Here is a 72,089-nt window from a genome sequence, read left to right as displayed (position 1 = left end):
AAGTAAGTGCTAGTATAGCATCGAGTGCAGCAGAATTACCATCTACCACTCCCATATTGAAGCTTGTTGGACAGTAGAGTGACCGCATACAGCAAGGATGGCCATCACGGTCAAAGACTCCCCATTTCTCTGGCACACATTTGGAGAACCAGTGGCTACAACAAAGCCAAGATCCTAGGATAGCATGCCGTCCTTTGTAGCATCATACATAAGCACCAAATGTACTTACCAAGGTGGGCTCACGCCAGACATGTTGTCTCAAGTAGTCAGCCCATTTCAGAAGACAAGGTAAGGAAACCTTGAGGGAACAGACAAACATGATCTCCCCTCATCCAGCCTTAGTCCTTGGGTTTGTTTGCACACGGGTCACCTGTGGAGATAACACCTTTAGATTTCTCATGTTTTGGCAATGTAATTATGAATAAACAGATACCATTATGGCTCAGTCAAACCAAAAGGTTCTCATAATCGAGACTTGATCTCTCAGTGAGGGCAAGTGTGTAATCATAGCCAGGTTATGTTTATGGCAAGTTCTAGTCAAACTTTACCTTTGATGAGTCCACTTTATCCCCCTGATGCCTTAAAGCGTACATAACCTGAAGAAAGGGATAAAGCCTTGATTAGAAGGGTTTCATAAGGCTAGGCAACTCAAAGCCATTCCAACATCACAATTATCACCTTTAGATCCTTCTCATGTTGGCGATGTTATAGTTCAGAATAAACAGATATGGCTCAGTCAAACCAAAAGGTTCTCATAATCGAGACTTGGTCTCTCAGTGAGGGCAAGTGTGTAATCATAGCCAGGTTTATGTTTATGGAAAGTTCTAGTCAATATAGTAAACTATACCTTTAATGGGTCCAGTCATTTACCCCCTGGTGTCATAAGCATACACAACCTGAAGAAGAGGGATAAAGCCTTGATTAGAAAAGGTTGCATAAGGCTAGGCAACTCAAAGCCATTTCAACATCACAATCACCACCTTTAGATAATTCTCATGTTGGTGAGGTTAGTTAATAAACAGATATGGCTCAGTCAAACCAAAAGGTTCTCATAATCGAGACTTGGTCTCTCAGTGAGGGCAAGTGTGTAATCATAGCCAGGTTTACGTTTATGGCAAGTTCTAGTCAATAGTCAACTATACCTTTGATGGCTCGGCTCCACTGTCATTATCCCCCTGGTGTCTTAAAGCGTACATAACCTGAAGAAAAGGATAAAGCCTTGATTAGAAGCTAGCCAACTCAAGGCAATTTCAACATCACAATTATTGCAGCTGTAGTCAGTGTAGTGTCCTTCCCCTTAATGTTGCTGAAACAGTTACTTTAGAACTGAAAAGCGACCGTCGGTGAAAGTAATGATTTCGGCATCCTGATGACCGCCCACTGCTACAAAAAAGCACGTGCGGCTTCGATAGGTGCCTATAAGGCTAACGTTTTGATATGCATTTAGGGATATTCATGAAATATTATGTCCGTCAGTCACATTACAGCATGACATAAGGAGTCAGTCCCTTGGAGCATAGTCTCATTCCAACCAGCTATACATACCCCTTGACCAGTCGAGCCTACTATTTAACATCTAGGAACATAGAATTAGACTTGCCCCATAGATTAATTCATTAATATATAATGTTTAATTAATATCTTACACAGAACCATGCAATATATTTGTCTTATTCTCCCCAATCAAAAAGATACACGTGGCTTCGATAGGTGCCTATAATAATAAGGCTATAGAGTTGTTTTTTAATGTTTGTGTATAGGTGACTTACCGTGATGCAGCAGCACTATATAGATATCCATGTTAGATGGATCTTTCGGCTCAGATTTCCAACTGAACCTGCAGGGAAAACATAGTCACGATCAGGCACATTTTCCACCTTAGTTTCTGCAATAATAACCACGTGGCTAGTGTCGGCGCAGGCCCGTCTCCGACACCAGTTAACGTTCTTATTTAAACCTAGCCCATTCCGTGACTGCGATGTGCAAGCCAGGGGCTGACTTTTGAATTCAAAAGCCAAAAGCCAGCCCCTGGCTTGCACATCGCAGACAGTCATGGAAGGGGCTAATTTAAACCCAGATTAACGCTACCATTTATACAAGATAAATCTAGGAAAACAAGCTACAACACAAGTTGAGAACGGTCAAAGGTAACGGTAATCATTATGGAAATCATTGTAAAGAAAGAGGCTAGGCGTGGCATGTGCCCATTACATTCCTGCCACGTGGTTCTCGTGTATAACAGCTAGTTAGCTAACGTTAAGTCAGTTTCTAGGGTGCCTGTCGGCATTTTAAAATATTATCTTAAGCGCATAAACATGTAACGTTATGGTTAGCTGGCACGAGCGCATGTGTTGCGTTTCGTTTGCCTTTAACATTAGTTCGACCAAGTTAGCCAACGTTAGCTTCTACCATTAAGTCAACAATATCCGGTTGGTTAGTGAAGCAAACTATTATTAGCAATAGTGTACTGTTTACCAAACTTCTGTATAACGTTACGTTAACCAACTTACACGCTACAGATGGATACAGTTTCTATATATTAAAGCTGATGGTATTCCTTACCTCGTTGGTTTCTTCTAAGTATCGTCCCTTCCTCCTGAAGTCGAGCGGAGAGACTGAGAGAGAGAGAGAGAGAAGAGGAGGAGAGAGGAGCTCCGCGCGTTTATATACAAGCCGCGTCCTCCTCGGATTGGTCCATATGTGTCACGTGGATGATTTGTATGACGGGACACGTAAAGATTTTGCCCAACCCACTGCAAGTGGGTTGGGCAAAATCTTTACGCTGACGGGACATGACGTCTCACGCTGATGAGCTTTAGTTTTATAGACCAGCATTATGGATTTGTAACTCAGATAGTAAATCGATTTTTTGAATATATATGTTTATAGTTTTTGACATTATGTCAAAGAGGGAGAACAATGTCTCTATCTCCTGAGAAGACCACGTTGTGTGTGTACACTCACTGAGTAACCTAACCTTTCAGCACCACGGAGAGCGACCACCAAAACGCCATTGATGCGTTGGTTTTGATGTTTATGTCAAAAATGTGATAATACACCTAAAATCACGATGACCGTGGCGATACAAAAAAATAGAACCCAAGAGATGCTAGACATTCATACTATCGATAACAGTAACTCCAATAGGGTCAGCCAGATGGGTTATCCATTTTAATACAGCATTTGGAATTGCAATGTCTAAAATACTTCATTGCCAGCTATAACATTTAGAATAGGCTATCATATGTTTATTTATTCTGGTTTCCAATGGAATCGTAAAAATACCAATAGGCTTAATTATCTCCCTCTTGTAACGAACAATCGCCTCATTCTCCAGTACACGTGTATTATAGTGTATTCAGATTCCCTGTAGATCATAGAGGTAAAGCCATCACATGATGATTGCAGCACCGATCGCTCCAGTAGCCGAAGCTAAGCGCGTCCTCGTCTCGACCAGAAGAAGGCAGCGGTAGCGGCAGTCGGTGGCTTGATGTAAACACGGTGCACGCAGGGGGCTTTGTTTCAGACCCACCATCACATCTCGCTATTAGTCATGCCATGGATATTTTGTGGCAATATCAGTTTAGAATAATTTTGCTCGGCGATTCAACAGTAGGAAAATCATCTTTGCTGAAGCGTTTCACAGATGGAATATACAGCGATGTAGCGGATCCGACAGTCGGTGTCGATTTTTATGCCCGAGCGCTTGATATCGAGCCAGGCGTTAAAATAAAGCTTCAGCTGTGGGATACGGCTGGCCAGGAACGCTTTAGGTAAGGAGGAGATATCTATTAAAAAAAATGTTTTGCTTATAGTCCTCCTGTCTATGAATCAAATTATCACCATTCATCAGTGCAATACTCGTTGAATAATTAAGGCTATCAGAGAGGCCTCCCTGGTAGGCTGTTACATTTGCAGACTGGTATATTAAAAATTATATTATATATATTAAAAAAAAGAAAACGCGAATTATTTTGTGTCAGCAGCAGTGGATAATGCAGTATGTGGATAGACTACGAAAAGAGGTCAGGACAAGATCGACAGGCCTATATGTCATGCTGGCCTATACCCCACGATGAAAACAGCAAATTGGGGCACATCATTGTTCATTCACGGTTGACTGTCCACCTCGTCTTGTTTTTTTTGTTTCATCACGGGATATCCTACAATCCCAAGGGAAGCATTTGATCACACTAAAGGGAGGGATGTCAGTCTAATCCGGTTACTTTTGCATTTAGAAGTCCCCTTTGTTTGTGTAGCTATTATACCCATCAGCCATCAGATTTATCTTCATGAGAAAATCCCAATTCATTCCTCACTGATGATGATTCTGTGTCATGCCCCTGCCACCAGACATGCATTCATTTGAAGCACTTCCCAGTCTTCAAATGTTGCTCTGCTTTCAGATCTGCTTTTCCCTTTGAAGCCCTGGCTTCTGAGAATGTTTTCATTCAGGCTGCACCACACTTGTTCTTTCAGTTCTGTCTCAACAGGTCTGACTGTAACTGTATGAGAGGTGGTTACTAAAATAACCATCTACTACACATAGTATTTTACGAGTTGAAGGATACGCTTTTATCAAAAATGTACACTCATGAGCAGGATGTGTATATCATACATGCATTTCAATGGCTATAGTCAAACAATTGTATCACACTCCACTTGTGAACGTTACCAGCTCAAATAAGATGTGAATTACTAACACATCAATGTCTGACCCCTCAGGTCCATCACTTCTTCCTACTATCGCAACTCCGTGGGAGGGCTGCTGGTGTTCGATCTGACCAACCACAAGACCTTTGACCACGTGAGGGAGTGGCGCAAGGAGGTGAGCGAGCACATCCTGCCCCACCACATGGTCTACATCCTGATTGGCCACAAGAGCGACCTGAGCAAGGACCGCAAGGTGACGCGCGACGAGGCCGAGCAGCTGGCGGCCGAGCTGGGCATCCGATACGTGGAGACCTCGGCCAAGTGCAACAGCAACGTGGACCGGGCCTTCGAGCTGCTGACCAGAGACATCTACGAGCTGATGAAGATGGGCGAGATCGTCACCCGCGACGGCTGGGACGGCGTGAAGAGCGGCCTCACCGCCAAGGTGCTCTACCCGGCCGACGAGGAGGGGATGCCCGCCGCGGCCGAGAGGGGCTGCCACTGTTGACTGACTGACCAGCCACGTCCTCATCCAATGTGTGTCTGACGCCGTCCCCCCCTTCCTTCCCCACAAAGAGCTCACATTTGTCCCTCAGCCTCCCATTGAAACTAAGTCACAGTCCAAACAAGGCTTTTGTGCTCTGCGGTATCGTCACTCCTCACCCGCGCTTTGTGTAGTCTGTCCTCTCTCCACGTCGGTTCTGTCGAGAACTGTGCATCTTCCCTGAAGGGGGACCCTGTGCACATCCATATGGGTGCCCTTTATAAGCTTCTCTACCTGTTTGTACTAAATCCATCTGGTGTGATATCAGACAGGTTGCTTTGGGCCAAGTTAGGTTTGGAAGACACAGAGACAATGTGTAAAAGTGGCAAGGTCTTGGGGCGTATGGCTGCTACTCCCTCTGACAACCCTGGAGTCATTGGACTAAGAACACATGGAAGGACTTGTGAACAATGCACTACTGTGGTCTGGCATCACTCCATGTCATAGGGTCATTTACGGGGTCAACCTGTCAAGCTCAATATGTGTGATGCATTTCCTGCAGTCTCTTGTTGACTGTACATGTATATAGAATATGTCAAATCTATTGAACATCAATATAAAAGGTCACTGAACTATATTTAATTGACAGGGTGTACAGATTCAACTGCACTCTACACGCTTACGTGTCACCATTATGCTAAGTCAATAATGCTCCTCTTGTAGATTAATAGTCTACTAATACTATATGTGCACTCGTGCCAAATTGATTTCAACTTTCCATTATTTTGTGAACAGAGTAATGTTTTTTGTAAAATAATTATATCAATAATTTCTAGAGTTAAGATAGGCCTACGAAGTTAAAGATAGTCCATTGTAATCAAGATATCTAGTTCCATCGTGGCATTTGTAGCGTAGGATGTTTCATTCTCATCCTGAACAAGAACAAGAGATATCACAGAGATATCAGACCTGTATAATACTAGCATGGTCTTCTACGCTGACTTCATTGTTCATGTTCATGTCGGAAAGAAAAGGACCTCTGGACCTTTGGATTTGTAAAGATTACAGCATCACCTGCTGCTCGTTATGGTTCAGCCTAGCGTCCGCTAAACAATGTTCTCTTTGAGATTTCAGCTACTAAGACCAAGGCCATCCCCCTAAGTCTGTCCACTTGGAAGTAAGTGTTGCTTTTGTGGGCACTGGGCAGTAATACCAACAATTAACGCCCCATTTGACTGCCATATTTCATTTTATCACTGTGGATCAGAGCTGTGGTACCCTTTAAATTAGCAAGCCTATTGTTTACCTATGCAGCGAATAGTGTTGGGGACCCTACTCTAAAACTGTGGTTTATCAAACTACTAGCTACTGCACAATGAAAATAAACTAAATCTAAACAAAAAATGTAGTTTGTCGAACTGACACTACGCCCCCAAACTACAATGCGGAAAATGATCACAATCTGAGTCTTTGATATCATGTAGTTATACGGAGTAACAACAGAACTGACACAGAGTAACGTGTGAGTGTGTTTGATTTGGAAAAGGAGAGGACAGGGAGCAAGTTGTTGGAAGTGGTATCAGGAAAATGTTATTTATTATGTAGTTTGTAATTTATCTAAACTACATGACCCAAAGTAGTAAACCGCTGAAAAGGCGACTGAGGTTTGAATGTAGATAAACTACCAACCCAACTACAACAAAACATAGTTGGGAGTAGTAATTAAACTACATGTAGATGACTACTCCTCAAACGCTGACGGAAAACACCAGGGCTTACAGTAGATAACAGCATGCTTTGCCTGTAGATCCCATCATCCACCACATCGTTCACCAGCACGTCACAGATACACAGACACCCGCTGTATACGTTTGGAGCGAGATCATGCGTTCTGCCTTTGTTGTTACTGTATCAGCTTGGCTGATGTACACTATGCCATTTTTGTTTGTTTATTTGTTTTAGTTTGAATTGAAATTCATGGCCCATAAAATAGTTCTGTTATGTTCAGACTTGAGAGAGTTCACACACTAAGCCTGTTCTGATGAGGACCGGTGCTACTCAGACTTGGACCATCAAAAAGGAAGGTACTGGAGCACACAGATCATCTTTAGAAATAATTGAATATAGGGTGCAAAGATCACTAATGTTTCAAAACAACACTGTCTTCTTCACAGTGATACATGGTATTGGAAACACAGACTATTTGAACCCTTCCCAGAATTGGAAGCCTGTTGCTTATAGGCTAGAGCAGGCAGGGGTTCTCAAACTTTTTTATACCACAACCCCATTTTATTTAGGATTTTTTTTGGCGACCCCACACTTAATGTATTGCGTAATTTCAACGTGGAATTAAGGAATATCAAAAGCACACGTTGTTGAACTTGATCATGCATATTTATTAGAACATTTTATTACAGCACTATGTTATCAATACACATTTATAAAATGAGGCATATTTAGCCAAAATATGTTGCCAGAACATAAAAAATAAAGAATGCACTGTCACCTACCCACGACCCCACTTTGGGTCGCAACCCATAGTTTGAGAACCGCTGGGAGTAAGAGTAAGGGAGATAGTTGGTGATTTTTACAGCCTATTAAAGTTTTTATAGAGTTATGTTCAGCTTGGTATGATGAGAAGAATGTATTTCAACACACGGTTTGGGAGCAAACCGAAGCTTTGACAGCATCTTTAAATAAGTATTTTCTTACTTGTGTTAACTGATTCCAAATGGCATATATTGTTCATACGGTATCAGACAACTTGCATTATCATTATTTCATAAATATGGGTCAGATTTAGGCCATCTTGAGTTTGCTTTTATAAGCCAGCACTGCTTAAGCCACTGCCTGTCATGACCATCTTTACGTACAAGTGTCTTCCATGTATTGAATTCTGTTGACTCACTATTACTTTGTGTGACAATCAGATGTCTACATTTAATGTTCTTAGTGAAGTTGAGATCTTGACTGAAGGGATACTATGGGATTGTGAATAATAATACAAATGACATGTTTTGGTTTTGAATTTGTCCCTGGAAAAAAAGAAAAGAAATATGAATAGTGTATTTTATTATTATTATTTATTTAAATTTGGCAGCCATCACTAATGTACACATTGTGGGAGTCTTACCTTGCTTCTAACCTACTGGGTTTGGGTGGCCTCTATACAGGGTTAATTTGTCTAAAATGTGTTTTAATGTGTAATGTAATGGGAGTGCTGTGACAGATCTTTGGTTCATGCGTCATATCCCTTATAGCACGGAACGTCTGAATAGGGAAGCTGCACTGTCAGATGAGAACCGCAGGCGGCCCCGGTGGTTTGGTGAACACAGGGCGGGGAGGCTGAATCGAAGACCTTCAAGCAAGCGAGTTCAAGAGCAGAGGAATTGCATTCACAGGAAGACATGCTTGTGCTCTTATCATCTGTCAGCAATAGTGAGTTATAGGTTGAGAAACACACACATATAGCAATATATGTAAACTTAGAAAATATATAGATGAATAAGCAATGAACATTCCCATTGTGATGATGATGTTCAGTTGCTATCGCTATCAGCTCTATCTTTAATCTTTCAAAATGTTCAGTTGCTATTGCATGCACTCATCTGTGTTTCACTACACACATGAGTGAATGCTTACCAACTGTTAGTCTGCAACACTACTATCACCGACATCTAAGAAGGGAGATCCCCCCTTGAATGGCCCTTCTAAGGTTTATCTCCTCCACACTGCCTGTGGAGCATTTTTCCCTATTGTTAGGTTTTAGTGAGTTTTCCCTTACCTTCGCGTGGGGTATGTCTGGGAGTGCTTGAATTCTTTCATTTATTTGCATTTATTTTAAATTTGTTGGACCTTATGGTGTTCTTGTTCTGTTCTTGACTTATTGTTATGTTTCTTCTTGACAAAGAAGACGTGTACGGCCCATGGGGACATTAACGTGTGTTGTCGGGCCTTACAAATAAATTTGATTTGATTTGATTTATGATGATGACGACGACGACGATGATGATGATGATGATCTTTTTTTTTTTTATCCACTTTTTCTCCCATTTTCTATATTTTCTCCCATCCCAATTTCGTATCATCCAATTCAACCCTCCCCTGTCACGAACGCTGTTTCTTGCCTCCCACAAGCCGGCTGCAATGTGGACTAAGTCATACATAGCAATGATAGCACAAGTCCCCTCCGGTACTTGAGGTAACAGCAGTCGCATCTTTTCACCTGCGCAGCTCGATCTCTCAGTGGCGAGGAGTAACGCGTGGGAGGCTCACGCTGCCCCCGACACTTCCTGATTCTACTGCGCAGGCGCACCAACCGACCTGTAGGAGGCGCTGTCCACAACGCCCGATCCCCACCCATCAGTTTCCCACCCCCTAATATGGCCAATGTGTATTAGTACGGACGACCAGCTAAACTGAAAGCAAATGTGGAGCGCTGGGCTCGAACAGGCAAGCCCAGCGTGTCCAGATTTCGTGGCGAGCGCCTTGCCCACGACGCCACGTAGCCACCCTATGATGATGATGATCTTAATCAGCTCAACTTCTATCCAGATCCTGTCTCTGTACAACTTGAATCCTATTGGTCTTTATACAATACTGTGGAAAGATTCACGCCACATATAGCTACAGACGTATATATCAAGGACAGGCTATATCAGTCAATAGCAGCTTTATGCCTACAGGGCAAAATATTATAATTTCTTTTGCCACAAAAATTTTTATTGTTCTGATACACTCAAGCAGGCCACATTTCACAGTTTGATTAAATACATTTTATTTATTTTCTATATTCTGTGAAACATATTCTGCTTTTTGGTGTGATTTTATTGATTTGTTAAAAATAAATAAATGTTTTTATTGATTCGTTAAAAAATAAATAAATGAAGTGCAATGCATACTTGTATTAGTAATTATTTGTAGGGTGTCTTTGGCGCCCTCTTCTGTTATCCTGTCAGAGAACAATTACAATCCATTTAATTAAAAATAAAAGTTCATAAAAAATAGATTACGATTTTAACTGGTTACAATATACAGTAGTGTGTGCTGCAGACCAAATGCTTCAATCTGACTAAACTAGGTGAGTGCAAGAAACCAATGACGACCAAAAATAGTTGGATGCCCCACCCTTTTTTACCCATGATGCTTTGCCTTTGTCAAAACTGCCGAAAGTATGTGTAATTATCTGTGATTAATCATTCAAATCAGTAGTACATCTATCAACATAGTATTTTTAGACGTATACACGTGTATGTCTAGATATAAATGTGTAAATAAAATACGTGTAAATAGTATAATGTCTCCGAGCTCTGAGTAAGGTGCGTGTTACAGGAGGTGGGGTTGTGGACCCGTCCAGCGTAGTGTTAAAAAGGGCTTCTGTCATGTTTGACACAGGGAGGGTGGGGGCATTCCACTCTTCTTGCGGAATCGACATCAAGAGATTTCGGAAGCACAATTTTTTCAAAACGGGGTTGCTAGTGATCGTTCATCCTGGCGCCCCAACAAACTCATGTTAAAAGAAAAATACTCATATCATGCTAAAAGTTAATAGCATAAAAATGACGACCAAGAATGGTTGGATGCCCCACTTTTTTTTTCTTTTTTACCCATGATGCTTTGCCTTTGTCAACACTGCCGAAAGTATAATGTAATTCTCTGTAATTAATCATTCAAATCAGTAGTACATCTATCAAAATAGTATTTGTAGACATATACACGTGTATGTCTAGATATAAATGTGTAAATAAAATACGTGTAAATAGCATAATGTCTCTGAGCTCTGAGTAAGGTGCCTGTTACCGGAGGTGGGGTTGTGGACCCGTCCAGCGTAGTGTTAAAAAGGGCTTCTGTCATGTTTGACACAGGGAGGGTGGAGGCATTCCACTCTTCTTGCGGAATCGATATCAAGAGATTTCGGAAGCACAATTTTTACAAACCGGGGTTGCCAGTGATCGTTTGTCCTGGCGCCCCAACAAACTCCTGTTAAAAGAAAAATACTCATGTCATGGTAATAGCTTAAAGGAAAACTCCAACATTTTGGGAAATTAGCTTATTTGCCATCTACCCTGGAGTTAGACAAGAAGATACATACCCTTTTTCTTCTCTGTGCATGCAGTAGGAGTAGGAAGATGTGCACCGTTAGCCTAGCTTAGCATCAGTCACTGGAAGTAGGTTCCTCCATTAGCCTAGTTCCCAACGTCTTCCTACTGCATGCACAGAGAAGAAAAATGTATGCATCTTCTTGTCTAACTCCAGGGTTCCCAAAATGTTGGAGTGTTAAGATACATACCTTTTTCTTCTTTGTGCATGCAGTAGGAGTAGGAAGACACACACTGTTAGCCTAGCTTAGCGTCAGTCACTGGAAGTAGGTTCCTCCATTAGCCTAGTTCCCAACGTCTTCCTAATCCTACTGCATGCACAGAGAAGAAAAAGGTATGTATCTTCTTGTCTAATTCCAGGGTAGATGGCAAATAAGCTAATTTCCCAAAATGTTGGAGTGTTCCGAAGACTCTGGCAGGAGCATTCATTCAAGGGTACTACGACTATGCTTGCCACCTCATGGTACCAAAGCACCTCAAAGGCGCTAAAAACAAAATTACAAACATCACAAAACAAACTGGTCAGACTACTTACTCCTAGAACCCACCTCACCCCTGCCCACTTTGACAACCTAGGATGGCTTAGAGTAGACGACAGAGTACAGCTACTTGCAATGGGTCTGGTCTACAAGATACACTACACCACACAGGTACCCATGTACATGTCAAAATACTTCCCAAAGGTCAGTGAATACCACGACCACAACACCAGAGGGAGCTCCACAAATCATGTTAAACCCAGATTCGGCTCAAACAAGAGACTAAACACGTTTCGCAATTATGCCACATCAATGTGGAACGCCCTACCCACAGCTGTAAAGGAATGTGAATCACTACCCACTTTCAAAACCACTCTCAAAGAGCACCTACGGGAGGCTGCAATTCGAAACTGGCCCCTGTAAATGTCCTAACCCAACCCCCTCCAATGTACAGTAAATGTCCTAACCCAATAATACACGAGACCCTCTTCTTGGGACCAAGTAAGGTTTTCGCCGATAATCCAATGTACAGTTACCCCCACCCGCCTACCCAACCTCCAATGTACAGTTTCTTCGTCAAATGTGTATACTCTATTTTTTTTTACTCTTTTTGTATCACAAACTACTGTATTTGTAAATCTGGTATGTCATAAATGTATAGATGTAGCAGTAGGCCTACTGTCTATCTGTATGTCATGTATGTCATATGTTATGATGAATTGAAAATGGGGGACCCTGATGTAAACAAGACGAAAGACATTCTCTGGTCTGCATCCCCTTAACAATTGTGTGTATTGAGCCGTACTGTATTGTACCCATTCTGCAATCTGTTAATAACATTTTCAATCAATGGCATAGGGTGCTTCACCTATTAACGTTTCTCGCTATGGTTTGGTAGTCTCTTCTCGTGTTAGAATGGTGAGAACTGGAAATTATAATGACGTAGGCAGTAGGCTACTATCCACTGGTAGTGGTGGAGTTCTAAAAATCCAACATAACATTCATACAAATAAATACACCCAGAAGGGGTCATATTTAGATAAAGCTTGCGTGTCCACGATGTTACACATCACAAAAAACCACAATAAGCTGTGTGTATTTCTGATAACGGTTTGGACCGACATTTGTCAGTCAGTGTATTCCGAACATTTAATTCTGCCCAAACGACCTACATATGAAGTTACTGTTAAACAGGCTTGCAATTTCACAGTACATGTCTACAGGACACTAACTTTAATAGAAATAACTCCAGTGTGCCTTTGCTTTGCGAAACCAAGCGAGCAGCACTGTTTAGCAGGAAGTATAGGTTTCCACAAAGTGCGCATGCTCCGCAGTTTCCCCCAGAATGTAAGGGATGTGTTTCGCTTCATAAAACGGTAAGGAGACATCATTTGACATCTACACCATTACAAGCGCGGTTTGGCTAAGGCATATAATCTGCTTTTGTAAATATGAATGCGCGTTTTAAGGGTGGGCGTTAGGATTTTTCTGTTGTTATTGAACACAGCAGGCTCTGTCAGAATGGCGGCCGCGGCAGAGCGCCGTCGCCGCGCTGCTGTTGTTCGCTGTACGTGCCGCCGCGCAGGGAGACGTCAGTTTGAGGGGGAGCGGAGACACAAACATGCACACCGTCGTCTACGAAGGGACGCACGGTTCATAGGCAAGTGGCACGTAGCCGTCACGTTGTAAATACAAAGGCTTTTGCCAGTCGACGTAGTTAGCAGGTATATAGCTAACCATCTCCTCCAGCCGGACTCGTATTCATCTACGCCCTGTGGCGTTGGCTCTGCTAATGGCTGCTACCGTGATGAAGCCCAGTCGGTCCAACTCCTGTGAGAGGCAGCCGGCTGCCCGGTGTGTTTCATACCGGTTCGCATGGCTAACTTCTTTGGGTAAACTTCAGAATCTGTGTGTCACTGCGGAGGAAGCAGAGCCGCCGGACAGGGTTCATAAGACCGTCTTGAGAAGGCTCTCTCTCCCCAAATCGGCGACATCACATGCCCGCCTCCAGCCGACTAAACCCAGCTTCACAGTGTGATTGGGCTTTCGGGAGAGAAAAAAAATCACAGAACCACCATTGCGTTTGTGCGTATATTTTGTTACATATGTATTTGCGGTAGCACATCACGATAACACATCCAGCCATAAATGTCAAGTATGTTGTGTATGTCATAAATGTCACTATGAATTGAAAATGGGGGACCCTGATGTAAACAAGACAAACGTCTTTATCTGGTCTGCATCCCCTTAACAATTGTGTGTATTGAGCTGTACTGTATTGTACCCATTCTGCAATCTGTTAAATAAAGTTTTCATTCATTAATCAATAATGTCTTGTCCATCCCACTCTAACTAACTGTGTGTATATCACTGGTTCGCAAACGTTTTGATTGATTGATTGAACATTTTATTAACAGATTGCAGAATGGGTACAATACAGTACAGCTCAATACATACAATTGTTAAGGGGATGCAGACCAGAGAAATACTTTCGTCTTGTTTACATCAGGGTCCCCCATTTTCAATTCATCATATTGAATATTTTCAGACCAAGGACCCCCAAATTGACACGTAACAGGCCAGGGACCCCTATCTGAGAAGATAATAATAATACACTTTATTTGTATAGCACCTTTCATACAAGAGTAGTGCTCAAAGTGCTTCACAGCAGTAAGAAAAAAAGACGGGCATAAAATGAGCACACAATTGGCATATCAAGAGCAATGCATAAAGTCCATACATAAAATAAGAAAGAAAAAATAGACAAAGGTAGGGCATAGAACATTAAATCACATTGTTTTTCATATTAGGATCTAACATGACATCTTAATATGTTGTTCTATGTACTGTTTTGACACCAAGAGAAGCCCTTGAGCCCACACCCCTCAATGAGATATACCCCAGCCGAAAGCCTGGGTGTGGTTTGGGTACTCCGAAACTATCACTCTTCTATCCGGAGTACTAAAATAGAATAGTCGGAGTAAAATAGTTAGACAGTAAAATAGAATAGATATACAATTAGTATAAAATATATTGCAGCAAAATAGACAAGGTCCTCTTTGTTTACGGTTTGATTATCACTGATACACATAATATAGACATATTTTAAAATAGACAGTAATAAAAGAGTAAAATAGAATAGACAGAGTAGCTTTTTTTTAGAATAGCCTATTGATTGATTGATCATTTTATTAACAGATTGCAGAATGGGTACAATACAGTATGGCTCAATACACACAATTGTTAACACTTTGGCTGCCATGGGTTAAATTCATTATCAACCGTAGGTTGCCAGCGCTATTTGTCTATGGAGAAAGTCCCCTTCTTTGCAGGGCTATAACTTTTTAAATTCTATTGCTACATTGCCATTATTAGGGCCCATTCAAAGTCCTATATGTATTGTTCATTGTGTAGCAACGTTAAACTTTTTCATTCACATATTCATAGTAAAGTATGGTCTAATGTATAAGTATGTTTTCATCTCTTTCTGCAGCTTTCTCCAGAACGTGATATATAGCCCCAAATGCATTATATTGATGATGAAATACAGTTTGATGGCAATCGGCGCGATATAAAAAATTCCAACTGGACATGGTTCTAGAAGTTACTACACGTCATCTGATGTTGACCGGATGGCCGAGGGGGCATTTATAATTCCGTGGGCAGCGTTATACCATTCATCTAATGTGGGTCATATGTTCATCAGATCAGTTAGTATAGAAGACATTGAAAAATAACGCTGAATCTTACCGTATCTTCCTCGCGCCGTTGGGCGATGAGCGTGGAGTATACATTTTCCTATTATGGGATATATTTTTACCGGGTCCATCTCCAGCTTGTATAATGGTATATACGTCCAAATCATGTTGTTTATCGAGTTATTGCCAATCGATCACCGTGTAGCGTGACGAGCCAGAGTCACATGAACTATAGCGAGCGCCCGGAAGTACTACCGGCAACTCTCATGGTTAACGGTAGAGAATAGGCTGGTTTTCAACACTGTTAAATTTTTCAGGAACACTGTCTTTTCGTCTCAACCTGTTTTCTTATACAAACAAATTGTCAGATGCAGTCAGGTTCATTCTTATTTTACTAGGTCAGCTGATGATGGACAGATTATGTTACCACGTCCAAAATCAAATGCTTTAAAGAGGACTGTTGTTTATCGTGCCATCAATCATTGGAATAACTGCCCACTGAACATAAGTAAATTGAATAGTAAAGTGTCTTTCAAATACCACCTGAGAATGCACTACTTAAATATGTGAGCAAAATATTCTGATGTTGATAATGATGTCTACAATGTTTTACTGTTTTTAGACAATGTTACAATGTTTTTAGATAATGATGTCTACAATGTTTTACTGTTTTTAGATTATCATTGTTAATTGTGATTGTCATATGTATCTTATGTTGTTATGTTTTGTGTTTTGTGTTGTCTTTCTATGTGGACCCCAGGAAGACTAGCTCGCCACTTAGGTGACAGCTAATGGGGATCCTTTTTAAACAATAAACTACGGTCGTCATGACAACCTCTATTCAACATCCTGTTTGGCGATTGCGCCGATCGGCCACCAGATGGCGCTCCTGAACCGCCAGAGAGCTCAGTGGGTCCTGCTGGTGGATCTCAGGCCAGCGGAGGGGGAAAATGAATCCGATCGCAGATTTTTGAAATATTGATATAAGGACGCTGTACAGCGTCCCCCGGCACCTTTAGCATGGCCAGCAAAGACGTGAAAAGACGTGTCCCGGCACTCAAAGTGTTAAGGGGATGCAGACCAGAGAAAGACTTTCGTCTTGTTTACATCAGGGTCCCTCATTTTCAATTCATAATGACATTTTTTTTTTTTTTGATCAAATTTTTTTTTATTATTAATTACATGAAACAGGACAACACAATAACCACAGTAACAAAAAACATAACTTTCACAGGAGAATAACAAACAATAATAATACAGAATAATAAATTATAAAGACAAAAAGAAAAAGAAACAGCGTCCAACCTATCAAATATAGATGGCTACTTCAATAACAAAAAGGGTCTTCAAAACATGGCAACCTTTCCCCACCTTTACAAAGTGGAGTGACTTAAAAGATTGTTTATGAGAGTGTTGCCGCAGATTTACTGTAGATAGCCTAGGTCCCTTACACATGTTCAAGACTGCCAAACTTGCAGAAGGTAAAGTGTAAGAAGAAAGAAATTCTTCCTCCAAGTTGGTTGACAGGTCAATCAGTCTGTCAATATTAGTCTCTTGGGGAGATGGCATGTGAGTTGACATATAGCGCAGAATAGCTAAATACCAACCCCCCCTAAAATCCCCCCAGTCAAAGTTAAGAAGGACAAGACAAAAACCAAGACAGACAAGACATTTCCTCCTCCCCCTCCCCAGAGACCGCCGGACCCCCCCGATCAAGCGCCCCAACCCCGCTCAGCCGCACACTGCGGTCTTTACCTTCTCAGCTGCTGCGAACCACAGGTCAATTCCAGCCTGCCCTACCCCGATCATCCGGGCCGTGGATATCTCAAGATAAATCACATCCAATAGAGTTAGGGACCAGTTAATCATTGTAAGCTTCTCAGGCTCCTTCCATCTCATTGCTATTAGCTTCTTCGCTGCTGTGACGCCCGCTAGGACAACCCTTTTCAGTTGTACGGACGCGGGTAGTGTCGTTATATCGTTCAGGAGTAGCGTAACAGCTGTGAATGGGATAGTTAAGCCACACAGATCTGAAAGTTTGTCCGTTATTGACCTCCAGAAGCGGGCCACTGGTGGGCAATCCCAATACATATGCATATAAGTGCCAGTGGCCTTTTGAGAGCACAAAGTGCACCGAGAGTCGGTTATCAGTCCCATAGCAAATAGCTTCCTAGGTGTAAGATAGGTCCTATGAATATAATTAAAATTAATTTGCTGGTGATTGGGGTTGCGGGAAGATAATGCCACATTTGCCCAAACATCATCCCAGTCAAACTCGGGGTCCAACTCCGGTATATCCACACGCCAGATTGTATCCAATGATAAATTTTTATACGTGGATTGAATTAAGAGCGTATAAAAGTCGGAGACAAACCCTCTGGATGTCGTCCTGTCCACTATGAGCCTGAGGAAGGGGTGTGGGTGCAAGGCTTGAGCCCACGGTACGCCATGCGCCCTCAGTGCTGACCTTAGTTGAAGGTAAAGAAAGAAGGACTCGCCGGGTAGATCATAAAATTCTCTTAAGTCCTGAAACGCACGGAGGCCGTTCTTATCATAAATATCCTCCAGAGTATGCACTCCCCTCCTTTGCCATTGAGGAATATTAACCGGCTTGTGTCCAACAAGTAATTGCTGGTTATTAAAAATTGGAGAGTCCAGGTGCCAAGGGCATTTAACCCCACACGACCTCTGTACATTACGCCACGTTTGGATCACGTGAGTTATGATCGGTCCGTACCTCAGCCGGCATTTCGCAATAGAGACAGTGGAGTACACTACATCCTGTAATCTTAGCGGAGACACCGCCGCCGCTTCTAAGGAGCGCCACGATACAGCCTCTACAGGGTCTAGCCAGCACATCAAAGGTCTCAGTGAAAAGGACCAGAAATACAGTTTAAAATCAGGGATTGCGAGGCCCCCATCTTGTTTCCTACGTTGAGTAGTAGCCCTTTTGATTCTCGGGCGTTTGTTATTCCAGACAAACTTAGATACCATCGATTGTACCTTGCGCCAGTGGTCTATTGGAGGGGGCAGGGGGAGCATTGAGCTAATAAAATTTATCCTAGGCAGGATGTTCATTTTGATTATGGAAGCCCGGGCTTGTAAGGAGTTAGGAAGGGACGACCACCTGTCTAGATCCTGGCGTATTTTATCATAAGTACCCGTGAAGTTGTACTTAGTAGTTTGGTTCAGCGTGGGGAATATCTCTATGCCCAGGTATTTGAAATGTTCTACTATGGGGATATCAGCTGGTAGTCGTACCGCCTTGGCCAGTTCATTAAGAGGTAGGCAGGCTGATTTGTTCCAGTTAATCTTAAAACCTGACAATTTACCAAAGTCGTCGATTATCCTCAATAATTTTGTGGCCGACCGGGAGGGGTCGTCCATGAAAATCAGCAGGTCATCCGCATAGAGAGCAATTTTGTGTGGAGTATTGTTGACCATTATGGGGACGATGTCCTCCGATTGCCTAATAAATTGGGCCAAAGGTTCGAGGGAAAGCGCGAACAGTCCCGGGCTCAGAGGGCAACCCTGTCTAGAAGATCTGGAGACTGGAAAGAGTGTGGAACAGTTTTTGCCTGTCAGTATCATCGCAGACGGCGAGGCATACAGGACTTTAATCATATGAATAAAACTCTTTCCAAGACCCATGACCTCAAGTACCTTCCACAGATATGACCACTCAAGTCTGTCAAACGCCTTCATGGCATCCAAAGACAGAACTGTGGATGGAGTTGTATTGTCTTTACTGTTATCGATTACATGCAACAGCCTCCTAAGATTATCTGCAGCCAGACGCCCCGGGATAAAACCAGTTTGATCGCAGTGTACCAATACAGACATAAATCTCTGCAGGCGACGGGCCAGCACCTTGGCAAACACCTTTAAATCGGCCCCGAGAAGACTCAAGGGTCTATAGCTACCACAATCATTGGGATCTTTGTCCTTTTTGAGAAGTAAAGAAATCAACGCCATATTGACATCTCTTGAGAACTCCCCTTGTTCGATAGCGTAATTGATCATATCGAGCATCAATGGACCCAGTTGGTCCCAGAAAGCTAAATACACTTCGGGTGGAATACCATCCCAGCCTGGCGCCTTACCCCTCTGCATTTCAACAATAGTCTCCCTCAATTCTACGAGAGTAATCGGTCTCCCCAGTTCCTTGGCCTCTTCCTCAGAAATGTGGGGTATCTCAAGCCCGCCAATGAACGATTCAAATCTAGAGTCATCCAGATTACCCTCTGAGCTATATAACTGTGAGTAAAACTCTTTAAAAGTGTCATTGATCTTTTTCGAATCAGTAGTGACTGCACCCTGGCTCGTCCTAATCGAGGGGATATCTGAGAAATGATCATTTGATCGTATTTTCATTGCCAATAGATGGCTAGGTCTGGAGCCGTGAAAATAGTAATTTTGTCTTGTCCTGTGTATCAAAAACTCAGACTGTTGTTTAAGTATGGAGTTTATTTCTTTTTTGACTATCTTACGTTGTGTGTTTAGTCGTTCATTATAGTCAGTTTGCAAGGATGCGTATAGGTCCGCATATAATGATTCCAGTCCTTCTAGCTTTTTTGACCGGGATTTTCGCAAATTGGAGGCAAATAGTGTGACATGACCCCTGATGAATCCTTTCAATGCGTTCCACAGGACCCTAGGGTCTTCTACTGTGCCAACGTTGATCTGCAAAAATTCAGCTAGTTTACTCCTGAACTCAGAACAGAAGTCATCGTTCTTTAGCAAGGTCGAATTAAAACGCCATCTGGGAGCTCTTGCGGAGAGCCTGCCAAAGGTTGCCGTAAGGAAAATCCCCTTGTGGTCTGAGAGAGCCAAGGGAACCAATGAGACATCGAAACTATCAAACATATTAGGGGACGCGAATGCATAGTCAATTCGAGAGAAGCTTTTGTGTCTGGCTGACAGGTGAGAGTAATCTCTGAGGGTGGGGTTGCATAAGCGCCAGAGGTCTGAGAGCCCCGTGTCTTTGGCCCACATCCTGAGGGCCTTAGAGGCCCGTTTCTGGTCGCTCGTTTCAGAGGGCCCAGACCTATCCATCTCCGCATCCCAGCACGCATTAAAATCGCCACCCACAATGAGAGCGTATCCATTAAGTTCCAACATATTCTTCGTGATTGTATTATAGAACGCTGAATCAAATGTGTTAGGAGCATACAATGCTATTATAGCCATCTTCCTATGCAAGAATTCAACTTTTGCTATAGTAATCCTTCCCTCCGTGTCCGACCATACATCCAAGATTTTGATATCAAGGTTACGTCTTGTAACTATGACTACTCCTTTCGTCTTATCATCGGCTGAGGATGCGGAGATAACGTGATATTGCCGATTTGCCAGTCTTGACACGTCACCTACCATTAAATGCGTCTCACTAAGGAGAGCAAGGTCAATATTTCTCCTCTTCAATAGCCAAAGGACACTGGCACGCTTGTGTGGGGCGTTAAGCCCTCCTGCGTTCCAAATTAAAATATTCAATTTAGCCATGGTCGAGCTTGTATAAGTGCGTAGAGAACATACCCGTGCAGCCAGGCTGAGTACAGAGGTGCCGATCCCGGCGGGCCCGGACGGTCAATCCCAGGAGTTCAGAGGAGGAACACTTACACATATATAAGACAACAGTACATAGAACACATAAAAATACCACCCCAGCTACAACCCCCCCTCCTTCTACTCTAAACCCTAACCCACCCGTCCTACTATAAGTTCCTCTATACCCACTCTCCAATCCCCACCCTATGCCCCACCCACTGAGGATGGTCATCTTCCTATCACTTCCCACTAGAGACATGGATCAATAAGACGCTTCCCACTCCCACCCCCCTCTAGATAAACCCCTGAGTAAACCCCCACTAGTCCAATAAACACAAATAATAATAAAATAAAATTCAATAAAGATATCGGTCGAAAACCACCTGAGCCCTGGCCCCAACATGAGAAAACCATAATGGTAAAAATAGCCATCATTAAATAATAACTCCGCATCAACCTGCAGCCCTCTATTTCGGGATCTGCGCTTCAACATCACATTGTTATAGCCCAAAAAGGTATAGGAAAATTCAATACAAAATTAAATTAAAGCATCCCAGCCGATAGTCTAAGGCAGGTTCGGGTCACAGGTTAATTGTGCAAAATTGTGTGAACAGTGTCAATTAAACAATGACAAAAAAAAGGAGGAAGGGAAAAAAAAGGGTTATGGTCAAAGTGCACCCCTTTAGCCGTCCCTCTGATCAGGCACAACGGCTGAAATGACCCAACCTATGTAAGATTAGAATTAAACACAATCATTCATTAATCAATCCGGGGATGGTAATAGGCAACACCTGACACCACCTGTCATCATACATTGTTTCAATAAAGATATCGGTCGGAGCAGTTAGTCCAAGATAGGATCGAATCACATTTAAATTGCTCATTCAAATGCCATTAAAACATATAGGAAAATTCAATACAAAATTAAATTAAAGCATCCCAGCCGATAGTCCAAGGCAGGTTCGGGTCACAGGTTAATTGCTCATTCAATTGCCCTTAAAACAGCGACACTAATTATTATATAATTACTCAGCATCAACCTGTAACCATCTACCCTGGAGTCTGCATATTAATGTATCAACGTTATAGCATAAGTGCCTCACGGAAAATTCAAAACAAAATTAAGGCTTGTCAGTAGTTAGTCCAAGGTAGAACCGGATCACATTTAAATCGCGCATATAGATGACATAAAAACAGCGACAGTAGGAAAGAAAAAAGAAGGGAAAGAGGGTGATGGCTAGAGTGCAAGCCATATAACCATATAGCCATTAAGTGCAAGCCATACCCGACCCAACCTGTTATCAAATATTGTTTATGCATATTCAACCGACCTTGGTATCTACTTTGGATCACCAAAGCTCAAAACAACCTGGATATAAAAATAAAAAGCATACCAGAAGTTAGTTAGGGACTCGGTCACTCTTGAACTGTGCAAACCAATGTCCCTTTGAACAGCAACAGCAACCAAAATACGTAACCATTAACGAATGTCTCAGCGCAGACCATAGTCGAAGCCCGCTGGCTAGCCCGAGGCTAGCGCGTAAGCTAGTGACGAATCCGGATAGCACGTTAGCCTACTATGTACATTGTTCAGCTAGCTCGTTAGCTTCCAAAGAGGCGATACACAAGTACGACCATGAGGTCAGCTTTAGCAAGTAACAGAAGTCATTGGGAAGCCCCGCTAGTTGGATGGGCAGAGGACAGTTAGCATGTCTGGGCATGACAGCAAGTGTTTGTGAATAGTCGACCTAATCAATGTATATAGGCCCAAACCGCCAAGTCACTCACCCTCCATAGATATCAAGCAACAGACTCGGGTGTCTTCGCGAGATATTCCTTCGCTTTAGCCAACGACCAAAACAAACGCTGACCACCGACCTTCTCCAACACAGATAGTTTCGCGGGAGCGAATAACGTGGGCCTCAGGCCTAGTCTCCATAGCTTAGTCAGGACCACCTTGTACTCGGCTCTCTGAGCTTGAACCTCCGGTGTAAAGTCCTCGAAAATGGCCACTTTGTGATCGCCAAACCTCAGAGTACCCCTTCTGGTACGAGCCGACCGCATGATGATTTCTCTCTGTTGGAGTCTGTTCAGCTTGACTATGATGGGCCTCGGTTCTTTGTTCACGCCGGGAGAAAACCTGCCCGCTCTGTAAGCCGACTCACAGATAGGAGGCGAGGGGAGGACGTCCGTCCCTAGTATCTTCTGCAGCAGTTCGGGCATGGTCTCAGAGAGACGGCCTTCACCGCTGGTCTCCGGTACTCCAACAATCCTGACGTTGTGGCGTCTATCCCGGGACTGCATCTCCTCCATCGCCGACTGTAGTTTGTTGACTTCAGCCTGCCTAGCCAGCAGGGCGGATTCAAGACCCGCCATCTTCTCACATTGTGATGATACCTCCGTCGTTAGCATGGCTAGTTCGTTAGCATTAGCCGATGAGGCAGCGTGAATCGTCTCCATCTTGTCTGTCAGCGGGACTACCGCCAGCCGTATTTCTTCTGATATCTCACGACGGAGGCTGATACAGAAATCCGCCAGCACTTGCTTCTGTGCTTCAGCGATGCGTGCCTCAGAGTCTGCGTGTACTTTCTTCTGTGCTTCAGCGATGCGTGTCTCAGATTCTGCGTGTAGCTTGGTCATGACCAAGAGCACAGCTTCGCTTAACTCCCCGACAGCGGGAGACGGTACGGCCATGCTCGGCGGTGTCGGTGTCGTGCCTAACTCTTTCATGGCTCTGGTTTCCACCCCCGCCATCGTAGAAAGTCGAAAAAAGTTGATGAATGTATACTAAACACGACGACCTAGCAAACAGATAAAAAACAAATAAAAATAAAATAAAGACTAATGGGGAGAAACGTATATTCAGCACGGTAGAAGGGAGCTCATGTGAAAACACGTCTACTCCATGATCGCTCAGCCAATTCATAATGACATTTATGACATACACAACATACAGATACAGACATATATCATGACATACATGACGTATACAGATATACAGTAGTTACATTTATGACATACAAGATAATAAGATATACAAATATACAGTACTTTTTAACTGAGATCCTAACAGAAAATATATATATTCGAGGGGGAGGAAACTGTACATTAGGAGGGGGTGGGGGGAGGTTGGACATATACGGGGGCCAGTTTCGAATTGCAGCCTCCCGTAGGTGCTCTTTGAGGGCGGTTTTGAAGGTGGGTAGGGATTCACATTATTTTACGGCTGTGGGTAGGGCGTTCCACATTGTTGTGGCATAATTGCGAAACGTGTTTAGTCCCTTGTTTGAGCCGAATCTGGATTGAACATGATTTGTGGAACTCCCTCTGGTGTTGTGGTCGTGGAATTCACTGACCTTTGGGAAGTATTTCGACATGTACATGGGTATCTTAGTGGTGGTGTAGTGTATCTTGTAGACCAGGCCCATTGCAAGCTGCATACTCTGTCATCTACTCTAAGCCATCCTAGGATGTCAAAATGAGCAGGGTGAGGTGGGTTTTATCCTCTTCCATTTAGTGCTTTGTAAGGAGGAGGACCCTGAAATCGATTCTAAATGTTACCAGAAGCCAGTGCTGCAGAGTAGCTAACACTGGACTGATGTGGTCTCTCCTCTTGGTTATAATTAATAGCTTAGCTGCAGAGTTTTGAATGAGTTGGAGTTGTTCTGTGTTTTCTTTCGGGAGGCCGGTAAGGAGTGCATTACAGTAGTCAAGTTGGCTTGAGAGTCAAGATTCAAGGGTTTTATGCATCACATACATACCAGGGCATACAGTGAAATGCGGTTGGCCATGCCCGCTTCGATTGTGCAATAAAACAATAGTAATAGTAATAATAATAAAAAGATAACTAGAATAGACATGGTAAAATAGACATGTTAATAAATCTGTTTTACCAAGGCATGGATCAGTTTTTCAGTGATTTATAAATGGTTGTACTTAGCTATGTTTCTAAGGTGGAAGAATTATGTTTTTGTCACCTTGTTAATAAGCTTAGGTCTGAGTCACTCTTATAACACCAAGACATGTAACTTCAGGTTTTATCCAAGGAGTAAGTTGCCCCATATTGCTCAGCAACATTTCTCTTTTTGTTATTGGGCCAACTAGTAGGATTTCAGTTTCGTCCTCTTTTAATTTTAGGAAGTTGTTGGTTAATAGCTGTGGGATCATTTGGTTCAGCAGAGAATATGTACAATTGTGTTTGTGTGTCATCTATTCTGCGTAGCTATGGAAACATACATTGTGTTTTCTAATGATGTCCCCAAAAGCATGTAGCCTATAGTGAGAATAATAATGGACCAAGGCATCTCCCTTGTGGAACTCCGAAGTAGGTGTCATGTTTCTCAGAAGCATGATCTCCAAGCCTGATGTAATATTTACTCCCTTTGATATATGTTCTGAACCAGTTTAATACATAGTCAGAAAGACCAACTAACTTTTCTAGACAATTTATTAGGATATCATGGTCAATCGTGTGGAACGCTGTGCTTAGATCTAATAAGATGAGAATTGAGACTTTATTAGCATCGGAGTTTAGTCTGAGGTCACTAATTATTTTAGTAAGAGCAGTTTCAGTGCTGTGGTGTGGTCTGAAACCTGATTGAAATTCTTCCCTGATGTTGTTTTCTTTGAGAAAAGAATTTATTTGTATTGAGAATTCTTTTTCAAGTATCTTGCTGATGAATGGAAAGTTGGATATCATTATCGGTCTATAGTTGGTCAGTACATTACTGTCTACTGTAGGGCTGTCTTAAATACTTCGAAGCTTCGTTCGATGGGCATGGGATTCGAATATGAAAATAAAATTTGATTATTAAAAAGAAAAAAGAAATAAATAAAATTATAATTTTTTTTTCTTTTTTTGTTGTTGTGCAAAATCAACTCTGCCTCTCTTTGTTAACTACAACAAGCAACGCTGTTTGTTATTTAAGATGAGGTCGGACTCGGCACTGACAGATTTGTGTTCATCAGTAGATAGTAAATTATAACACTACCTTATGCATACTGCACCTTATGTGACACTGTGAATAATGTGAATATTTCTTCAGCTAGTCAGATAGTAAATTATATTGACCATATTGACCAAATTGTTTACACTGCCTGTGTTGTTTTTACTACCTGTACACTGTGTTGTTGTGATGCCTGTGATGCCATGATGCCTGAATTTCCCCAAGGGGATCAATAAAGGAATATCTTATCTTATCTTATATCTTATTGTGCTGCTTTTATAAAGCCTCAAATGACGGCTTAAGCCTTATAGGGGTGGGAATCACCAGAGATCTCGCGATACGATACTATCGCGATACTTGAGCCCTCGATATATCGCGAATATTGTGATAGTTTTTTATCTGCTCCACAGTGATGGCGAATGCTGAAGAGATGACTGTGTCCATGGGGGAGGTGGTGATGGTCAAGGACGAGGGCGACCCCGATGACCCCACAAAGACCCAAGTCATTCTGCAGCTCCAGCCCATCACGCCAGGGTAGGTAAACAGATGGCCTAATCCACATGGTAGATTTGGCTAACTTGGCATTCAAGCTGGTAGGCTAAAATATTTCATTACACTTCAGGTCTAGGGAGTCTTTGTGTAATCCATGCATGTGTTTCCTATAGGTTATGAGGTAGGACGATGCAGCAATATACAGTATCGGCGGACAACAAGTATACAAAAAAAAAAAAAAAGCACAATAGTAGTAGGTTTGCCAAAATGCGATAGTCGATCCAGAATGAATAATATATAATATAATAATAATAATGCAGGTCCTGTCGCAGAGGTCTTTAATTGGCATACAACGACACTCAATGTTTTAGCAGCACACGGGTTAGTTAGCTTAGCAGCACACAGACACCGGAACACACACGCATGCATTGTCTTTAGGATCGCAGATGCGATACTCCTCTGCGCTTAACCCATCCCGTCGTCCTTCCCCCCCAAGGGCAGCCGGGAGCAGACGAGGGCTGTGGCGTGAGCCACGCCCGGGGACCATCCAAGTGCTCCTGCCCGTCTTCGTCATGGACGCGACAGCGTTAGCGATCTGTTGTTGTGCATGTTTTTCCATTGGGTTTCTCTTATCGGGGGGGGGGGGACGACCCTTGCGAGCACAGGGACAACATACTCCACACAGAAAGGCCTGGGAGGCGGCCGGGTAGCACAGCGGACTAAGCGTCTGTCTGCCACTGCAGAGACACTGGTATCGAATCCGGCTGTCAGCAGTGCCTCCGGCTTGGCCGGTCGTCGTACTGACTAAATTGGCAGTCAGCGGGAGGGAAGCCGGTGGGTGGTAATCTGGTCGTTGTAAACAGCGACTCCTACAGGTCGGTCAGGGCGCCTGCACAGCGAGGGAGGGAAATGGTGAAGGTAGTGTGACCTCCCACTAGGGCTGGGCGATATGGCCAAAAACGTTATCGCGATAAAATTATAAAATTATTTTCATATAACTCGATATCGATAATTATCGTCGATATAATGTCTGTCAAGTTTAATTAACTTCTTATGCCCGGCGCCGATGGACGGGCTATTAATAGACTTGTTTTGCTGCTGCGAATGTCTCGAGTTGATGTCGTCATCAGTCCGCGCACGTTAGCAGTTAGCCAGAGCAAGCGGTGTATTCCATGACAATGTACTAAATATGACCCTAAAATACTCTGTTCCGCCCCAATACATTGCAACGACGTCCACCGCATACCCCACGCTACTATAACCGTGGCCTCAGAATTCACGCCACACACCCACTCGGCACGTAAACTATAAAATAGCGCTGTGCAAGCTAATTATCCTAGCCAGCCTTGTTTCCAATGCACTAAATATGACCCTAAAATACTCTGTTCCGCCCCAATACATTGCAACGACGTCCACCGTATACCCCACACTACTATAACCGTGGCCTCAGAATTCACGCCACACACCCACTCGGCACGTAAACTATAAAATAGCGCCGTGCAAGCTAATTATCCTAGCCAGCCTTGTTTCCAATGCACTAAATATGACCCTAAAATACTCTGTTCCGCCCCAATACATTGCAACGACGTCCACCATATACCCCACACTACTATAACCGTGGCCTCAGAATTCACGCCCAACACACCCACTCGGCACGTAAACTATAAAATAGCGCTGTGCAAGCTAATTATCCTAGCCAGCCTTGTTTCCAATGCACTAAATATGACCCTAAAATACTCTGTTCCGCCCCAATACATTGCAACGACGTCCACCGTATACCCCACACTACTATAACCGTGGCCTCAGAATTCACGCCACACACCCACTCGGCACGTAAACTATAAAATAGCGCCGTGCAAGCAAATTATCCTAGCCAGCCTTGTTTACTACTTGAGTCCTACCTCTCTACCGGGTCTCCTTCCGCTGTTGGCCATCTCCTTCACTGATTGGTTGTTAGTGCGTGTGCTCATATCCAAGCTTGGAAAATCGATATATCGAAACTTTGCGACCACGTTTCATGTTTATTTCGAGGAAATAATTTATCGCGATAGTTATTGTTATCGTTTTATCGCCCAGCCCTACCTCCCACGCGTTACACTTCACCAATGAGAGTCCGCGCTGTCAGGTGAAAAGAGGCTGCTGGCTGTCTCCTATGTATCGGAGGAAGCATGTGATATACTTCAGGGCTCCCTAGACCGACCAGTGGGGGGCACATGCGCGTAACGACCAGGAAGGGGACGGGGGAATTGGCATAACGACTAAATTGGGATGGGAGGAAAATACAGAAAAATAGGAGGAGAAAAAGTGGATTTTTTTTAAAGGCCTGGGAGATCACCCACCTGGGTACCTGGCATCGTGGAAACCTGGTCCCCAAGCGGGAATCAAACCCTGGACCTTCTTGCTGTGAGGCGACAGTGTTAACCACTACACCACCATGCCGCCATGAATGGGGGTTTTGCCATACGTTTTCAAAAAAATATTGAAACAAGTGTGAATCTGTGATAGCTGCGACCGCGTACATGCATGCATCCACACATGCATGTATTCACACACACACAAACACTTGACCTCCATGGCAAATTTCAGCCTCTGAGGGTGAAAACTGGCCGCTAGAGGGGTGGGGACACCTTTGTGCACCAACCAACCAACAGTGTGAGCTACTGGTCGCAGCTAAAATGTTAGCATGAAATGTTCCACCAAATCCACAATTTGGTTGGATTTTCGAAATATTCTAGAATTCTTCGACAGTTCAACTATTGTTATTATATCAGTCTTGATTTGTAAAGAAAGACACCAGTTTCTAAAAAAAACAGCAACACTAAATAGCATCATAGCGAGTTAGAAAAACTGGATTTTCTATTTCCCAATATTCATTGATGTGCTGGCCTAACCTTGCACGGCAGCTGGCTTCGTTAGATTATGCCAGAATCACGACAAAGATACTCTGCCAAGTGTTTTTCTTAAAGTGCCGGCCCTATTCCAAACAGTTACAAAGGACGACATCGTAGATGGTTCTCATAACAGAGCATCTGACGGGTGAGATTAGTTATGGCAACCTGTTTTTTTTTATCAATGACACAAATGTTGTTGGAAGTTGTTTTCACAAGTCACAAAGGAACCAAACCGCTTCCATACCGCTGACTGGACAGAGGCAGGTCAGCAGTATGTATGTTCTCCCTGTATTCACATGGGTTTCCATCAAGATCTCCAGTCCCCCCCCCCACACACCACAAAACACATGCATGCTAGGTACATACTCCTGCCATTGACCTTGGTTGGCACTGGCATTAGAGTTGGAGGAAATATTCCTGGGATATGTGAATGTACTTGGCAGATAGATTCTAATTCTAACATTGGTTTACTATGCTATTAGCTAACATTCTGCACTGTAGCCTGTAGTGCTCTTTCTTTTTACATTCTGAGTCATAAAAGTTGGAACACACACACTAACTCGCTAAAAGTAGTTGGCCAAATATAATGTAACCCAGAAACAAGTTCAAGTTTTGTTTTACTTGTCACATATAAGGTGCATTACAGTGAAATGCTTGCTTCTGTATGAGCCTCCAGAAATTGTGCTTCATACAGTAAAAACAATTTTACAATTTGACTATTACAAATGTACAATTTTGTTCCTCACATTCTCACATTCACACACCGATGGTGGAGGCAACCATGCAAGGTGCTAACCTGCTCATCAGGAGCAATTAGGGGTTAAGTGTCTTGCTCAAGGACACTTCAACACACTGCCCGGGAGGAGCGGGAATCGAAGCGGGAACTAGGCTTGGGGGGTACCACTTTTTTCATACCGTTATACCTTGATTACCTAATACCCCGGTATACGGTATATGACGGTATGACTTTCATTATCATCAGCGGGGGGAGGGGGGGGGGGGGGGGGCAACCCGTGTTACCAAGTAAACAAATCACGGAGATGGCCAGTTCGCCCACAGCATCCTAGTGCTAACGTTAAGCTCTCAGAATGGTAGCAGTTCTCCCGCAGCATCCTAGTGCTAACGTTAAGCTCTCAGAATGGTAGCAGTTCGCCCGCAGCATCCTAGTGCTAACGTTAAGCTCTCAGAATGGTAGCAGTTCTCCCGCAGCATCCTAGTGCTAACGTTAAGCTCTCAGAATGGTAGCAGTTCTCCCGCAGCATCCTAGTGCTAACGTTAAGCTCTCAGAATGGTAGCAGTTCGCCCGCAGCATCCTACACACAACAACAGCACACACTCTCGTTACCACAACGCTTTACGGTATTTTCACAGCACTGTCGCAACATTACCGTAAAGCGTGAACACCGTTGTGATCATACACAATAACAGTTAGCTCTCAGAATAGCCAGTTAGCCCGCAGCACCAGCAACAGTAAGCGTGTCTCATTTAATTTCACCCACTGAAGCGGGGTTCCCCTCCTCCTCCTCCTCCTCCTCCTCCTCCTCCTCCTCCTCCTCCTGTGTGTAGACAACCAGCTCTGCATGGCTCGCTCCACTAGTGAGGACTGGTCTCGCCCTCTGCTGGCGCGTGTGTGCACTACAACAAAACTCCGTTTAGACGGTATTGATTTTCAATACCGTCGGGATTTCTAAATACCCAGGTATACCGTAATACTGTCATACTGCCCAAGCCTAGCGGGAACCTTACCAGACGACTGCGCTTTACCTCCTGAGCCACTGTCACCCTCTAATGAGTCTATATATAGGAAAACACTGCAGTTTATTTAGTATGTTATCATAGTAGGGATGCCCGGATCGATCGGCCACCGATTGTTATCGGTCGATAATCAGTATAAATATGCGATCGGTGATCGGTGATAATGCTTTATTTTCGCAGATCGTCAAAACCGATAGAAAAACATGATCCAATTCTGAGCGGAGATCTCACTCGCTGAGTTCTGTCTCAGACACACGAAGAGAGCAGCGGCGTCTGCTCCTCCTCCTCCTCCAGCCCCTCCCGCACCCGTGTACTGTAAACACTAGTATAGTCTAGTCTAGTGGGACACTGGGACCTCCGTGAGCTAACGTTAGCTACCGTTACAAAATGTCAACTATTTTGTCAACTATTCACTTTTAGTTTAATACATGATGAGGCATTGTCTAGCCGGCTAGCTACTGATAGCTCCTGATATCAACAAATGCTCCAGCAAGTCTAGTAGTGCATGATAGCCCACGCTAGCTCACGTTAGCTCACGTTAGCTCACGTTAGCTCACTGTTCAAAACGAAACGTCCCATTAAACTAAATAGTTCACTGAGGCGTTGTCTTAACGTTATATAGCCGGCTAGCAGTAGCTACAGATAGCTCCTGATATCAATGTCTTATAACACTGATTCGATGCGTATTCGAGCTGAGGGCATGTTGAATGTGATCAATAGGGTCCAGCTGCAGCTCCGGAGAGGCTACTCGAGTACACACACAGTGGAGCTGTTTGCAGATAGCGAGCATTTTGACTTGTTGCGTGGTGGCGATGTCTCGCAGATAATACAACTATAAGTATGATTATATAATATATATATTTTATTAAAAAAAAATGTATATAAAATAATTTTATTTATTTTTTTAATAAAAAATGATCGATATCGGATCGGTTTCGGCCGATATGGCTCAAGACGATCGGTGATCGGTATCGGTGGCAAAAAACGTGATCGGGGCATCCCTATCATAGCATCACCACCTTTTTTGGTAAAGAACTGGGCCATCGTTTTTAAATGAACAGGTTTGAGAAGTTTTTCAGTTGTGAAAATGGATGTGCTTTACTGCCTTTCTCCTTCAGGGATGAGTCGGTGGAAACGGATGCATCTATCATGACTGTTGAAGCACATTCAGGTAAGAAACACAACCCTTTGGTGGAAAAACCAAGTTCTCTGTTTTTCCACCAATATAGCATCTGATATTTTCCCTCTGCTGCCCACATTCCAAATGTTTACTGTGTGTCTTTTCATCCCTGTAGAAGAAACAACAGTGGAGGGGGAGGAGCTTGAGCTCGGCTGTCCAATCACATGTGGCGAGAGCAAAGCTTTGCTGCTAGTCAAGAAATTTCTGTGCCCTGGAATCAATGTCAAATGTGTGAAGGTGTGTTTTGTATAATGCAATTTTTTTATGCTCCAGGTACAAGAACGGCTTACATCAGTTTTCTGCTGTTTAATGTGATAGTGTACTATGATATAACACTTTTAACAAGCATTATCCTCATACGGTATGTATTGTGTTGTGACCTAATCTGTAGCTCTATTGCAGGATACTGTAAATTAGCTTTTTGAGGCTTATTCAAACTATGAGGCCAATCTCTTTTCTGGGATTTATTCAGAATTATTCAGAATTTGGCATTGCTAGTCATAGCATTCCATCATCACAGACGCCTTGGTCGCTGGTTGTTATCAACGAGCAACTAATTGACAGCAGTGGCATTACACCTGATTGATTGCACATCACGAGAATACTATGAATTTGTCCAAAGAATTATGTACCTTTTTAGAATATTGATGAACAGTCTAATCGAAGCAATTGCTTACGACCAGCAAGTGTTTTAGTAGTAGTTAAGAAAATAAGGAGATTTGGGAGCGGCTGGGTAGTGTAGAGGTCTAAGCATTCTCCTACCACCACAGAGAGAGAGAGCCTACCTCCGGCTTGGTCATTAGCCCTGTTGTGGAATATTTTAAATGGGTCAAGACAGTGAACCGTAGACATTCAGATGAGTCAAATTGTATATACAAATAGAACCTAGTTTATTTCTGTTTCTGTGGCCACAGAAAGTATCCTCAGTTTACAATCAGAGACAAGTTAATATGAGTGTCTGACCAGAAAGCGAGAGAGAGCTCTGGTCATACTTACAATAAATACATAGTTTGACATGACGTTAAAAAGATGACAAATTAATAACAGATATGACAAGAAAGGTAAACAAAGGGGTTTTGTCGTATCTGTCACAAGATTGATATGAAGACAACAAGAAAAAAGAACAAGATGTGATTTACTTGGACATGTCATATCTAAGGGCCCTTTCTCACTCACTGCTCTGTGTCGAATCAGACCCGGCTCGCATCAGAAAAGGGTGTGTCTGTCTGAGTGAGAACGCTGTCCCCCGTCCCCGCCCCCCGCTGATTCGTCCCCGGGGGCGCTGAACCTGGACCAATGAAATAGGTGGTCTCAGGTGCGCACTAGTGGGGGCGGTTAGGCCTGGCAATTTTGTTTGCCATTGCTATGTCTATACATTGTTCGGATGCATTTATTTCTATTAGACCAGTGGTGCCCAACCAGTCGGCCGTGGTCGACCAGTAGATCAATGACATGCAATATAATTGCCACAAGCGATGGGATAATGTTAGCTTCTGAACAGGCTAGCTAACTAGCGTTAGCCGTTAGCCATTGCTGTATACTATACTTTCTTGTTCGAATGCATTTATTTCTATTAGACCAGTGGTGCCCAACCAGTCGGCCGTGGTCGACCAGTAGATCAATGACATTCAATATAATGCATATAATTGATGCAGCAATGTTACTAGTAAAGGCTAAGATAACTAGCGTTTAGCCGTTAGCTTAGCGCTATCGTTAAAACGCTCAAAAGCGGACTCTACAACACCATCCATTCGTGATAAAATGGGGTGGGTTATATTGACAAGGCTTGACAACAGAGGTTCAAATATAACTTCATATTTATTAGTTATTTGTTTCTTTATATCAGCATCCATTCTCCAGTCTCCGTGTTAACACTTCCTGTGTTTACATTTCGAGCGTGACATCATCGACTACGGCAAGCTTACAAGCTCAAAACGCAAACCGTAAACAAAACCCAGAGCGCACCAAGACTGAAGTGTGTACACAAACTAGAGGCGGGAGAGGGGGGGGGGGGAAGTTCGGCACGGAACTGATTCGACCCCGATGTTGAGTGAGAAAGCCCCCTAAGTCAAACTGTCCTGGTCCTTGGCTGTTGTTTTAAGAACACTGGTCAGACTGTCGCCTAGTGGCTTGAATAGTTAAACTAGTTAAAGCTTTGTACAGGGAAAATGTATTGTGAGGGAAATGTTATCTATGTCCATCTGTGTTAAATCTCTGTACAGCTTGACTACGATCAACTAGTATACTAGGCAACAGTCTTAAACGCCCAGGAGATATGAGAGGTCCAAGGTTATTTTCCTCTTCAGTTCTAGTGTGAAGACATAACATAAGCCCTAGAGCCGTTTGTTATTCTTTCTATTCTTTGTTATTCATTCTCTCACTAGGGCATATTTTTACGTTTTCTGTCATATCTGGTATCTCATGTACGTCATGTAAATTATTTATTTAATGTAAGTTCTGACCAGAGTTCTTTCTCACTTTCTGGTCAGACGTTTAGCATGTCTGATCACTTTCTGGTCAGACGTTTAGTATGATTGTAAACCGAGCTCTGTGGAAGCAGAAATAAACGATGTCCTATATATTTTTATATACAAATTGACTCGATCTGAATTCCTACAGCTTACTGTCATGGCTCATTTGTTATTCCACAACAGAATGGCGACGAGATGGGCCTTGTTATTCCACAACAGTACTATGAACATGATAATATTTTCGAACACAATTGGCAGTGTTTGCTGGTGGGAAGCCGGTGGGGTATGAGTACTGGTCATTGCAATAGCGACTCCTACTCCTACCTGTTCAGCAGGGAGTAAATCTGGGAGAGATAATGTGAACCTCCCCACACTCAAACTCCTCCTCGCTATTCCCTAGTGAGTCCAATCTCCCCCCGCTTTGATGCTGTTGCTAGATTGTGGTGTCAATTCGGCAGAGGCTGTGTCACTTTAAGACGTTCTCTCCGTCCCGTCTCGTTGTTAGTATGAAGACCAGCTGATAAGCCCGAAGCAGTTTGTGCACATGTCGGGGAAGGCCACACTGAAGGACTGGAAGAGAGCCATCAGGATGGGCGGAGTCATGATAAGGTGAGGAGCACCAGACACCAGCCGAACGCTGGTAAAAATGTTGCCTGCGACTAGCCATTTTGACTGGTAATCAGCCATCGTTTGTACTTGTGGAGGAAATTAGCCGGAGTAAGGATATACTCAGTCAAAATATACTTATTTTAGCGTATTCGGGCTCCCAGAATGCGGTTCCGTGAAAGGTGCGTACGATAAAATACTTTGACGGATACAACCGAAATTGTCTTTGTCTAGTTATCACAGATTTATTTAACCACCTGGCTACTTTGCATAACAATAGCTCAGGTCGTCAGGTGTGTTCAAATACGTCCTCAGATACATTCACACAAAACTTATGAATGAAATGTGTTTCATTCCATTCCTAGAGGCAATTAGGCATTGTCTTTAGTCTGCGCACGCGAGGGAACATTTATGGGCATGCGCAGGAGCGCATGTGCACGTGGCGTCATTAAAACACAGTGCAACCAGCCAGGTATGAAATCACAAACGCACCACTGCAAGTAAGGCAAGAGTTATTGGATGACTCCACGAAGATACAGGTCTAGTATCCCCAATAGAGCTCCTGATAACCAGTGTTGAACACATTTTATACACATGGTAGAAGGGGTGGGGTCCGGTGCTCTAGGTACATACACCGTGAGGTGTGAGACATCTGGCTATGTGAGGGGCGAAAAGGTTGGGGTCTAGGTGTTCACATGGGGGCCAGAAGGGGGTTGGTAAAGGTAGACAATGGGGAAGTGTTTCAAGTTTCTAGTTTCAAGTGTCTTTAATAGTTGTCATACAGAAGTACAGAATACTTTCATACAAAATGCTTCTTACTGTTACGCTCCAGAGACTGTGCTAGACAAGATAGTATCAAATAACATAGTATAGCATGTAGTTTAGAAGAAGAAAAAGAGGTCACAGTGTTCGGTATAGACATATGTACAATGTTCTGAGTTACCATATAATATACAATACTATGCAGTGTACTAATGTACAGTACTATATAGTGCAAAGCAGAAATGGGATGAGGTACAATTTAGGTACAATTTACAGTAAGGTGTACGAGTTGTAGTGCAATCCTTCATCAATAAATATAAAGTGTGGGGAGTGGGTGCTACAGTGTGTTTGTTTAAAGTGGGTGTGTGCTATAAAGTGTGTGGAGTGGGTGCTACAGTGTGTTTGTTTAAAGTGAGTGTGTGCGTGTGGATGTGTGTGCTATGTGCGTTTGGTGGTTGTTGTTGTGTAGGGGAGGATCTATGGTATTGAGGGGGGAAGCCAGACGGCCTTCACCACATACTCCAATCCAATTTGTACATATGACTCTGTAAGAGTACATGCATAGAGTCAAACATACACTGTGCTCTCACACAACTCGGTGTAGGTTCTTGTTTAATTGTAAAAATAAATAGTGAACTTATAAATACCACCACCACTACAGGCAGTGAATGGAAATACTTTACTTCCTGTCCTGGTAAAGAACACATGGGTGCACAAGCTTCCCCAACTCAGTATTATAATTAGCCTCGGCTGTCTTGATACATCATAAATATCTGCCGCTGGTTTTGGCGTTGGACCTCAATGTTGATCTAGAGAGCAGGCAAAGGGCCTGAGCCCAAACATCAATAACAATCACAAACAGAGCAGGCAAATGTCCTGAGCCCAAACATCAATAACGATCACAATACGAATCTAGAAGCAGAGGTACCTCGCCGCTGAAATATCACCCCCACTGCATTTTTTATGACTTCTTTTATGAACAAAACAATCCACTCTCCCCTTCAAAATGCCAGAGTAAACAGCCTTGTAAACGGAACACGTCATTGATAAGTTGCCGTCATAAACTAATTTGAAATTCGATCTTGCAAAGTTAACCTTCAGCAGCGTCACATATGGCCATCCTACGCATCTCTTAGGAAATCCATTATTTTGCATTATACAACGGCATGCAAATTTCTCGATTCTGATTGGCTGAAACAGTCCATTTACACGTATGTATAGGGCTCAATCCACGCTCCTGGTCCCAGGACCCGCCCACAACCGAATCACATCACTCCGCCGGATCACTCCGTCAGGAAAAACAAGATGGCGGACAATAATATTTAACAAATGGATATGTTGATAGCGTCATAACGACTAAATATAAAGCGATTCTGTCACGGCGAATGTCTTAGTCCTTTAAACAATGTTGGATGATGTAATTGATGGGTCATGAGTCATTGTAGAACAAAAGAAAAATCGCGGATTGATTGATTATTTGCAATTTTATTTTAAATGTCTTCTTCCTTCCCCCTGACACTGTCCGACGCTGGCGTACCCACCCCCACACACACACACACACACACACACACACACACACACACACACACACACACACACACACACACACACACACACACACACACACACACACACACACACTCCTGTCTGCAACGGCGGGGGAGAGTCAGACTGAGAGAGAAGCAGCTGAGTGCTGCGCTGTTTTAAGTGAGCATGGTCTATTGAATTGATTGATTGGTTTATTGCTAATTTTATTACTGTACGCCTGGTTTCCAACTGGTTAAGTTTAGGCCATCTAAAGTAGGTTTAAAAAAATTAATAAAAAAAATAGGGCGAAAACTTTTTTTTCCTATAGGGCAAAGAAAACGTTTTAATTTGTTTTACCTACTTTCTATAGAAGCATCTAAGAATGAATTCTATAGAAAGTAGGTCTGCATACCCTTAACAATTGTGTGTATTGAGCCGTACTGTATTGTACCCATTCTGCATCTGGTAATAAAATGTTCAATCAATCATTCCAATAACACACAGTTGGATGTGTTAGTTTGTTGGATCCGTTGGATGCACTTCCGAGCTGCTTCCACATGAGGCAACTTCTCTCAATCATTCCAATAACACACAGTTGGATGTGTTAGTTGGTTGGATGCACTTCCGAGCTGCTTCCACATGAGGCAACTTCTCTCAATCATTCCAATAACACACAGTTGGATGTGTTAGTTGGTTGGATGCACTTCTGAGCTGCTTCCACATGGAGGCACATTTTTAAATTTAACATGGAGAAGTTCCCCTTCTTTGCAGGGCTATAACTTTTTAAATTGTATTGCTAAATTGACATTACCATGGCCCATTCAAAGTCCTATATCTATTGTTCAGGGTGTAGCAACGTTATACTTTTTCATTCACATATTCATACTAAAATACGGTCTAAAGTATAAGTATGTTTTTATCGTTTTCTGCAGCTTTCTCCAGAACGTGATTTATAGCCCTAAATGCATTATATTGATGATTGTATACAGTTTGATAGCAATCGGCGCGAGATAAAAAATGTCAACTGCACGTACTTCTAGAAGTTACTACGTATGATCTGATGTTGACCGGATGGGCGGGGGGTCGTTTATAATTCCGTGGGCAACGTTATATCATTCATCTAGTGTGGGTGATATGATCATTAGAGCAGTTAGTATAGAAGACATTACAAAATAACGCTGAAACTCACCGTAGCTTCCTCTCGCCGTTGGGAGATGAGCGTGGAACAGAATCGATTGTTTATCTCTTCTTCCTGGAAGCGGGGCTTACTTATGCGCAAGAGTATTCTGTAGGTCATATCCTGAGGGCCACCGTGATGTGTGAGAGCTGTCAATCTCAAAGACAACTTTGACAAATTCCCTCACAGAGATATTAACATGACATGATATTTGGATTCCCTTAAAGAAACATCATAAATGTAAGATATTTTATCATTCTGGGCGGCTAGGTGGTGTAGTGGGCAAGGCACTCGCCACCAGTGTGGAGACGCTAGGATTCGCGTGTTCGAATCCAGCTCTCCACATTGTTTTCAGTTTAGCTGGTCGTCCGCAGTAATACACATTGGCCGTATTACGGGGAGGGAAAACTGAAGGGTGGGGATCGAACGTTGTGAACAAGCGACTCCTACAAGTCGGTTGGTGCGCCTGCGCAGTGGAATCAGGAAGTGTCGGGGGCAGCGTGAGCCTCCCACGCGTTACTCCTCGACACTGAGAGATCGAGCTGCGCAGGTGAAAAGATGCGACTGCTGTTATCTCAAGTACCGGAGGGGACTTGTGCGATGTATGACTTAGTCCACATTGCAGCCGGCTTGTGGGAGGCAAGAAACAGCGTTCGTGACAGGGGAGGGTTGAATTGGATGATACGAAATTGGGATGGGAGAAAAATATAGAAAATGGGGAGAAAAAGTGGATAAAAAAAAAAAAAAATGTTATCATTGAAAATATTGTTACATTTAACCTCTAACGATGATTGCAATGCATACCCAAAGTAATTAGCTATTTATTATACTTTATACTTATAGCACATGCATGAGTCTGGTCTCTTTTGAAAGGTAACATTCTGAAGTTTTTTACACAATACATAGAAATCACGTTGAGATAGAGAAACAGAGGTTTGAACACACTGAAATAAAATATTTGCTCCTTACTTTTGTGTTGACTTGTTGCCAGATGCCAGTTTTTGGGTTCCAGCTGAGAGGTAGGAGCTGGAAAACATAACGGTTCCATAGCCTGAAGTCTTATGTAGTACAGGTCCACTCCAAAGTTTATAAAAATCCCACAGAAATGTTTGTGTTTTACAAAGGTATTTGTGTGTACCGCAATAATTCAGCGTGATTAATATCCGTGCAAGTCAAAATAAATAATTTGAACATTTAACACAAGTTAGGCGCACCACTTAAATCTAAATGGAGCAGCAATTACTGTAATCTATCGGATGGATTCTACTAGTTTGGAGAGTGTGTGTGAGTGTTGGGCCAGCAAGTGAGAAAAAAAAGGGAAAGTTATTTTCTGCCAAGTAGCTTTTCTAGTGGTCTGAGTGGATATTATTTTAGATCTAGTCTATCAGTGAGCTGGATGCAATCCTACCTTGAGGAGAGGGAACAGATGGTGGAGGTAAACGATACTCTATCCCCCCCCCTCTCCCAGTGAGCTGTGGTGTTCCACAAGGAAGCATACTAGGACCGCTACTGTTCCTAATATATGCAAATGACATGTCGTCAGCTTGTGACTGCAACTTGTTCCTGTTTGCGGACGACTCAGCCATGCACAAGTTACAGGTTGAAAAAAAAAACTCAGCTCGGAACTAGGCAAAATCTGCATATGGCTCGCTGATAACAAACTATCATTACACATGGGCAAAACAGAGTCTATTCTCTTCGGTTCAAATAACAAACTCAGCAAGACCGACGGCTTCTCAGTTACAGTGGGTGACAATATTGTCACAAGGAAAGATGAAATTACCTACCTGGGCTCCATCCTAGAGGCTAATCTTTCCTGTGACAAAATGGCATCCAATGTAATGAAAAAAAAGTCAACCAACAAACTCGATTCTTGTACTGGATCTCCTCTCTGGTAAACAAGAATACCCTGAAGACTGGCAGGAGCACTCATTCAAGGGTACTACGACTATGCTTGCACCTCATGGTACCAAAGCACCTCAAAGGCGCTAAAACAAAATTACAAACATCTCAAAACAAACTGGTCAGACTACTGCTTGACCTTACTCCTAGAACCCACCCCACCCCTGCCCACTTTGACAACCTAGGATGGCTTAGAGTAGACGACAGAGTACAGCAACTTGCAATGGGCCTGGTCTACAAGATACACTACACGACCAAGGTACCCATGTACATGTCAAAATACTTCCCAAAGGTCAGTGAATACCACGATCACAACACCAGAGGGAGCTCCACAAATCATGTTAAACCCAGATTCGGCTCAAACAAGGGACTAAACACGTTTCGCAATTATGCCACATCAATGTGGAACGCCCTACCCAAAGCTGTAAAGGAATGTGAATCACTACCCACTTTCAAAACCACTCTCAAAGAACACCTACGGGAGACTGCAATTCGAAACTGGCCCCTGTAAATGTCCTAACCCAACCCCCTCCAATGTACAGTAAATTACCAAGTACGGTTTTGTCAATATTCCAATGTACAGGGCGGTCAGGTGGCGTAGCGGAGATTGCGCTCGTCACCAATGCAAGAGACTGCGGTCTCGACTCCCGGAGTCAGCATTGCCTTGGCTTGGGCTGATAGCTATACTAACTCGTTTGGCTGGGTTAGGGGGAGGGAAGCCGTGGGGGGGTCGAAACTGGCGTTGTGGACAGCGACGCCTACAGGTCAGGTCTGGGCGCTTGCTCAGTGGAGGCAGGACTTGAGGAAGGCAGTGTGACCTCACACGCGTTACACTTCACCAATGAGAGCCCTCGCTGCCAGGTGAGAAGAGAGCCACTGGCTGTCGCCGCACATGTCGGAGGAAGCGTGCGGATACTTCAGGGTTCCCTTGTACCGACCAGTAGGAGAACATGCCCACAAACAACCAGGTAGGGGAGGGGGGGGGGGGGAATTGGCACAACGACTAAATTGGGACGGGGAGAAAACAGAGAAAAATCTGAGAAAGAGAAATAAAAAAATAACGGGAGGGACACGCTGCCCCCGTCGCTTCCTGATTCTGCTGCGCAGGCGCACCAACCGACCTGTAGGAGTCGCTGTCCACAACGTCCGATCCCCACCCATCAGCTTTCCCACCCCTAACACTGCCAATTGTGTTATTATGAACGACCAGCCAAGCTGATAGCAATGCGCAGAGCTGGGCTCGAACCCAGCGTCTCCTGCATTGGTGGCGAGCGCCTTGCCCACTACACCACCTAGCCGCCCCTCCAATGTACAGTTTTTACGTCAAATGTATATACTCTCTTTTCTGGACTCTTTTTGTATCACAAACAGTACTGTATTTACAAATCTGGTATGTCATAAATGTATAGATGTAATAGTACTGTCTATCTGTATGTCATGTATGTCATATATGTCCTGATGAATTGAAAATGGGGGACCCTGATGTAAACAAGACAAAAGTCTTTCTCTGGTCTGCATCCCCTTAACAATTGTGTGTATTGAGCTGTACTGAATTGTACCCATTCTGCAATCTGTTAATAAAGTTTTCAATCAATCAATCCATTTTCAATCAATCATCCAGAGGAGCCTAATTTAGCACAAATGAATGAAAGCGTATACGGAGCAGCTAGCCTAGCTGTTGGCCAAAAAAAACTTTCCCAGAGTTTTAAGCTAGGCTAGTGGTCCATTTCCATTAAATCCATCAAATTAATGTATATAGCCTGAGACCACAAGGCATTGTCCCCATGGGCTGCACAATCGAGAAGAAACATCAACGGACCAAGAACAAAACAAAACCACCGTAAAATCCACATATGCCACACTCCCAGACTTTCCCCAATGAAGATATGGAACGACTCACTAAAACCTAGAATATATACATGAAATGAAACACGTATACATACATACATGGTAGCAATAGTAACTAAGGTACATAAGAACATTCAAACATTTTTAAATAAATAGAGCTAAAAACAACAACAAGAAAGCATAGGAAACGAACACTGGTATGAAAATAAGATGAAGGCTAAAAATCAAGAGCTCAACGTATCAGTCGTATTCCCCAGGGGGCAGCAGAACTGCTCGGGTCCAGTTGAAGTATCACTAGATACATCCAGGTATGCAGTGGTGGGCATACGCGGTCAAACGACGTTTAGGCTACGTCACTGAGGCAGAAGTGCGCGCATCCTATTATTATGCAAAGTCTAGGTGATAAGTGCCGGCCGGGGTGCCTATACGGCGCGACGACACAAAAATGACTCGTCGCGCCATATACCCCGGCCGGCACTTATCACCGTCCTAGACTGTGTGTGTGTGGAGTGTTGGGCGTGTGTTATGTGACAAAAGACCGCCCGTCTCGTCCCCAGCTCCGCCTCATGAAAGAGGAGAGAGACATGTAGCGCGTGCGCGGGAGCGCGCGTGCACGTGGCGTTTGGCCTTGGCCCATATTACGACTGCACCACTGGATACATCCACTCAGAGAGACAGAGACAGGGGTTAGAGAATCTCAAATAAAATAAACCGACATCGATAAAATAAACAGACATCCTAACTGAACTAACCAGATTAAACTAAGGGTATATCCCCGACCAGGTGAGATCAGGGCAGTCTGAAAGAGAGAGAGAGAGAAAAGATGGGTCTTAAGCGAATATTTAAAAAATTCGACAGAGCAGGCACCCCTGCCCTTTCTCCTTGTCTGACTGAAGACCGTAAGCACATTTCCCATAATCTTAGCATGTTCCTCTATGGTCCTCCTGATCCTAATAGGCTACGGTGTACATACAGTACACCTTTTTTTTGTGCTCTGATCCAGTCCCCTCTTTTTTCCCCTCACTCATTCCCTCTCTCCTTTTTATTTATTTATTTATTTCTTCTCCAGGAAAATGATGGACTCTGGTCAGCTGGACTTCTACCAGCACAGCACTCTGTGCACCAACACGTGTCGCAGCACCAAGTTCGACCTGCTGATCAACAACACACGCTTTCCCCCAGATGGCAGCGGGCTGACCACCCCAACCTCCTCTCAAGGTGAGAACATGCATATCGTCACCCTCTTAAAATAATGGCCTAAGTCATTTTTTGGAGTTTTTTTTTTGTTGCCTAACTCATATCTTCATGATGCTGGCCACCCTCTGGTACAATCGCTTACATCCTTAATTGAAAGGATCATGCTGTTTCTACCCTGGAAGAATATTGCCTATGTCAAGAGTGTGATTGATTGATTGATTGGAAAGTTTATGAACAGATTGCAGAATGGGTACAGTACAGTACAGCTCAATACATACAATTGTTAAGGGGATGCAGACCAGAGAAAGACTTTCGTCTTGTTTACATCAGGGTCCCCCATTTTCAATTCATATGAATCATCAGTGTGACTTAGGCAGTTTTATCTTTTGCCTAAGTCACAAGACATGCGACTTAGGCAATTTTACAACTTTTCAAGATGACGGATGCTTCGAGAAGCAAGAAAAGCTACAGTCTGGATGAAGTAATTTCCATGATTCAGGGCTCGTCCCCTATTGGTAAGTGATAAGGTTTACTATAATATAGGCCAGAATATACATGTTGTGTAGTTATTTAGTATTTTACTGTCACAAATTATAGTTTAATTACAAACACAAAATAGTGAATGAATCCAAGCAGAAACGTCTCAAAGGAATGCCATACAAGGGCAAAGGTGGCAACAAAATACCTGCGAAGGCTAAGGGTCCTCCCTGCAATTCAAAGTTCTGTCAACGAGTCAAGACTCGAGACTGCCAATCCATTACAGAAGAACAGAGGCAGTGGATATTTCAGAATGTTTGGTCGATGAACACTTGGGAAGAACATCGGTTATACATCAAAACTTTGGTCACAAAGGTTGCCATAAAGCAAAGGAAAGTTGCTGAAGAATCCAGGCGCAATGTGTCATTGTCCTACCAACTTAAACTTCAGGATGGAACGAGTCATAAAGTGTGCCAGGCACTTTTTTCTTCTAGACTTGGTCTCCATGAAAGAATCATTAGACACGGACGTCACAGATTTCCTTAAGGACTGGTTGAAGGACCTGCCCACTGTTGATTCGCATTACTGCAGAAGCACAGCGACCTACAAAGACAAGAAGTTCCTTCACCCAGGCACAACCATCTCCCAACTACATCGGGAATATCAACAAGCAGCTGCAACTGCTGGAGTGAGGGCCGTTGGGATACGGCATTTTACAGATGTGTTCCATGAAGGAAAGTATTCCGTATTCATTCCTCGAAAAGATCAGTGTGATGTTTGTGTTTCATTCAAGCATGGTAATATCAGTAAGGCCAAATATGATGCACATGTGATGGCAAAAGATGAAGCAAGACCAGAGAAATCACACGACAAGGATTCTGCAAACAATGAGAAGTCCGTTTGGACAATGGACTTGCAAGCCGTGCTGCTGTGTCCAAAAACCCAAGCCAGCTGCCTGTATTACAAAACAAAACTGCAGGTCCATAACTTTACCCTCTATGACTTGAAATCAAAGGAAGGGTACTGCTACATGTGGGACGAGACTCAGGGCGATCTCAGTAGCGAAGTATTCGCACACCTTCAATATCGCCATTTTGAAGGTTTGATCAAAGATCATCCAGAAATCAAGGAGATAGTAGTGTGGAGCGATGGTTGTGGTTATCAGAATCGCAATGCAAATGTGGCGAATGCATTTTCTGAGCTTGCCAGGAAATATGGGGTTCTAATAACACAGAAGTACCTTGTTGCTGGACACATACAAATGGAGTGTGACAGCATGCATACTACCATTGAACGTAAAATTATTACGGATATCATCACCCCGAGAGACTACGTGATCATACTCCAGACTGCAAGAATCAGACCATCACCCTACCATGTGAAGGTGGTCAAGCATGATGAAATCCTGAAATTGAATGGCTCTTACATCCTCAGCATCAGACCAGGCAAAAAAGCTGGAGATCCGACTGTACATAATTTGCGGGCTCTTCAGTTTAGCAGTGATGGCAAGGTCCATTACAAGCTATCCTTCTCGGATAACTCATGGGAAGCACTGCCACAGAGGGTCCAGGTGCCAAACGAGCTGATGACATGGATTAGAATGTTTCCACATGCTCTGCCAATCACAGAGAGGAAGTTTCAGGACCTTCAGTCCATGAAACATGTCATGCCCACCGAGTGTCATCACTTCTTCGATAATTTGCCACATAAATAGGCATCAATAAAAACCCAGTAAAGAAGAGCTGGGGTGAGAAGTGAGGAGAGGAACATGCCTCCTCCTCAGTGTTTGATTCACCTGGCATGTTTGATTTAGCCAAGAGTGATGTAGGAGCCAAAGCTATATATTTAGGTTATTGTATTATATGAATGTTTATTTTTATAACCTTACATTGAAACGGCATTAGGAATATTGATTGGATTTAGATAAAGTCATTGAAACGTCTTATTTGTCATAATAGAACATTCTAGAACATTTGTGATGTCACAGTATGATGTCATGACCGAACGTTCTAGAACATTTGTGATGTCACAGTATGATGTCATGATCGAACGTTCTGGAACATTGGTGATGTCACCGTATCATGTCATAACCGAACATTCTAGAACATTTGTGTCTCTATATATAGTCCACAATTCTCAGACAGGAAGTAGCAGCATTAGCTGCACTCCAATGGACAATGTAGGGGATGACGGGTTCCAGTAGACTGCGGGAAAAGAAGAAGAAGAAGAAGAAGAAGAAGAAGAAGAGCCCATCAAAAAGAATTGTGGAGGGCAGTAATACGCCACGATGCGTCTACACTGCCGGAAATTCAAATAAGAAGAAGAAGAAGAACAGGCAGTGTGTAGCTTGAAACAGGACTGAACAGGACTCAACAGATAGACTAAACAACATAGACTGAAACCTGCATTTCTCAACCAAGGTGCCAAGCCTACCGTTTTGCTGTGGAAAGAGCCGGCAAGTTGATTTACGGCTTTCCAGTGTGGAGGTATTTGTCGAGTCGGCTGTGATTTTGGAGATTGTGAAAATACAGTTTTCTTACCTTGTAGTAGTAACGTGAATATTTAGGAAAATAGCTTTAGGACCACTTCTGTAAAGAAAGACTTCGCTGTGGAAGAGAAATAAACCATAGGATATCTTTGTTTTACACTGGAGCGGCTGTGGACAGTATTTTTCTTTATCAACGAACGTACTACTCACGAGTAAGCAACTTTAACCAGTAGAGTGGAACGTCGGCCCTCATAAGTGATTTGAGTTGTAACTGTTGAGTTTGCTTTATTGAATTTAAAGGGCCAACCACGGCCAAACTGCCCTCTGTCTCCTGAGTCTCTGTGTGCCCTGCTAGTGTGGCTTATCCTTCCCCATTGTCTGTCAAAGAAATGGGAATAAAAGAAGTGACACGTTTTGCCCAAGTCACTTACTCAAGAAGTAATTTGGCCTAAGTCAGGTTTAAAATGGCTCAAGTCACAACGGCATGTTCGTAAATTGGCCTAAGTCATTTATTCCTTTTATGTTACATGTAACATGTATGTATAATTGATAGACATCGTTATTTTTACGTTAATTGTCTTCTATTGTCATAACATTTTTGTGTGAAATTATTAATAAATATAATATATTCTATATATGGTTTAGTTTATTATGTTTCCTGAAAAACGAGAAATTATGACTTAGGCCACTATTTTAAGAGGGCGACGAATACTGTATACTCTTAAAGCTGCAATAAAGATTTTCTGACCACTAGGGGGCCATGAGTCGCCACTATAAACAAACGCCATTTTACCAAAATGAATAGACTGGCCAGACTGGTTTGTTTGAATAGCACACCATAACTCAACAAGACCTTCTGATGGCAGGTGGTCATATTTAAAAATAGTGAATAATGAAAATAGTTATTGCATCTTTAAAGGTCCCCTATCTTATAAATGGCCTTTTCCAGTGGCTTGCATTGTTTTCTAGCAATGTGGGGTTGTACCAACACTGACTAGGTGTGAAATTCCCATTCAGGCGCATTCCTCATAGGCTCATACGGTGCGAGTCTCAGGCCCTTGTTACACACAGTGTTTTTGTGCTAGTTTTTATACGTTTTTGAATACGTTTGCTGTCCCTATTACATAGAAATGCCGTTTTTGCCGGATACGTTGTGGCCCTACTGAAAACGCTAAATTGTGTTTTCCGTTTTGGAGTAGCAAAACTCGCCGACAACATGTCGTGTAATCTGCGCGGAGCCGTTGTTGCTCAACGCCCATGCGCAGTAGATACCATCTGCGTGCCCTTCTGGTGACAACAGAGCTGTCCCAAATAGCTGCAGCTACCATGTGTTGTCAAGTTATTGTTATAAGGACCCCAGTCCAAGCTACAACAGTCTGCATTCCCTTAACAATTTTTGTATTGAGCCGTATTGTATTGTACCCATTATGCAATATGTTAAATAAAGTTTACATCCATTCATTCTGCTAGCATTACCGATTGCATGAGCACTGCCGCTGGCTAACGTAAGCTAGCGTTAGCTATCAGACCCTGTTAGCTCAAGCTCCTCTTTCAATCTTAAAAAGCATTAAACAAAATGGCCCAGTCATCTATTCACCTTTGTTTAATACACACAGCGTTGTCTCTAATGTTATCTAGCTACTGATAGCTCCCGATATCATCAGTTTGGTGCTGGCTGGTTAACGTGAGCTAGCATTAGCTTCTAGCCACAATGCTATACTGTTATACTGGCATATTCCAGTCACGTTAGCATGTAGCTAACAATGTAGCTAACAACATTGCCGATGCTTTTTGAGACTAAACTATCCGCTCTTGGTGGTCACTTGTGTTGATGTTAGTTTTGTTTCATCAACAAATGAGAGGCAGAACACACAGTGAATGTATCCGTTTAGTTTATTGCACTTTTATTACACTTTGCTGAAAAATAAGTGCTGCATTGGGTAAATAGGCATTTAAAGATGGCGGCGCCCGCCTTGTTGACATTTTCTTTGCAGGAAGTGTATTGGCACATTCAAGTTCTGATTGGTTGAAAATTGCCTTCATGTTCGCCACCTACTGCTTTGGCAGTGTACTACATCACTGTACTCGGGTTGCAAAACGTATGTCTCACTCAGCTACCGCTACGTTGCGACCTGGAAAAGCGAAACTCATCAGAAAACGAAACTAAGGTGTAACCGCAGCCTCAGAGCGATCTCTCCTCAGCTCTCTCCCCCTGCTTGCAGTGTGCACACTCCCGCGCATGCGCATAAATGTTCCCTCGCGTACCCACAGACTAAAGACATTTCAGAATGTAACACATTTCATTCACAAGTTTTGTGTCAATGTATCTGAGAAGAACGTATTTGAACACACCTGACGACCTGATCTATTGATATGCAAAGTAGCCAGGTGGATACTTAGCAAGTTGGCGCATCAGTCGAGTGCAGCGCATTCCTGTGTGCACATCCGTGCATGTGCGTGCGCGTGCGCGTGCTCACAGAGCCGGTTGCACGGCGTGCAACCCCATCCCATGAGCAACGCACCTCTGCTGCCAGTGCAGGTGGGTGACTGTCCCTGTAAGCGCATTGCGAGCTTGGATTTTGTAGGGGGAGAAAGTGGTGCACCAAAGTACTTGATTAAAAATACAAAACAATGAATTTGATTGAAAAAAAACTTACAGATGTGTTCCATAGACTCACAGGAATAGTGTAAAATTTCCCAAATAGTGAAAGAAATAGCAAAATAGTTCCTCTTTAAACACATCTTTCAGTACACCATTTGGTGAGTTCCTTTATCCAAAGCACCTTGCAGTAATGTATTGAATTGGTACGCTGTATTGCCGGACACGGTTAACAAATTAAGAATTTCAATATATTATTTCCATGGCCTATGATGGAATATTTGTGAACATGAGCTACTCTCCCAAAGCTAGAAAACCAGAGAAGACTCAAACTTGTGATGTGATCAGGTACTGGAACTGCAGTGAATGGGGGAGTGATTTTGTGGACCCACAGCATGTTTTCTTTATTTTCTTCATTCTATAGGGAGTGGTCTCCGATCTGAATCAGAAAATATAAATGATAATAATAATAATAATAACTATACCCATATAGTCAGAACATTCCCCTGGATGCTCTGTCATCTAAACCAGGGGTTCTCAACCTTTCTGCTGCCAAGGCACCCCTGTGTTCAATAAAATATTCCAGGGCACCCCTACATACGATAAAGACTTTCCCGGTCCTGTCTTTTTTGCTACAATGATGATACAATGACTCTTTATTTGCCGTGCTGTCGTTGAGATGTTTTGTTGTTTGTTTGTCTTTGTTGCTTGTTGGTGAATCTGCAAATATGAATTGCCCCACGCGGGATCAATAAAGTTGTCTGAATCTGAATCTGATGACAAAAGTTTTTTTTTAAATACAGAAAAGGATCACTAAAGTGCTATCTGTTGCAGCTGCACTGTTCTCCATAAAAATAGCATATTTGGATAAGTTTGACAATTTCTCAAAAACAAAAAATCATGTATTTTTTTTTAAATACAGAAAAGGATCACCAAGTTACCATTTCTCAAAAAATATAAATAAATACAGAAAATAAGCACTCGTTCACTCAGTGGACATTTCTAGCTCAATGCGAGGTCCGCTGCTGCTGGCTAATAATACGGTCAATACGTGGGGAGATCTTTGACAAGGCAACACGCATGTCATCATCAAGGCTCAACTTGGCCCTATATTTTGTTTTCAGAGCTGTCATGGATGAAAAGCCAGCTTCACACAGATACTGTATGTGGTGCTGAATGGTATCAACACCTTAACTGCAGCATCATGAGATACTTGGTACTCAGCACCACACTCTGAAACTAGCTCTCCAGGTGGTATCAGATGAGATTTCAATGAGTTCTTCCAAGAGTTTGGATGGAGATGTGTCAGGAAGCTTTGTCTCAATGTTGTCTGTAAAGTTTTTTTTTATCCAGAGTAACTTGGTGATCCTTTTCTGTGTTTTATTAAATAATGATTTTCAGATTTTTAGAAATGGTCAAACTTATCCAAATATGGTATTTTCATGGAAAACAGTGCAGCTGCAACAGATAGCACTTTATGGATAATTTTCTGTAATCCAAAAAGAATTTGGATTCACTATAAAGTGCCTGTTCACTATAAAGTGCCACGTTTTGATATATTGAGCTTTAAACTTTAAGTAAATTTTTTGGAACACGCAACCTAAAACACCTTCCTCTCCCAAACCGTTCCTGCAATTGTTTTATGTTGCATGATGATCATGGATACATTTATTATGTATTGTATTTTTTATGTTTAAATATCAACATAATCTGTCTGTCCACCCTCAGTACATTTACTATCAATATAATATAGTAGTCTGACTTCATCATCTTTTCAAACGCACACACATAGAGGGAGAATGCCCCCCCCCCTCCTTCCCAGTCCTCCTTCCAACTAAGTCCCCACCCTGCTGTTCTCTGTCGCTCTGAACAGGGCTTTTTAGCTTGTTGTTAGCTTATGCTAACGGGACATTAATTCCGGTCTTAAACACAACGTGGTCATAAAGGAATGGCAAGGATTGCAAAGCATGTTATATGCATTTGACCCGTTGCGGAATAAAACAGCAGGGATTTGTTTTGGGTCGCAAAAACACTACCCTTGCTGTGTTTCAATGTCCGCATTCCAGATCCAGACGCTACTACTGCTGAGCTGAGAGACGCTACTGCTCACTGCTGTGTGGAGATGCATCCTTATTGGCTGTGTGCTGGAGCGGATATGAGTCACGACACCACGGATTTTCAAAATAAGAGTATCATAATGACCTTAATGTTGCTAGCTTTCGGAGCCTAGTTATTATAGCTGGAGCTGCGCGTGGGCATAAATGAGACCCGCTATAGGATTTTCAAAATAAGACTGTTGTCATTCTATATTTTTAAAGAACATTGCCAGGCATCTCGCGGAACCCCTGACAGCTCTCCGCGGAACCCCTGTGTGCCGCGGAACCCCTGTTGAGAACCGCTGATCTAAACCACCTCTCCCAATGCATTGTCTACTGAGCACCTTCAGACTTTATACCTGATGGCATCCCAAATTAGAGTTTTATCACTATAGTTTTTGGGGATTTAGAAGAGTTTTTCATGTTCACTAATATTTTTGGACTGACCATAGGAATAACATGTATGAATTCTGACTGTTATAATTTGGAGGATCAAGAAAAGAGGGCAGGGTTTGAGATGGAAATCAATGGGGCCCCTATAAAACATCTAGTACTCTGAATTGGTATAGCTAGGCAGTGAGGAGAACAACAGGGTCTATTCTAAGTGTGTGGTCCTGTGATGAAACGCAGCCCAGCTGGTGCTGGGGAACGGCGGGCAGGAGGACAGAGCAGACATTCTGACGGGAAAACTGGAGTGGAGCTCTGCAGAGCTGGAGATGGAGAAGAAGGAGACCTGTGAGATCTCAGGTCAGAGACGCACACACACACACACACACACACACTACACTGATGGTAGAGAGGAGAAGACACACACTACACTGGTGGTGGAGAGGAGAAGACACACACACTACACTGGTGGTAGAGAGGAGAAGACACACACTACACTGGTGGTAGAGAGGAGAGAAGACACACACTACACTGGTGGTAGAGAGGAGAAGACACACACACTACACTGGTGGTAGAGAGGAGAGAAGACACACACACTACACTGGTGGTAGAGAGGAGAAGACACACACTACACTGGTGGTAGAGAGGAGAAGACACACACACTACACTGGTGGTAGAGAGGAGAAGACACACACACTACACTGGTGGTAGAGAGGAGAAGACACACACACTACACTGGTTGTAGAGAGGAGAAGACACACACACTACACTGGTTGTAGAGAGGAGAAGACACACACACTACACTGGTTGTAGAGAGGAGAAGACACACACACTACACTGGTTGTAGAGAGGAGAAGACACACACACTACACTGGTTGTAGAGAGGAGAAGACACACGCACTACACTGGTGGTAGAGAGGAGAGAAGACGCACACTACACTGGTGGTAGAGAGGAGAAGACACACACTACACTGGTGGTAGAGAGGAGAGAAGACACACACTACACTGGTGGTAGAGAGGATAAGACACACACTACACTGGTGGTAGAGAGGAGAAGACACACACACTACACTGGTGGTAGAGAGGAGAAGACACACACTACACTGGTGGTAGAGAGGAGAAGACACACACACTACACTGGTGGTAGAGAGGAGAAGACACACACTACACTGGTGGTAGAGAGGAGAAGACACAGACACTACACTGATGGTGGAGAGGAGAAGACACAGACACTACACTGATGGTGGAGGAGAGAAGACACAGACACTACACTGGTGGTAGAGAGGAGAAGACACAGACACTACACTGATGGTGGAGGAGAGAAGACACACACTACACTGGTGGTAGAGAGGAGAAGACACACACTACACTGGTTGTAGAGAGGAGAAGACACACTACACTGGTGGTAGAGAGGAGAAGACACACACTACACTGGTGGTAGAGAGGAGAAGACACACACACACTACACTGGTTGTAGAGAGGAGAGAAGACACACACTACACTGGTTGTAGAGAGGAGAAGACACACACACTACACTGGTGGTAGAGAGGAGAAGACACACACACACTACACTGGTTGTAGAGAGGAGAAGACACACACACTACACTGGTGGTAGAGAGGAGAAGACACACACACACACTACACTGGTTGTAGAGAGGAGAAGACACACACACTACACTGGTGGTAGAGAGGAGAAGACACACACTACACTGGTTGTAGAGAGGAGAAGACACACACTACACTGGTTGTAGAGAGGAGAAGACACACACTACACTGGTTGTAGAGAGGAGAAGACACACACACTACACTGGTGGTAGAGAGGAGAAGACACACACTACACTGGTTGTAGAGAGGAGAAGACACACACACTACACTGGTGGTAGAGAGGAGAAGACACACACTACACTGGTGGTAGAGAGGAGAAGACACACTACACTGATCGTGGAGGAGAGAAGACACACACACTACACTGGTGGTAGAGAGGAGAAGACACAGACACTACACTGATGGTGGAGGAGAGAAGACACAGACACTACACTGGTTGTAGAGAGGAGAAGACACTCACACACACTGATGGTAGAGAGGAGAAGACACACACATACTACACTGGTTGTAGAGAGGAGAAGACACACACACTACACTGGTTGTAGAGAGGAGAAGACACACTACACTGGTTGTAGAGAGGAGAAGACACACTACACTGGTTGTAGAGAGGCTAAGACACACACACACACTACACTGGTGGTAGAGAGAGAGATCGATCTTGATACATTTCTGAATTTAGGCCTTTAACCCATTTTGCTGATACATATTCTCTGACACCTGCTGTCTGTGTGGGCGGGGCTTCTAGAGGACACGCTGAACTTCTGGAAGGGCATTGCCGACGTGGGCCTGATGGGGGAGGTGGTGACCAACATCAGCACGGAGCTGCTGGAGCTGCTGAACGGGGTGCAGCTCCGCGGGGAGCAGGCCATGCAGGACGCAGGTGGGTCGCCATGCCGACACTGTTGTAGTGTTCGCTAATATCAGTAGCTGACAGGGGAAATAAACTTGGGCCCGAGCTGTTCTCTTGACAGTGGAACCCGAGCTGTTCTCCTGACAGTGGAACCCAAGCTGTTCTCCTGACAGTGGAACCCAAGCTGTTCTCCTGACAGTGGAACCCAAGCTGTTCTCCTGACAGTGGAACCCAAGCTGTTCCCCTGACAGTGGAACCCAAGCTGTTCTCCTGACAGTGGAACCCAAGCTGTTCTCCTGACAGTGGAACCCAAGCTGTTCCCCTGACAGTGGAACCCAAGCTGTTCTCCTGACAGTGGAACCCAAGCTGTTCTCCTGACAGTGGAACCCAAGCTGTTCCCCTGACAGTGGAACCCAAGCTGTTCTCCTGACAGTGGAACCCAAGCTGTTCTCCTGACAGTGGAACCCAAGCTGTTCTCCTGACAGTGGAACCCAAGCTGTTCCCCTGACAGTGGAACCCAAGCTGTTCTCCTGACAGTGGAACCCTAGCTGTTCTGACAGTGGAACCCAAGCTGTTCTCCTGACAGTGGAACCCAAGCTGTTCCCCTGACAGTGGAACCCAAGCTGTTCTCCTGACAGTGGAACCCAAGCTGTTCTCCTGACAGTGGAACCCAAGCTGTTCTCCTGACAGTGGAACCCAAGCTGTTCTCCTGACAGTGGAACCCAAGCTGTTCTCCTGACAGTGGAACCCAAGCTGTTCTCCTGACAGTGGAACCCAAGCTGTTCTCCTGACAGTGGAACCCAAGCTGTTCCCCTGACAGTGGAACCCAAGCTGTTCTCCTGACAGTGGAACCCAAGCTGTTCCCCTGACAGTGGAACCCAAGCTGTTCTCCTGACAGTGGAACCCAAGCTGTTCTCCTGACAGTGGAACCCAAGCTGTTCTCCTGACAGTGGAACCCAAGCTGTTCTCCTGACAGTGGAACCCAAGCTGTTCCCCTGACAGTGGAACCCAAGCTGTTCTCCTGACAGTGGAACCCAAGCTGTTCTCCTGACAGTGGAACCCAAGCTGTTCCCCTGACAGTGGAACCCAAGCTGTTCTCCTGACAGTGGAACCCAAGCTGTTCTCCTGACAGTGGAACCCAAGCTGTTCTCCTGACAGTGGAACCCAAGCTGTTCTCCTGACAGTGGAACCCAAGCTGTTCTCCTGACAGTGGAACCCAAGCCCAATGTCTTGGATTTTAATCTGTACAACTAAAATGTGAACATTGGGAATGTTTAACCGTGATCAAAATAATTGGGTGTTATACAATGATATTTCTGAAAAGTTATCTAGCTAATTGAATAATCCTGCTTCATGAAATCCCTGCTCCCCTTCAAAGCTGGTTATCTGGTATAGAAATAGTCTTGTTTTCTAATATTGTTGTTAAACCTGCACTATGGAACTTTGTCATGAAAAATATTGCTTCTTTAGCCAGTTAAATCAGGGAGACGGCCTGAACAAGAGAACACAGTGACTAGCACCACGCATGCTCCTCAGGCACGACCAGGGCAGTGACATCCAAGGCTACCGTCTAATTTCTACAATGTAAAATGTGAACGACGCAAATGCAACCATTCGACTGAACACGCGACTGGATGTGGTTGCTCATGTCTTCTTCATGCTGACTGACTGAGTGACCATTTGCCGCTCTGATCCCAGATTCCTGTCTGGTAGAGGTGGCCGTGCTCAGTAACCTGGCCCAGGTGTTTGGCCTGCTGGACTCCGTCAAGAGGATCCTGGAGCGCAGGAGGCAGCAGACCGATCCCAGCCAGAAGCAGGACATCTGCACACTGATCAGTGAGTAGAGAGGAGAGAGGGGAGAGAGGAGAGGGGGGAGGGGCGAGAGGAGAAGAGTGAGGAGAGGGGGGAGGGGAGAAAGAGGAGAGGTGGGAGAGAGGAGTGAGGAGAGGACAGAATAGGACAAAAAGGGGGTGTATAATAGATTTTAAGCATTAATTTTAAGCATAATTCATGGCACCTCTAAAATGTTGCCATGAATTCAGATGGATCAATAAATGAAGCTCCTCTGTGAAAATCCTGTCATCATCATAGAACATCATAGAACCCAAATCCCGAATTCCCCCCGAGGGATCAACAATGGAATATCTTATCTTATCTTGTAGAACACGCTTTGCTGCTGTGCGACAATACTGTCAACAAATTGTCAGCTTGAGGCTCGTATCTCTCCTAGAGAATATTTCAACCCCACAACTTGGTTATTTATGCCAAACAGTATTGGGATCAAAGAAAAATACTGAAATCCTATATCAAGACACATTTGTAATGTGTTAAAGTAAAACAACTTGATTTTCTCCATTTATGCCACCTAGACGCAGGATCTCTCTACTGAAGAAAAGTGGATTCTATCTTTTTTATCCCAAACTGATGGTCTAAGTCTGTATTGATCGTCACTTGTTGTAGAGTTTAGCACTCAGGATTGATATTGACAGTGGAGAAGTTGTGACAGTGATCAATGTGTCTCTGTCCAGGTCTGGAACAGCAGCTTGAGGAGCAGAAGAAACAGCAGCAGGTGCGAACGCTGCTCACCAGCCCCCAGCCCGCCAAGACCAAGGCCCCCGCCAAGCGGCAGACCAAGCGGCCTCGCCTGCAGAGGCCCGCCTCCACCACCACCCTCCTCGGCCAGCAGGCCACCCTGCAGCCCCAGCAGTTCACCGTCCTCTCGCCCATCACGCTCTCCTCCATGGGCCAGCCCTTCACCATGGCCGGCCTGCCCATCGCCTCGCTGGGCCAGTCGTCCAACACGGTCACGCTGCTCCCCGCCGGCTCGCAGCTCTTCACGCGCTACATGGTGGCCGGCGCCGACGGCAAGACGGAGACCATCACCCTCCACCCGTCCTCGGGCCTGACGCTGCTGGGCACCGCCATGCAGGACGGCGGCCAGCTGGGGGCGACGATGGTCAGCCCCATGGAGCTGGTGCAGCTCACCCAGCAGGCGGGCGGAGTCATGGACGGGCTGACCCTGGAGGGCCACCAGATGATGGAGGGCACGGTGCTGGTGCAGGAGGAGGTGATGGAGGGCGGGGACGTGGAGGAGGGCCAGGGACACACTGTCATCGAGATCAACCCTGCCCCCGTGGAGCACGCCATGGGGATGATGGAGCTGCAGCTGGCCGGGGAGCCGGGCGGAGACGAGGCGGCGGCGGCCACCATGGTGATCCAGGGAGGCGTGGAGATGACCATGGTGGGAGACGGGGAGGGGATGGTGGTGCAGGGGGCCGGCGAGGAGGTGCAAGGCCACATGCACCAGGCACAGACTGAGGGGGTCCACGAACTGCAGTTGGACGCCAATGGACAGTTGTCAGGCATACAGATCATGGTGATCGAGGAGAACACTCAGGGAGAAAATAAAGTCAAATGAGAGAGAGAGAGAGGCCTTCGCCCCCTTTTTAACCATGAGAGCAGGACTCATGCACTGAGCACTGGCAGACTTGTGATTTAATACAGAAAGAGATTTTTCAAATCCACAAAGAGCTGCCTTGGCCTAAGACCAAGCCTTAGAATAACCCTGTCTTGGCCTAAGACCATGACTTAGAATAACCATTGTTCTGGGTGTCCATTCATTTCATTCCTGTTTAAGTTGATATTTTCTATGGAAACGAAGAGACGCCGCACACCGCAAAAGCACAGTATCCTTCTGTCTGTTTTGTAATTGATTTGTAAAAGAAACGACAACATCTATGAACAACCAGAATGCACTATTAACCTTAAGGCTCACAGGCTTTACGCCCGGTGCTATGGGCACGTGTACATCAGCTTAGCAACGCAGGCTGAGACCATTACCGGTCGACTGGTGAGCAGTCAAGGCTGCGGCCTGGAATCTGCAGTCGTCTTAACGCTCATCAGAATCACTGGACCTAACAGCGCTGCAATCGCTTGAGGTTAGAATTCATTACACCGTGTATCGCTTTGTAGTGTGGCACTCGCAACCAAGGTACAATAGCGTTAGTTTTTTTTGCCGTGTGTGCAGGAGTACGAGAAAAACTTGTGCAACAAAAGCCCTGCTCCCTGGACACTGTTTTAAAAGAAGTCGTCGCTCTTCTTGTCCTCTCATGCAACTTTTTATTCTGTGCTCAGCTAAGTGAGAAATGAATGAAAGGAGAAATATCGATTGAACCCAACAGCTTCCCCGGCAGTGTGAAATGTTTTTCAAGGTTTGGTTCCATTTTTTCCCATCTATTCTGTGTTTGACTTATAAAAGGAAAATCTCATTAGGCAGTGAACAGTTTTCCATTGTTTACTTTCCTTCTTTTTTTCTTTTCTTTTTTTTACTCTGAATTGTGTTGTGACCATTTGACATAGAAGTGGTTTTTAGTTTCATCCCAGTGTTGGAGGTAAATCAATCTTAAGCTACAGCGTGCTGAGGTTGTTACGTCAGTGAAGAGTTGAGATACCGTGTATACTTGATGTTGTACTCAGTAGGACCATGTTCCGCCAGTGTGGGCCCTAGTACAAAAATGGAAGTAGGGCTTTTATTTATTAGTTCAAAAACTATAAATGTTTCTGGTTCAGAAGAAGCATCCGTTAATTTATGATTATTATTCTTTTGGCCTATGGTCTGGCTTAACATTAACAAGGACCTGTTCAATACTTTTCAGCATTTTCAAGCTTTGAATTATTACAGATTGTAATATTTACAGAGGTATTTGCATATTGACTTTGTGTTTCAATATCTCAAATAAAAAACAAATGTAATAAGTGAGTTGGTAAATGCTTGTTTTGGGTTCTCAAAATAGCTAAAATACACCACGTTGATGAAATCGAGGCAACAATTACTGAAATTACGACATACAATTACCTCAAGTAGATGAGGTATTTCAAAGGTATCCATGGTTGTGTTATTTAATTTTAAAGTGCTTAGATATATATATTTTTTAAACGTATTGATCTATTCCTGTCTTCGTTTGACAGATGATTCCAATTTCCAATGCTAACTAACCAAAACTGAAAGCGCTTTTCAAACTTTAATCGTGACGTGTGTTAATTAATCTGCAGGGGTGGAATGTAACAATTCGCTGACTGATTACCTTGAAGAAAACCACTTTTGCCGTTTTCATCTCGGGGTTTGAGTGAAGTTTTCTAATTGAGAAATGTAAATCATATTTTGTAGTACACACTGCTAGAATATATTCCCTGGCTGAAGAGGTGCTCTATCTAAAAAGACAATTACGATAATGTAATTTGACCAAAAAAAGTCACGTCAGGGGCAGCTTCAGAATTCATTGTATTGTATTATGGGCAATCATAGGACCAGACCCATATGCCCTTAGCAAATATGCCCAGGCCTCCTCTACCATAGAAGAAGAGGTCTTTATTTGTAGTACACTTTGCTACATTGTCATGCAGCGAACACACACATGCAAGATGGGCGACACACATAGGAACACACACACACATGAAATGTCCTCTCTACAGTACTGTGCGCTTGCTTGACCCATCACGTCATCCTTCCTCCCTCGAGGGCAGCCGGGAGCAGACATGGCCTGCGGTGTGGGCGTGCCCGGGGACCAATCCAAGTGCTCCTGTCCGTCTTCGTCAGGGACGCGACAGTGTTGGCGATCTGTTCTACATGTTTTTCCATTAGGTTTAATCTTTTTCTCAAGGGGAACCCGGGAGATACCCCACCTGGGTACCCGGCAACCTGGTCCCCAAGCAGGATTCAAACCCAGAACCTTCTTGCTTTGAGGCGATAGGACATAGATAGGACATGCCCCTATGCAGTATGGAACTCCCAGTATTTCTTAAACATGTGCCCATTTTAGTAATTTGAGAATGGAGGACTTTTCTATTTAATTTAATTGACTTCAATCTTTCAATGTGAACAATTTATAAAAAGCAACAAACCAAAATAGTTAAAACAAATGAACAATGTTAGTTTAACATGTCCGTAAAGGAGTAGGAAGAAGTATAAACTAGAGTATTTCTACTCTGTACTACTTACTGCCACTGTCACAAGAACGGTCATTTCATTATTTCCCCAGCAGAGTGCGCTGGAGTTTCATCTGACTGCGGATCGGAGTGGTGGGGGGGTTAAGGATAATTTACTGCAGTAATAGTCGGCATAAAATATTCGCTACAGACTGCCTTAATCTCAATGTCTCCATCCATCAGCCTTATTGCTGCGTGCTGTGTAATCTGTGGCGGGGGCTTCTCCTCCCGGAGGCTGAGTCCAGCCGTGCTGACGTGGCACCAGGGCTCGCTGGATATTACATCTCCCCCCTAGACAGGCACTGTGCCGGGCTGCCTGGGTATGAGGATTTGTGTGACACACACACACACACACACACAAGCATAAGGAAAATAGGCATATCTATAGATGCCTTCCTATGCACAAATCAGAAAAGGCTGAAAGGGGGAAACCAGAGGAAGCAGTTTGTTTGTGTGTGTGTGGCCTTGTTTTCCTGCGAAAACAAGTATTTTCCCTTTCTAGGGTTAGGGTTAAGCATCTAGTCGTAATGGTTAAAGTTAGGGTTAAGCATCTAGTCGTAATGGTTAAAGTTAGGGTTAGGTATCTAGTCGTTATGGTTAAAGTTAGGGTTAGGTATCTAGTTGTTATGGTTAAAGTTAGGGTTAGGTATCTAGTTGTTATGGTTAAAGTTAGGGTTAGGTATCTAGTTGTTATGGTTAAAGTTAGGGTTAGGTATCTAGTTGTTATGGTTAAAGTTAGGGTTAGCTAGGTATCTAGTTGTTATGGTTAAAGTTAGGGTTAGGTATCTAGTCGTTATGGTTAAAGTTTCAAGTTTACAATACTGTGCAGTGTACTAATATACAATACTATATAGTGCAAGGGTTCAAGGGTACTACGACTATGCTTGCACCTCATGGTACCAAAGCACCTCAAAGGCACTAAAAACCAAATTACAAACATCTCAAAACAAACTAGTCAGACTACTGCTTGACCTGACTCCTAGAACCCACCTCACCCCTGCACACTTTGCCAACCTAGGATGGCTTAGAGTAGACGACAGAGTACAGCAACTTGCAATGGGCCTGGTCTACAAGATACACTACACGACCAAGGTACCCATGTACATGTCAAAATACTTCCCAAAGGTCAGTGAATACCACGATCACAACACCAGAGGGAGCTCCACAAATCATGTAAAACCCAGATTCGGCACAAACAAGGGACTAAACACGTTTCGCAATTATGCCACAACAATGTGGAACGCCCTACCCAAAGCTGTAAAGGAATGTAAATCACTACCCACCTTCAAAAACACTCAAAAAACACCTACGGGAGACTGCAATTCAAAACTGGCCCCTACAAATGTCCTAACCCAGTTGTACAATAAAGACCAAGCATGGCTTTGTCAGTATTCCAATGTACAGCCCCACCCAACCCAACACCTACCCAACCTCCTCCAATGTACAGTTTCCATGTCAAATGTATGTCAGTATTCCAATGTACAGTGTCCACTTTGTTCTACCGTCAATGCTCGTGCATGATTATCCATATATGGTCATGAAAATGAGGAAACACCCCCCATGGGATGTGAAATAATGGACCGACCCGAGCTTCTTCTGAGTCTTTCTGTGCTCGCCTTAAGACTCCGGTATCGCTTGCCTGACCGCAGCAGTTCAAAGAGGCAGTTGTTCGGGTGGCTCGAGTCCTTAATAATTCTCTTAGCCTTCCCCTTGCACCGCTTGTTGTAAATGTTCTGGAGGGTGGGAAGCCCCCCTCCAATTGTGCGTTCGGCTGAACGTGTCACTCTTTGTAGTCTGCTACGGTCTTGTGCAGTGCTATTCCCAAACCAGGAGGTGATGTTGCCGGTCAGGATGCTCTCTATTGTACATGAGTAGAAGTTCCTAAGGATCTTCTGACTGACTTGGAACTTCCTTAGGCGCCTGAGGAAGTAGAGGCGTTGTCGTGCCTTCTTCACAACACTGTCAATGTGTGTGGTCCATGTCAAGTCCTCGGATATGTGGGCTCCGAGGTACTTGAAACTGTTCACTCTCTCAACCGGTGCCCCGTCGATGCTGAGGGGGCTGTAGTCCTTGACCCCCGACCTCCTGAAGTCCACAATCATCTCTTTTGTTTTGCTGACGTTCAGGGAGAGGCAGTTCTCCTGACACCACTGTGACAGGTTCTCTACCTCTTCCAGGTAGGCCCTTTCGTCGTTGGCAGAGATCAGGCCCACCACTACTGTGTCATCAGCAAATTTGATGATGGTGTTATTGTTCCGCTGTGCTACGCAGTCATGTGTGTACAGGGAGTAGAGGAGGGGGCTCAGAACACAGCCCTGGGGGGCCCCTATGTTGAGCGTGATGGATGAGGAGGTGCAGTTGCCGGCTCTTACCACCTGGGGTCTGCCCGTCAGGAAGTCCAAGACCCACTGGCAGAGGTCATAGTTCAAGCCCAGGGCCCTCATGCATCAACGTGGACGTAGAACTTGACCTACTTCCACACGTAAGCACGGAATGTAGAACTAGCGTACGCACAGGGAAGTCGGCATTCATCACACGTGCGTACGCAGGCTCTATGCCCTGCCGTGTTGATGAATACCACTTTGTTCTACCGTCAATGCTCGTGCATGATTATCCATATATGGTCATGAAAATGAGGAAACACCCCCCATGGGATGTGAAATAATGGACCGACCCGAGCGGAACCCTGAGAAACTCCACGGAGAATTCACTGCTGTCGAACCAAGAAGACACTATCGCGTATTATGATTTATGGGATAAATAAAAGGCGGACTTGTAAACGGTGATGTCAGATATCAACGGCTCCCTAAGACCATTGCTGCAATTCTGCCTGGACAGCTCAAAATACTAATAAAGGCCGTTCGTTGACCACTGTTTGGCGTTGGTTGTGTGTCATTATAACCGTGCTGTAATATGAATGCCTTTATTAGTTGTGTTCGATTGGCTATATGATTTTTAGAGGCATCTATTTTGTTGTCGGCTAATAAAGACCGCGCTGGAATATGACTGCCTTTTCCCGTGTTGTTTGATTAATACCCCAGGGATTAAAGTTCTCCTCAATTCTATTCCAAATCGCGATGGATCTCCCGTCAATTTTCTACCTGCTGCATATGATTTCTAGAGGCATACTACAATCTATTTTGATGTCAGTATTGGGTAGCCTATATAAACAATATAATACGAGAGCATATACAAGAACAATGAATCTCACTGCATGTATGATGTATCCTGCCTTTCAATACATGAACTTGAATTCCATCATGTTTGTGTGCGGGACTCAAGGCTGCTGTCACAATGGGTGGTACCGCCGTACAGTAATAATAACAGTCCACACAATATCACGATCCATGCCATAGCCTATGTTCCATTAGGACATGATCTGTGACGACAAATGTTCTAGAATGTTTGATTAAGATATCATACTCTGACAGCATGCCTATGAGCAACAAAAACGCGAACTTGAATCCCATCATATAGTCTGTCCACTATCTGCATGGTGTCATTGCAATGCGTTTTCTATTCTTTCTTGTACAGTAAAAAGGGGGAAGAACACTATATTCATATGACTTATTCTGCTTACAGCTTCGAAATTCCACTTGTTTCGTTTAACGTAAAGCCTTTTAAATATAATCAAAACGTTCCCGTGTTTCGGCGGTCTGTGCGCAAAATAATAACGAGTTGAGCTTTATGATTTATGATGAATTGAAAATGGGGGACCCTGATGTAAACAGGACGAAAGTTGGTCTGCATCCCCAATTAACAATTGTATGTACTGAGCTGTACTGTACTGTACCCATTCTGCAATCTGTTAATAAACTTTTCAATCAATCAATCAATCAAGCTACGCGGAGCGCAGTCAGTCAGTAGCCTACACCCCGTATATTCCGATAACGCTATATAAACCATGCTGCATTCATTCTGAGAGAAAGATCTATTATTCCAAATGCTATTTATAGGGTTTTGACCATAATTACACTACTGTTGCTATCTTACAATGAACTATAATGAACTACGGTTCATACAGAACATCCAGTGTTATTATGCACAGAAGCTCATTTCCTTGTTGTAATAATATATTCTACCACTGGGAGCTAGGTACGCCAGGTCTGACCTGTGCGTAGATGTACGCACGAAGTCAAGTTCAAGTTCAAATTGATGAATCCCACTCTTTGCTTAGAAATGATCGTACGCACGGGTTACGCACAGATCTGTGCGTAGAACACGTTGATGCATGAGGGCCCTGGTCCCTGAGCTTGGCTATGAGTTTGGAGGGGACTATGGTATTGAATGCTGAGCTGTAGTCGATGAACAGCATTCTCAAATAGTTCCCCTGCCTCTTGTCCAGGTGTGATGCTGCTGTGTGCAGCACATGGGCTATGGCGTCCTCCGTGGACCTGTTGGGGCGATATGCAAATTGCAGAGGGTCCAGGTTGATGGGGAGGGAGGAACAGATGTAGCCCTTCACTAGCTTCTCAAAGCACTTCATGGCTATGGAGGTGAGGGCTACAGGGCGGTAGTCGTTGAGGCAAGCGGGCGTAGATTTTTTGGGTACAGGGATGATGGTGGACTTCTTCAGACAGGTGGGGATGACAGCCTGTTCCAAGGACAGGTTGAAGATGTCAGTGAATACCGGGGCCAGTTGGTCGGCACAGACTTTTAGGATGCGGCCGGGGATGCCGTCCGGTCCTGCTGCCTTCCTGATATTCACTTTTTTAAAGATCCGTCTCACCTCATGCTCTGTTACCCTGAACACTGAGTCTCCATCAGCAGACCCCCCCCCCCCCCATTGCCGTGGTTTGTAGGCTGGTGTTAGGGTTAGGTATCTAGTCGTTATGGTTAAAGTTAGTGTAACTGAGGGGTACAATTCCCTGACTGTATTACTAGATATGATACTTACTACCACTACCTTTGTACTTAATATTCGGCCACCCAGTACACGGCATAAATATATTATCATAAACACTCTCACGTAGATGAAACGGATCCAACACAAATGTACGAAGTCGAAGTATGCGTTTATTACTACACAGCAATGGTGTGTAGAGCAAGCACTTAATCACTTAATTACATTTATGAATTGAAATAGTATGCACTTTTATGGCAAAGAGTATTCGTCGGTATATCAATAGAGAATGTCCAATCTCTGATGGCGCAGGTGGTAAATATACGACCTGGAATAGTTAAGGAATAACAGCAATGATACTTTAATGATTATATACTAGATACACTAAGGGGGGGTTAATCCGGTCGCTTGTAAGCCGACAGGAGTAGGAGGGGGGGGGGGGGTAGAATCCGGCTGCCTCGTCCGGCCAAGGGTATCCCAGGTGAACCCACTGTAGTGCCGTTCAATGCGCCGGCGATCCTTGGACCACAGATGAAAGCAGGTGGACTCTTTGTGGGCCGGCTCTCTCCGGTCCACGGGGGAGAGACGTGAAGCGACCTCGTCTTGCAGAGCGTCTCCTCACCTTGCGTCCTCTCCAGGGGGGGGGGTTCCAACACACGGCAGTGTCGGGGGTCTTTATCCATGGAATAATCAAAGTATACAAAGCATAATCCGTGCCTGGGAAGGCGGGCTGTCGTCGGTAGAATAATCCGGTATACAGGTCCACTCGCTCGTCGGCTCTGGGGCTCCTCGGGTGCAGCTTCACATGGGGACAACCACCCTGGGTAAGCAGCCAGTTCTCTGCCCGAAACGATGGGGTACTGACTACGGTAGTATTCTCACCGCACGAAGCACTATATATTAACAGACTATTATTAACTTAATAGACTACGTCCAACTCGACGATATAGTGCCAAATATGACTATTCAAATATTAATATACACGATGTCTCAATACCGATGGTCGGCGAACTTGGCCTTACTCCCACACGTGGCGTCGCGGGGAGGCTTTACGTCTGTGACTCTATTGGAGGGTAAGAAACTGGACTGAAAAGAAAGTCCTACTTTAGTAGCGCAGTATATATACGCACTATGAACAAATAGTCCCATTAGTGGTGCGGTAGCCAGATTCCTACGCGGAACTAGGACTTGTTCGTACATGTGGAGCGGTACGTTTGAACTGGGTCTGAGGGGTATGGCAGCCTGGCACCAAGGTCTCGACCAATAGTAGAATGGAGACTATTATGGGATGTTCAGTAGGCTAGAATGGATATTCAATGCATATTGTACAAGGAATATACAAGGGATATCAGGGAATATTAGAGAATATACAAATACAATTAAATATATATATATAAATAAATATATATATTCGGTTTAATCTGGCCCTTCACAACAGCCACCCCCTGATTGGTCCCAGACCTAATCAGTTAAACAGAGACAGATTAATCGCGTTGTCTATTTACACATAAGGGTTTGCTGTAGGGGTCAGTCAACTTCACAAAGTCATAGGGTTGTAGGGTCATGGTCATCATCGATTGTGTCTGGGAGTCGAGGCAGTTCTATGAGCCTCGCCACGGGACGGGTGTAAGTGCGACCCTGGACGAGCACTTCAGCTGCTCGGACCTTGCCGTCGGCACCGGTGATCACTTTGCTTACGCGGCCGGCCAGCCACATAGCTCTGGGCAGTGATTGATCAATAATCATGACGACTGTTCCTTCTGTCAAATTGTCTCTCTCCTTTACCCACTTCTGGCGGGTCTGTAGAGACGGTAGGTAGTGTTTAATGTCATCCGGTAGATTGGGGGCTCTGCGTAGGCGACCACCCACTCTGATGAGGGTATGAGCGTCGCTCTCGGGGGCCAGATGAATTAATCTGCTGTCGGATGGGACAGGCTTTCCTCCCTGTAGACAGGCCAATTCATCGGGGAACGAGTCTCTCTGGGCTCGCTGCAGTAGAAGCAATTCTGCTTCCTCGTAGTTAGCTGCTGACATATCAGCGGGGGACTTGCACTCCGGGTGGTACCGCAGGAATGTTCTTTGTTGTGCACTCTCTATGGACGTGCAATCGTCTATGTTAGGGTCGGTGGAGGCTACGGTGCTCAATCCACAGAACACAGACTTCTTATTTTCCACCTCCTCTGGACTTGCTTCCCTCGGGATAGGCATGGGCCACTGTCCTTCCGGGAGTCTTAGGAATGCGGGGCCGTCACTGTAGACATTGCGACGGGTGAGGTCATCCAGGGGCATCCCCCGGGTGATGACGTCAGCTGGGTTCTGTTTTGTATCAACGTAGCGCCACTCTGTTTCTCCGGTTAACTCTTCGGTTAAGTCTTGAATCTCGGTGACTCTGACTCCCACGAAGACTTTGTACTTGCATGAGTCCGATTTGATCCAGGCGAGTACCGTCGTGGAATCTGACCACAGGATTGTTCTAGACACCGGTATGGTGAGCTCACGTTGGATGAGCGTGGCTAGGTGCGCTCCGGCTAGGGCTGCGCAGAGCTCTAGACGTGGGATAGATTGTTGCTTGCGTGGGGCTATTCTCGAGCGGGCGAGGACAAATGCTGTGTAGATCTCTCCCCCCTGGTCTTGGGCCCGCAAGTAGGCTACTGATCCGTATGCGACCTCTGAGGCGTCACTGAAGACGTGTAAGTGCATTTTACATGTCTCTGGCCTCACCGTGGGTGGGAAGTAGCTTCGGCGCATATTGACGCCTGGGAGTGAGTGGAGCTCCATCTCCCACTCTCTCCAGGTGGATGCAAGGTGTGCGGGAATGGGGTCGTCCCAGCCCTGGTCCTTGTCCCACAATGCTCGTACAATCATTTTTGCCCTGGTGGTGTACGGTAGAATACATCCTAGCGGGTCATATTGTCGGGCGAGTGTTGTGTACACACTCCGTCTGGTGGTCGGCGCCGCCGCCGGCCTTCCCTGCTCCGTAGTCAGGGGCTTGTGTCTGTAGTGAAGCGAATCTGTTTTGAATCGCCACACCAATCCCAGGGTCATCTCCTGGGCTTCTCCCGGGATTGTAGCCATCCAGGTCTCGCTGCTGGCTGCCTTGTCCTCGGAGGAGAGGCTGCGCAGTACTTGCGGATCGCTGCTGGCCCACTGCCTGAGATCAAAGCCGCCTTTGATCAATGAGGCGCGGAGTTTAATCAGGAGAGCCTCGGCTTCTTCTTGGGTTGAAAGGCTTTGTAGACAGTTGTCTACGTAGAAGCTGTTCTTTACGCTGTGTCGGACCTCTTCGTCCGCTGCTGGGTCCTCTGCTACATGTTTCTGTAGTGCAAATGTAGCACAGCAGGGGCTGCACGTCGTTCCGAAGGGGAGGACTTCCCATTGGTAGATGGCTGGGTGCTCATCTCCTGGCTTCTCTCTCCATAGGAACCGTAACAGGGGCTTGTCCGCCTCTACTAATCTCACCTGCAGGAACATTCCTTTAATGTCCCCGCTGATGGCCACCTTTTCCTGGCGGAAGCGGAGTAGAACGCCGAGTAGGGAGGGGCCGAGTGTGGGACCGGGCAGTAACTCTTTATTCAGATTTTGGGATCCGATCTGGTAGCTGCAGTTAAATACTATGCGGTCTTTACCGTTGTGATGGACCTTGTGGTGGGGCACGTACCACGATTCAGTGGTCTGGTCAGCCTCTTTAATGTCCATCTTTGTGACGTGTCCCGCTGTGATGAGCTTCTCAATCTCAGCGCGGTATACACTCTCTTGGGCGGGGTTCTTGGCTAAGCGCCGCTCCGTGTTCAGCAGGTACCGTTCTGTGGCGTCTGTCTTGGCGTGGAAAGTAGGCATTCCTTCTCGCCGCAGGAGTGGCGTGGCGTATCTCAACGCGCCGTTGACCGGGACTCTCTTGGTCCCTGTCTCGAGGAGGTGAATGGCGTAAATGTCATCTTTAGAGCGAATGTCTTTCTTTCCGTTCTTAAAGGGCATTTGTTCCAAGGTCCATAGCAGCTCTACGTGTTGCAGGAGTGCGGTTTCTCCCTCTGTGACTCGGGAGTGGAGACATCTAGTGGCTGTACTTCGGTTGAGAGATTTGGCGAGCGGGCCTTGGAGAGTCCATCCCAAACGGGTCTCGACTGCTGCAGGACAGCCTCGGGGTCCGGTATGAACCCGGTCTATCGGGACAATGAGGTCTGCATGGTCGGAGCCTATCAACAGTGTCGGCATAGCATTGTCTATGAGCGGGATCGGTAACTTGCGCAGATGTGCATATTTCTCCATCAGCTTGGCGACGGGGTATGTGTACCGCGACAGTCCTATTTCTTGGCTGGTGAAAGCGTCTGTAATCTGGTACCGTCGCTCAGGCTGGCCGCTTGCTGCGATAGAGAATGAGACATTCTCGCCCTTTATCGTCTTCAAATCTCGTCTTATTGTCCGAATTGTCATTTGGGTTTCGCTTCCCCGCAGCCCTAGCTGGGCCGCAGCGGAGGCGAGCAGCAGGGTCTTCTCTGACCCGTCATCGAGGACGGCGTAAGTGTCCAGGACTTTATTCTGGTAGCTTAGTGTCACACGCACTACTTTTAGGAGTACTCGGGCTCCACTGCTGCTGGCGGGATCGATGTACATGACGCTCGCTTTGCGGCTGGATGGTGCAGGTGAAGGGCGCCGTCTGTTACTGTCGTGAAGTATGTCCAGATGGGCTCCATCGCACTTGGTGCACCTTTTCTTTAAGCGGCATTCGGCTGCCATGTGTGAGCGCGCACAGCGAAAACAGCGCTTGTGGGACTTTATCCATTGACCTGCTTCCTCCGCGTTCAGCTTGGGGAAGGAGTCACATTGCGCTAGCCAGTGTTCTTTCTCACAGTAGGGGCACACTATCTTCCACTTCTCCGTTCTGGAGGGGGTACTGTGGCTCCTGCTGCTCGGTACTGACTCCGATTGGTGCATCACAGTCACCGATCTTCTTCCATCATTTAGTCGTCTGGTTCCTTCTCTGGAGCCAGGGGTGCTCCGTCCGAATGTATCTAGCCGTAGGCTGCTGACTTCTCTCGCCAGGAAGTCTGCTAGATCGAGGAGGTTCGGTTCGGGGCCATTCGGGTCTCTGTGGTCCCTCTGCCGCCTAAAGCGCTCCTGACGAGCGGGCGGCAGCTTCTCCAGAATCCTTTCCACATTTGAGTTGGCGTAAAGTTCATGCCTCCCCTTCTCTCTTTGCGCTCCCAACATCCCTACCAGGGACTGCACTCTGATGGACAGGTCGTCCAGTGCTCGATTGTCTATTGCTGGGGGTAAGCGGTCGATGTGTCGGATCTCCTGGATCACGTAATCCCATATGCGCCCATACCTCTGGTCCAATGCTACCAGCGCTGCTGTGTATGGGGTGGTGGAAGTCGCGTAGGCGAGCGCTATATTATGTGCGCGGGGTACCTTTAAGTGCTTCAGTAGGATGGCGTATTTGTGGCGTTCATCCAATACATCCACCAACATGGTCTCCAGACACATGCGGAGTTCTGTATACTGGGCCCGGTTCTCTTGGGTGAAGTCGGGTACCATAGGCGTGCCAATGTATGACGCTGACTGTGGATACATCGGCGAGCGTTGGGGGAGAGGCCTCCTAGGCGAGTCTCCTCCCGCTCCTTGGTATGGGCTGGTACCGGCAGTGTACCATGGCCCGCTTGTCCAGGTGCTGTTCCTCGGTGCGGGTCGTGCGTCGTGCTCACCCGTGTATAGAGTCGGGGGTCTGTAGCGCAGCTCCGCGGGAGTATAGCCTGGGCTGTACCGGACCTCCTGGTCCGGTAGAGTACTGTGCTGTCTTCGGGCGTGGTTCTCCTCCTCTTCCTCTTCGTCTTCAGTTAGGTCATCCAGTGCTTGTAGTCTCTGGTTTAGCCTCTCCACAGGATATGCTGCTCCTTCCCGGTTGCTAGGTCTCGCTTGGACCGGTGGGGGGAGGTGGTCTGTGGGGGGTATAGACCTCGTCTGTTGGTCAAGTTCAGGGTTGTTTACTCGGCTAGGGGATGCCGCCCTGGAGGTGTGTCTAGACGAGTTCCTGGAGCCTCTGGCGGAGGGAGAGGGTGTTGTCCGTCTGATCAGCTGTTCTATTAGTTGCGACTGCTGTCTGTCGCGCGCTGCGTCCCGTTGAGCACCGGCTCGTTCTCGGGCCACATTCTCTTCCATCTGAATGCGTCTTATTTCTAGACGTATCTGCTCGTGTTCGCTTCGCTGCTGGATCTGCAGTCGGTCGCGTTCAGCAGCGGCGTTCAGGCTGATGAGGAAGGCCTGCTGTAGGGTCCTCTCTGCCTCGCTGGGAGAAGGCGGTTGTATAGGGGAGCCTTCCCTCGGGGTACTCCTTGCGGAGCCTTGGAGCTCTATCTCCACGGTGCTCTCCCCGTCTTCTTCCGTGCCGAGTTCTCTCTCGGTAGCGTTGTATTCCTCCCGGGACTCATCGGGGACTACTTCTTCAGTACTGGCGGGGTGTGAAGTCATGTCTGGTTCCCACTGGTCCCCACCGTGAACTTGGTCAGTTACATTAGAGCCCGTAGGGGCCTCTATGGTCGGGGTAGTCTGGGCGTTGGGGTTAGACATACTTTTACTTTCTAGTTTTACCGCGTTTACTGTTAGTAGAAGACTAGGTTGTTGACTGACAGCGTAAGCCTCTAAGTACTGAGGGAGCCGTCGTTCGCGCTGCGGGCGTTGGTTAGGAGGATCGTTTCGTGGAGTGTTCATCATAGGCCATTTCAATATTAATAACACTATATTAATATTACACTGATTACCCTCCGGCTCGAAGGACCAATTGTAACTGAGGGGTACAATTCCCTGACTGTATTACTAGATATGATACTTACTACCACTACCTTTGTACTTAATATTCGGCCACCCAGTACACGGCATAAATATATTATCATAAACACTCTCACGTAGATGAAACGGATCCAACACAAATGTACGAAGTCGAAGTATGCGTTTATTACTACACAGCAATGGTGTGTAGAGCAAGCACTTAATCACTTAATTACATTTATGAATTGAAATAGTATGCACTTTTATGGCAAAGAGTATTCGTC

General features: G+C 44.8%; 2 protein-coding genes and 1 long non-coding RNA gene across 6 annotated transcripts in view; 2 read left to right on the top strand and 1 right to left on the bottom strand.

Moving 5' to 3' along the window:
- The window catches only part of LOC311227493, a 3,136-nt gene extending 509 nt beyond the window's left edge, over positions 1-2,627 (bottom strand). The window contains exons 1-6 of the long non-coding RNA XR_014619601.1: positions 2,563-2,627; positions 1,770-1,837; positions 1,143-1,199; positions 848-896; positions 549-596; positions 230-370 (exon numbers count right to left, since the gene is read on the bottom strand). This is a non-coding gene — a long non-coding RNA (uncharacterized lncRNA). The remainder of the gene's footprint in view (positions 1-229; positions 371-548; positions 597-847; positions 897-1,142; positions 1,200-1,769; positions 1,838-2,562) is intronic.
- A 928-nt stretch (positions 2,628-3,555) lies between these two features.
- On the top strand, positions 3,556-5,161 carry rab42a (RAB42, member RAS oncogene family a; the record flags this gene model as incomplete). The annotated part of the gene is made up of 2 exons (XM_084312876.1): positions 3,556-3,773; positions 4,726-5,161. The coding sequence occupies exons 1-2, from the start codon at positions 3,559-3,561 to the stop codon at positions 5,159-5,161; spliced, it is 651 nt and encodes a 216-aa protein (XP_084169002.1). The 5' UTR covers positions 3,556-3,558.
- A 7,859-nt stretch (positions 5,162-13,020) lies between these two features.
- Positions 13,021-58,950, top strand: gmeb1 (glucocorticoid modulatory element binding protein 1). Of its 4 annotated transcripts, none has more exons than XM_084312356.1 (10): positions 13,021-13,090; positions 26,316-26,439; positions 32,162-32,214; positions 32,339-32,460; positions 35,200-35,303; positions 43,586-43,734; positions 52,004-52,120; positions 54,111-54,245; positions 55,914-56,051; positions 56,744-58,950. In XM_084312356.1, exons 2-10 carry the CDS (start codon positions 26,318-26,320, stop codon positions 57,631-57,633), a joined length of 1,830 nt encoding a protein of 609 aa, XP_084168482.1. In that variant the 5' UTR covers positions 13,021-13,090; positions 26,316-26,317; the 3' UTR covers positions 57,634-58,950. The 4 variants fall into 4 exon arrangements, with proteins under 4 accessions (XP_084168482.1, XP_084168481.1, XP_084168480.1 ...); XM_084312355.1 differs by lacking the exon at positions 13,021-13,090 and adding an exon at positions 13,642-13,748 and having other exon boundaries at positions 55,929-56,051; XM_084312354.1 differs by lacking the exon at positions 13,021-13,090 and adding an exon at positions 13,642-13,748.
- Positions 58,951-72,089: the final 13,139 nt, after the last annotated feature.

Source organism: Notolepis coatsorum (genome assembly GCF_963971535.1).
Source record: "Notolepis coatsorum genome assembly, chromosome: 4".
Taxonomy (NCBI): Eukaryota; Metazoa; Chordata; class Actinopteri; order Aulopiformes; family Paralepididae; genus Notolepis; species Notolepis coatsorum.
Note: the sequence above shows the minus strand (reverse complement) of the source record. Positions and strands in the feature narration are given on the sequence as shown.

What these genes read in the sequence shown, in the direction of transcription:
- gmeb1 (XM_084312354.1), top strand. Translation starts at nt 13,712, where the DNA reads ATGCCCGCCTCCAGCCGACTAAACCCAGCTTCACAGT. An exon ending in GGAGACCTGTGAGATCTCAG is followed by an intron (nt 52,121 to 54,110) that starts GTCAGAGACGCA and finishes CGGGGCTTCTAG; the next exon opens with AGGACACGCTGAACTTCTGG. An exon ending in GGACATCTGCACACTGATCA is followed by an intron (nt 56,052 to 56,743) that starts GTGAGTAGAGAG and finishes GTCTCTGTCCAG; the next exon opens with GTCTGGAACAGCAGCTTGAG.